At 44.8% G+C, this 71,721-nt stretch overlaps 4 protein-coding genes across 5 annotated transcripts in view; 3 read left to right on the forward strand and 1 right to left on the reverse strand.

The window, feature by feature from the left end:
- Positions 1-5,574, reverse strand: part of glis2b (GLIS family zinc finger 2b) — a 24,883-nt gene extending 19,309 nt beyond the window's left edge. The window contains exon 1 of one of the 2 annotated variants that reach the window (XM_071516423.1): positions 4,773-5,574. The gene's annotated coding sequence lies outside the window, so the exon portion shown is untranslated. Of the gene's footprint in view, positions 1-4,767 lie in introns of both variants that reach the window. The other variant, XM_071516422.1, reaches the window with a different exon arrangement.
- Positions 5,575-10,597: 5,023 nt separating this feature from the next.
- On the forward strand, positions 10,598-20,859 carry tfap4 (transcription factor AP-4 (activating enhancer binding protein 4)). The gene is made up of 7 exons (XM_071516414.1): positions 10,598-10,889; positions 14,217-14,382; positions 14,585-14,683; positions 14,913-15,083; positions 15,213-15,362; positions 17,039-17,206; positions 17,548-20,859. Exons 1-7 carry the CDS (start codon positions 10,801-10,803, stop codon positions 17,704-17,706), a joined length of 1,002 nt encoding a protein of 333 aa, XP_071372515.1. The 5' UTR covers positions 10,598-10,800; the 3' UTR covers positions 17,707-20,859.
- An 8,225-nt stretch (positions 20,860-29,084) lies between these two features.
- srl (sarcalumenin) lies at positions 29,085-40,016 on the forward strand. The gene is made up of 7 exons (XM_071516427.1): positions 29,085-29,174; positions 34,273-34,420; positions 34,995-35,090; positions 36,145-36,180; positions 37,643-37,759; positions 38,095-38,328; positions 38,692-40,016. The coding sequence occupies exons 1-7, from the start codon at positions 29,085-29,087 to the stop codon at positions 39,501-39,503; spliced, it is 1,533 nt and encodes a 510-aa protein (XP_071372528.1). The 3' UTR covers positions 39,504-40,016.
- A 7,015-nt stretch (positions 40,017-47,031) lies between these two features.
- LOC139641809 (adenylate cyclase type 9-like) overlaps positions 47,032-71,721 on the forward strand; it is a 40,384-nt gene continuing 15,694 nt past the window's right edge. The window contains exon 1 of the mRNA XM_071516413.1: positions 47,032-48,856. Coding sequence (XP_071372514.1) covers positions 47,044-48,856 — 1,813 coding nt within the window. The 5' untranslated portion in view covers positions 47,032-47,043. The remainder of the gene's footprint in view (positions 48,857-71,721) is intronic.

Below are 71,721 nucleotides of genomic sequence, written 5' to 3' on the forward strand. Positions count from 1 at the left end.
AAGGGAGGGAGGGAGGGAGGGAGGGAGGGAGGGAAAGAGGGAACAGAAGCAGAGTTAAAAGCAAGGAGATGGAGTCCCAGGGAGTCGGGGATGGATGGATGGAGGGAGGGAGGGAGGGAGGGGTGAAGGGGCAAAGTCTGGAAGCTAGCTGACAGGACTGGATATGCCCAGACAGAGAGCCAGGCCCAGGCCCAGACTTGAGAGCCTCATTTGAGTCTCAGAAATGCCTCACCCCTCTCTCCCTCGTCCCCTTCTTGAAAAAAAAAACAAAAAAACCCCACATCATTCCCTCTCCCTTTCTCTCCACCCTGCATGTTATTCCTCACCCTTACTTACAAGCAGACCCCCCCTTGTCCGTCTCCTCCCTGTCTTTCTCTTCAAACAAGCAAACACAGACATACATACCTTAGTCATATTGAACTGCTGCAGCGCTATTGTGGGTATACTAGAGAATCCAGGGTGTTCGCCAAGCAAGTAAATAATAATACAAACCAGCTGTGGCTCCACTTTAACTGCAGCGCTGTGAGCATATTACTGTACAACTCACAGCTCCCTGAACAGAGCTCCCAGATATCTTAAAGGCTCCAGCAAGGTCCACATTTACTATCAGCAGGGAGTTAAATATTAAGTATGGTAGAAAGTAACCTAAAATGGACTTTGTGAAAACAAGCTCTCTTCTATCCCCTCCACCCCCATTCTGACAACTCCTTTACATTGCTGTTTTTCTTTCATGTTTTGGCTTCGCTCCTGTATTCTTTCTTTAACTTTTCCTCATCAAGTGTGCCCTGCCCCAGACATGGTCTGTGTATTGTCTGAAGGGTTCTGCCTGCTGAAATTCTCTCACGCTAGAAACATTGAGCAGGGAGCGCAGAAGGAGCATTAAAGAGAAAGAGAAAGGGTGAGGGAGAGAGAAGAGGTAGGGTGGGGTAGCTGGAGTGAGGCACTGAGTTGTCTGTGTTTATTTTGGAAATGCGGGCCTGCAGACTCGCAGCACAGGAACTGACCCCTACACTCCACCATGGCAGATCCTCGCCCAAAGAGTGAGAGTCCTGCTCTCATCTGGGATGTCCCACACAGGTGATTTGAACAGGGGTAGACCATATACCCCTGAGGGGGCATTTTAACCCACCCTGGGGGCCGAAGAATGGTCTGTTCCAGGAGGAAACGGTGAGGCCGTGAGGTGATTAGTGGTTACAGTTTAACTGGAGAAAAATGCATGGTCCGTGAGCCCAGCCAGCCAGAGAGCAAGGCGGAATGCACTGGTCTCCTTCGGCTGCGATGTCAGTGTGAGTCAGGCTTCTCTGGGCTCTGTATCCGCTCTGTTTCTCCTAAATGTATGGGTCCAGGAGTCTGGCCATCACCCCACACAGACACATCACACTGCAGCACTCCAAACTATGAATGTGTCACCTCCACTGCTCCACACATGGCAATTATTAGTGAGATATTTGGTGGAAAAAATGTAAGAGTCTGGACTGTAATGATATCATCATGCAGAGCTGAGAGTATCGTTTACCTTTTTTTTAAAATTCAAGCTTAACTGTTAGTTGGGTTTAACTAGCCTATTTAATAAGCTCTATTTCCACCGAGAGAGAAACTAGTTTACATATGGTGCCGGGCCAGCCTTATGATCTTCACTTGTTCAGCCATCATCACCATTCAACACTTCAGCTCACTTCCAGAAGGATGCACAGTGACAAAGAATTCACCAACATCTCCAGAGAAATTACAGAGCAGCAGCTGGAATTAGCACTAACAGGTGGTTTGGGAACCTGAATGATAATAGTCTGTTGGTATTGCAGCACAGGTATAATATAGCTGATGAAAGGTAAATTGTTGACACACACACAAACATAGCGACTCACCACCTGAGACAGACACACAAATACAAATCCTTTTTTAACAGGATTTTAAAGACCTTATCAAAATCTCACCATGACACCACATTCTACCCCTTCCCCACTGAGGAGACATATGGCTGCATCTGCGAAGACATATCTCTTCTGGCATTTACAACAGTATCCAGCCCAAACAAAGGTCAAGAGCTGGGATGTGCAACTCCATTCAGCATGTCAGAGAAATGGCATACCATAATAGCGGTCATATTTCAGCGGCGGTAGCAGCCCAGTGGATCACAGAACAGTTCACCGGATTAACATCAATTGCTATGAAGCACTCGTCTGTAAGTGTAACCAGAGAAATCTGAATCTATGACTACAATTAAGTGGCTCTTATCCTTGTGAAGATAAATGCTAGTGCGTACGAGGTGCCTTGTCTCCACTGCGTGCCGCCCCATTCACTGACCACTGTAATCCCCCCCCCGCTGCTGAGTTGCCTTTCAGCTTGACCGTAATCCCCGGCAGCTATGGAACCCCACTGCGATATTAATTCAAAACACTCACACTCTCCCGCTGTAGCCTGTGCCTCTTACACTCCATCCACTTAATGGTAGCAATACTATTCCTCCTAAAAGTTTTTTTCTCCCGGTGGCAAAGATATTTCATTGGTACCATGACCGGCTGACAACACTGTGTGAAGAACAACAGAACTTGGTCGCCTTGTCTTAGATTTCAGATGGGACTTTAGGATTCTTTGCGGTATCATACTCCGCTGTGTCTTAATTAAGAATCAATCGAACACACCTCTCTTGATTTCAGATGTGGTGGGCCTTTATTGGTCGGGTCCAAGACGTTAAGTACCAGCACACTGTGGGTTCCCACCATCCCTCTACCACATGCCTCGTGGTTGCTCTGTGACGCAGGAATATGCCATTAGGGTCCACCTTTTCCACCATAAAGCAGCTGCCTTTCCCTCACATGGCTCGGGGACCTCAGGGGTATGATGTCACACAGTTGCGGTGCAGGGCAGGATCTCAAGACACAGGAAAATGCTGGGGGCACGGGGCGTGGGGCTGTGGGGCTGTGGGAAGGGTTAGGGGGTGCCACCCACGCCCATAAGGGGCATCCTGCAAGCCCAAATGAAACCCTTTTGATTTCTATTTCAGAGACTGGCACGCTGGAAAGCCTTTATGGTACATCCACTAGCATACTAATTACTGGAGCAGATGAAGCCTGCTCAGTCATGGGGGAGCTGGTTAGTGTCAAACCTGTAGCTCCAACCAGGAATGTACCAAACCTGTGCGCAAACTGTTGCTCCCAGCAGCTGTCCAAGAATCTACATCTGGCCAAGCATGCAGTAAGGACGAGAATATGTCCAGCACAACAGGCTGCCTACACACACACACACACACATCCTGAATGTGTGAGTGTGGAATGCCACCACAGGGATGCACAGCTGGACCCCACTGGACATCTGGCCTTATGGTGAAGCTGACAGCCTTTGGAGTGCAGCGGTTAAGTACTGTGTGAGAGAGGACTTGCCTAAATAACCAGTGTGCTGGTGGTGATAGATGCCTCTCCATTTGGCCCCAATCTTTCTGTCGGATGGATATTATGGTTGACCTGCGGGTGAACTGATCATCAGCTGATTGGATAAACAAAGCGGCGGGCCGTGGATGTGACGAACACCTGGAACACGGCGGTGCTCACAGTTCAGAGCGGGGTTATGGATTAAATAGCAGGGGCCTGGATGAGGGAGGGAAGGGAGAGTCAAAGTCCTCCTCCCTCTGCAGAGTAGTTAGTAAGCCTGTGCCGCCTCTCTCACTGTTCCTCTTCCCCACATACTTGGAGAGAGGTCCAGTGGGCCCATAGCCAGGCCTCCTCCAGTCTCATATGCTCATTATCTGTGTGACACACAAAGTTCCTCTCATACACACACACATTATACTGTTTATACAGTACCCCCAACACCTTCAAAATATACAGCCGGCCTACTTGGTTCCAAAATACAACTGCAGCCCCTTGAGTGTGCCTCGATTGGTATTGTGGCCTAATGCTTTTTAATGATCAGGCCTTATTCCACTCTAGCACAGGGCTTGTTAGGTCTGCCTTGGCAGGGCTCAGCTCTTTCCCCTGGCGTCGTCTGGGACAATGGGCCCATGGGAGGCAGCCAATGGGGAGAGGCTCCATCCCAAACCCGGTCCCAATGTGCACACAATTAGGCTTAGGGACAGTGGAATTGCTTAATTGGAGGAAAATAGCTCTTTATCTAGGCCCCTGCCTGCGCTCATCGTTGCCCCCTGCACTATATGCTTGGCCTCAACTAACTTTGAATCGGTTGTTTGCTGTATGATGATCACGACAGGAGGTCATAGTTTACCCACCTTTTTATTTACCACTACATCACTGAAAATAAATCACTGTCAGTGGGCTGTAGACGTTGAACTCTTTATCTGATGTTGTGACAGAACATCAGAGAGCTCGGTGCAAGCCTGCATCTTGCACAACAGCTGGCTGGGCTGCGATGAACGCCCCTATATAGGGCAGGATTTCTGATACTGCTCTAAAAAATATCTCGCAGGGGGGAGCGCTAGTTTTGCTAGGATGCAGACACGCGGAAAGGTCGCCCCCATGTTGAAATGGGTATTGACACGGTGTCTGCGTAAATTGTACAAACGCCGATGGGGGCACGTCCGCCACGGCCGGCCTTGGATATGACAGTCTGGGGGAGTCCAGGCTGCAGGATGACGGCGCACCGCTGGAGACTCAGAAAATAGGTCACTGCCCGGCTTGAACTCGTACCATTTTTTACATTGCAGCAATGCACAGGGATATACAGTGCATGGACGCATTTGGCATGCATGACAATACAGACACAGTATAGCAGGGAGTGGGATGCAAGGGAGGGTTGTTTCGGGGTAAGGCTTACCTTACAGGGGAAAATGCCGTGGATTTGGCCGAGATATCTCCGACTTGTTCCCCCCTTTCCCGGCGCAAACTTCGCACGCCAAGTCCTTAAGCTGAAACGCCGTCGGTGTCAAATGACTCCTCGTCAATTTGTTGCCTTTTCTTCGATAAAAATGAAACACAGAGCTGACACGTCTTGAGAAAATATTACTAGGTGTCTGGAGAGGCGGTCCGTTCCCAGACCATTGTCAGTATTATTTCTAAGCATGGAAAAGAAAACATAAGCTAAAATGCAGGCGTTTATGGCAGCTATTCTACATTAAGGATGGTCTATGAGATGACAGCCTTGTCTGTTGCTGTGGAATGATATTTTATATGTTATCATGCCACCAGAAACCCGTCAAAAAAGTGTAAACACCCAAATGCGTAGTATTCACTGTTCCCGCTGAGAAAAATGAAGACCACTGGTTGTGTTGTGCATCAAAAACGCACTGATGATTTCTTCTTAGATTCAAAGTGCATCGCTTAATGGCAACGCTGGTCAAGTGGGGGGTTTCCTATGGGTGGTCGGTCGTCCTCCTAGGGGGGTAGGAGGGCAGTTCAGACCAGAGGGATGTCACGAAGTGGTGGGTAGGGCGGGTTGACGGCGGGGTGGTGCTGGGGTGGCGGGGGGTCGTCTCCTTCTTCTCCGGTGCTTTTCCAGATGCCGAGGTGGTGGGGATGTTGTCTCTCTCTTGTATTGTTTTTTTTTTTAGTTATCCCTGTGTCTGTTCTCTCGTTCTTCTGAGCACTCGAGGAGACGCTGAGTGTTACGGTGGTCTCCCCCACGACCGTCTGAAGCGCACAGACAGCCGCCCGGAGCCCAGCCAGCCCGTCAGGACCAGCCCAGAGTCTGCCAGCTCAGCGCATGCTTGCTGCTCCGCCCATCCACCATGGGCAGTCCCCGGCTCCTCTCCAAAGTCTCTCTCTCTCTCTCTCTCTCTCTCTCTCTCTCTCTCTCTCTCTCTCTCTCTCTCTCTCTCTCTCTCTCTCGCTGTCCTCATGGCCATCCCTCTGCCCCCCTTTCAACAGGCCATTATGAAGTGTAATAAGCCCTCTATTTCAACGTGATAAACTATTTGTTGTCCAACTAACTAACTAACTAACATGTTTTTCTTCTCCAAACTTTTTGTGGCCATCTCTGTCCTCGCGGCCGCCCCTCTGTCTCAAACCCCCTCCCTTCAATAGGCCTTCATAAAATATAACCAGATGGAGTGTTAAATAAAAAAATTAAAAAAAAAGGTGGGTAAAGATCACCAAAAGGCAAATAACAATCATTATATATTTCATTGTAACAAAAATCAATTATATTTTCAGAAAAACACTCATTCATATTTTTACTTAAAGTTTTCTATCTTTACTTTCAACATTTTAATACTACTTGATGTTGGCTTATACCATGAATTTACCTCATAAAGATTTATCCCATGCTAAAAAAAGTGGGTATAATCTAACTATTTTATAAATATTTATCATCCACTATCTCTGAAATAACTTTCTATTTAAAACAGTTGACTTGCTGTGATAACTGATACATTTTTCCCTCTGCCCTCATGACCATGATCCTCAAACCTGTTTCATGTAGGCCTACCTCCCTCTATTTCAAATGTGAGCTATTTGCAGTAATATGTAGCACATTTTTATTTGGACAAGTCTCACTTTATCCTGTTTCCCACAGCATCATCACTCTAATAAGATTACTATAATTACAAGATAGGACTTGTGTTGGAAAAAGGATGATTAGGCTGACTTGTTGAATAATTCAGAAAAACATGATTGGATGGGAAGATGGAAACTTCTTTGTTAGATGCTGGCAACTTGCCACTGTCTGAAACCCTTGACAATGTATTGCACATGTTTGTAACGTGAATTTTAATACTGATTGTCAAATAAACCAAACTAAACTAAGGTTTTTCAATCATGGTGAATTATAGTTGTACAAGTATGTCTGTCTGTAAATTGGAAAATTCAGTTTAATTTATACTATAGATTGTGGACGAAAGTAATCCAGTAGTTACTACATTATTATATTACTGAATTTGAGTACTCCAATGGATTAATCATATTATTACAATCATAGGTGTCAATTTGGTGTGGCAAGGTGTGGCACTAGCCATACCTAATTGAATACAAATTTAATCTAGTTTTATGATTATAATGGAGGGCAAAGATTAAGAAAAATTGCCAGAAATCTATTTAAAACTTCTTAAAACTTCAGAAATCTATTTAAAACTTCTCCTCTTCTTCTTAAAACTGAAGAAAAAAAAGGAAAAAAAAGACATCAGGGGAACATTCAGGACCAAGGTTCCCTCTAAGCTGCTAAACGGATATCTTTGTGATCTGTGCCATAAATTATCAAATTGAACAGATAATAATGATTTATCAGTCGTCAGTCATTGCTCTAGTTTAATTTAATTGATTTCAGCCTTTTGCTTTGAAGGTACCACCCTGATTACAATTTTAAGAAAGTAGCCTAATCCGAAATCTGTACTCCATCACATTTTGAAAATAATCTTCCCAACCATGGCTGTTTTTCATCAGTGTCAGTTCAGTTGATGGTTCATGTGTATGTGCAAAAGCAATCCTGCCTGCAACATAAAGGCCCACAGAAAATAACAGTGTGGTGGCCCATACTTGGTAACTTCTCAGTTAAAAGGCTTGTGGGATTTGTACAAACAATTGGTTGGCAATATCCCTGCAGGCTCTTATGAAACAAAGAAATGGTTATGGTCAACTTTTAAAGTGGGATACCACTCACTTAAAGATTCTTCATGTTATGGCTGTCGACAGTTGTTTGTGATCATGAACTGTGTTCTCTCAAAGATTGCAACCAGAAAGCCACAGCTACTTCAGTTTGTGATTTCAAACTGGCAAAGCCTATAGCTGTCCCACTGATACTGAAAGGAAGAATGACTTACACAACCAAATGAGCTTTATAAGCAATAGTGCTTTGTGAAGGTGTACAAAATTTAACTGAAACTAACCATGGGCAGAAATTGGAAAACTTCAACAAGTATATGTGACTTGATTTATTGCACAACAACTGAGATTCCCTTGGGGTTATATAGTATCAGGTAGAAGGTCCTAAATAATGTGTTTACAGGCTATAATCGCTTTTTATGACAGATAAAACATAAGGCCTATGGGTAAATCACAACAATCATATATCTGTCACTGAGTGTGTGTCCACTGGCTTGTGATGATGGGGTGCTAAACTGTACACCATAAATCAGCAGCTTTTTTCACCAGCAGAGGGCATGAAACAGGCAGGCATAAGGTTACCAAAGATATTTAATTCATTTAAAATAAACAAATAAATACATAAATGCATTATCTGAGCATTAAATATAGGCCTATATGTAAAATATAGAGGATCCACTCTGTAAACATATTTTCATTTTGTCAAGGAAGGACTTAAGTTATTGACTCTCTTTTAAGAACAACTTTTGAGCTATCATGGGTGAATACCTCATGTTCGAATGATCTAACATTTGTATTTGTTTTGTAGGCTAGAGTTGTCTTGAAGCTCTGCAAGTTAATGACATTGCCTTCCATGGACAAGGACATGTTTAATGATTATATAGGGCCATTTAAATAGCTCACAATAAACATGCCTGTCAGTTCCTGAAAAGTTTAACCTAATTTATGGAGATGGTTTAAATAATCTACAGCTCACTAATGATACAGTTTTCAAACTAGTGTGCTGCATTTGGTATTGGCTGTAGCATTTAGCCAAAACTTTAGTCTCCTAGATGTTACTTCATCAGCCTTTTTAGGCCTTAGGTCGACATTCACCATTATAAATAAATCAGGCAGCTTTGTTATTTTTACCATTACATATGTATAACATATATTATGCATATATGATATTCAGAGGTTGAAAGTAACTAAGTACATTTACTCGAATACTGTACTTAAGTACAATTTTGAGGTTCTTGTACCTTACTTGAGTATTACCATTTTATGCTACTTTATACTTCTACTCCACTACATTTCAGAGGGAAATATTGTACTTTTTACTCAACTACCTTTATTTGATAACTTAAGTTACTAGTTACTTTGCAGATTCAGATTATTAATACAAAATATAATCAACTAATAAATTGTGATGTATTATTATAGATTACTGTAAGCTACCCAGCAGTATATAAAGTAGTGGAAATCAGCCCCACCTTTTCCAGCTGCAACATTAAAGTGATGCTTACACTTTAATGCATCAATAATTATAATTCAATAATATAATATATACTGTATTATTCTGAAATGGGCCATTCTGCATAATGAGTACTTTTACTTTTGTTGCTGGTGATATTACAATTTAATCTAACAATTGAAATACTTGGTTTTGCATCTGTTGTTTTGCATGATGGCTTCACACAAATCTGTTTAGAAAATGGATAATTCCGGTCCTCAGCTCTGATTGGCTGGAACATCCCGTTGTAAAAGACCAGATAAATGCACACCGCATATCAGGCAATTTAAATATTAATGCCACCGATTGCCACTCATATCAGAAGGTTGCGTGTCGCTTAGCAACCACCTTGTTTAGCTACTACTTGGGAACTATATTACTAGGCGGAAGAATAACACTTAACAATCACGGTTTTTAAAATAGAAGACTTCGTGAACATTTGTGTTGTTCCCGCTTCACGTCTCTAAATCACTGTAAATCACGGCCTCTCGTAGCTTATTGCTCATTCAAGTCGTTGCTAAGCGGCTGAGTCTGGACCGCTTACTGCGCCGGGTTGCTACTACACACTTAGTTTGACAAAACTTGCAGCTGTACAATCAGGTACGGTGGGCTAAGTTGCAACTGCCTCCAAGATATTGCTCCTGGTCTTCACATTTCCGGGTACATGCTCCCATTTTGTGGCTGCGTTGCACTCGCGTAGCCCACACCAACCAGGCTGAAGTGGCGATTAGGTAACCCATTTCTCCTCCTACTACTACTCTTACACCCAAAATGGTGAACACATTCAGCTGTTTCCATGTCAGCCGCTGCTCGGGCTCGATAGCTGTCCCTCCAAACCAAACCCCTCCCCGGTTTGTTGCTGTTTTCAGCAGCGCTGCCAACTCGTCAGCTGATCTCTCTTGTTCGCTTATCGCGGCGGCTAGAGAGAGCATACGGCCTGCCTATCAGTCAGAGTTGTCAAGATACAATACACAGTTGGGTTATTGCTATCTAAAAACCAATAGAGTATTGAATGCGGGCGCTATGGTTATGTAATTACATGTTAACCCACCTTCTTTTTTAGGGTGACATAAATCTTTATGTTTTAAATTCATAATAAGCTACACATCATACAAGTAGTATCAAACTGAGGTAGCTCAACATATATGAAAATAGTGTCTTCTAAGGAAAAAACATAAAGTAGCCCTAATGCTTTTCTTAAAATTGTGTTTTTTGTTTAAAATGGTGACTCTTTGCCCATGGTAATAGGCGACTGGAGGTCATGGTTTACCAACATTTTTACTTACTACTGCATCGGTAGTACTGGTTATTTAACTATAAATAGGCGGCGGTGTTTTATTGTAATTCTTATTAACCAGCTGATTTCCCTCCCTTCCCATGAGTGTTTCTCTTGGCGTATTTACGCTAAATAGTCCTTTGTTTACATGCAGTCCCCCGTCTCTGCGGAAGGAGGCCTTTTGGTAGTGCTGTGTGATTCCTACCAGCTGTTTCCCGCCTTGAAAGCCATCCGATCAGCTGCGCACACACACACACACACACGTCCATGCAGAGGGAGAAAGCGAGGGGAGGGAGGGAGAGAGAGAGAGAGAGAGAGAGGTAGAGCGCCACACACAACGAGGGAACCCCATCAGCTGGAAGTCGAGTAACATTACAACTCTCAGCAGCCAGCAACTACTACATATTACAGACAAGGAATTAACATCTTTATTGTGTGAGAATTTAATACGCGTCGGATCACGGGATTTGGCGCACAACTTCACCGTTTTTTTTTTTTCATTCCACGGCAAGATTTTTTTGGGGGGGACCAAAACTGGAGAGGCAAGCATGGAGTATTTCATGGTACCAGCTCAGAAGGTGCCCTCCTTGCAACATTTTAGGAAAACGGAGAAAGAAGTGATCGGTGGTCTTTGTAGGTGTGTATCTGCACTCCGGCTATTTCTGCTTCATGTAATACGCTGTATTGTAAGTCATCTGTTTTGAGTACGCACTTAGCGACGGCGCTGAGGCAACATGCTTGATTTGATCTGTTATTGTGTACACGACCCACTCACGGGGAGCTGGGGACGTTAATGGCCACGAAAGACCAAAATTATATTGAATTTGGGCAAGGGGGCTTCCAGCATAGACCACAGTAGCACCCTCGCAACGTTATTTCGCGTATTTAACTGCGAAATCGATACATTTTGTAGCTAACAAACATAAACCACGTGGTTCCGTGCACACCACGCTGCTACTCTGGTAGAGAGCGCATCCCTGGTCTATTTATTCTCTCCAAATTATCCCCCAGTGCCACACATACGTGTGCGGTGATTTGCGTGAGAATAGGAAAGGTGATACGAGCGTATTTCAGACGCTGTGATATTTATTTTTCACACAACACCGCAGGGATTACCGTTCGCTGATTTCGCTCAGAGCGATCCGAAGTTATTGTGGGTAGTGCGGCCATGCTTGTGGCTTGTGCTAGAAAGTGATGAGGGGGTCTGGCGTTGCCTTCCTGTTTATGACACCCTGCTTCCATTTACCCGATATGAAAATACACAGTTGTTGTCTAAATCGCCCACATTCGACGTGGCGATCATTTTACTCGTATTACTGCGTGTCTCTGGCGCGCTACCGAGTCATTTCCACTGCGTCTTTTTATCCCGCACCTCTGCCATGCTGCCGCATTGTTGTAATGGCGGAGGACACGATAAGTCTGGTTTGCGCACGGTGGTGTTGGGGCCCTTTGGTAACGGGGAGATAATTCCCGACTGTTTAAAAAATATTTCCCCACATCTGTCTGTTAAAGGGACATTTCGCAATCGCGAGGCAGGGGAATTAATAGTGGTCTTATTAATAAGGGGGTGTGTATGCCGTGGAAGGCCCGTCGATGCGTCTGCTACCCTGTTTGGAGAGGGAGGCGGAGAAATCTGCTGTTGCTGGCAGCACCGAGCGGACTGGGAAATGTAGTTCTTTTATTTTCTCCTCATGGTGTGTCTGTGGAGGATTCTTCCACTCAAGGAAAATCTGCCTCCCTACCCAGGCTGACCTTAAACGCCTAACGTTACTTAACTTAGGAAGCATTAAAGTGCTACAAAAATTGTGCGTCTATCATATTGGCGGCATAAACATATTTTAGAGACCCTGTATCACAATTATACCTACATTTTGTATAATTAAAAATTACTTTGTTAAATTGTCTTAAAATAATTGACTGCATAAATAAACAATAGGGCAAAATAATTAGTAGGCAAAGCAAACCAGTAAAAACAAAGCAAGAAATATAAAGGAAAAGCAAGAAATGTAAAAGCAAAACATAAAAAGGCAGATCAAGGGTGCCATGACCAAGTGTGAACACATTTTCGTGACACGCAGTGGTATTAACATCACGACTCCTTGTTTGAAGCAGCCTAACACACCCTCCCTGGTACCCAGGCTGTTCTGTGGCGGTTGTGTTTGTGTGATATGGTGAGTGGAGCGGCCCGGTTGGTCATGTTTTGGCAGTGGACATGTTTGTTGGATGTGCCGCTGCAATGTTGGAAAACGTGCGTGTGCACACACACTTACACACGGTCCTCTTCTCATCTGTGTCTGCACAATTGTTCCCCATGTTTGCACTGAGGCAGCTGAGTCAGTACAGATAAGAGCTTTGTAGAGAGTCCCAGAGACACCAGGCTTGATACAGAGGATGTTAGAGGAAGTTCGTTTAGAATTTTCCCTCAACCGAATTTCATGGTCCTGCATGGTGGATGTTGACCACAGTTTGTTAGGTTGGAAATAATACCAGCTGGGGAGCTGCATGAATCACAGGTTTTGAAACAATGCACTGGAGTTATCAGCAAAGCTTTAACATGTGTAGTGCTTACGAGGAGTCATGTGAAATGTCAGTGCTATTTTCACAGGTTGGGATATGCTCACTACCTTAAACTTGTTTAAATTATTACTGCATAATATTTAACTAATAATGATAATGCTGGTAGGGATTCACTGTCTGCTCAAGGACACTACAGCAGGGTGGATGCTGACACAGGGGCTTGAACTGAGGTCCTAGGGTTAAAGAACAGCTTCTCTAACCTAGAAAGGCTATCCTATTGCCTTTTACCATTGCAATACCGCAATAGCGCTTACAATGCCTTTTATGCTGGAGATTCTTAATATTAGCCTGTAGTTTAATGAGGATCAGTTTTGGTCCACACAGAAGAGTAGTTATTAGCGTAGTTATTGATAGCTTAAAGAAAAAACCCACTGAAAAACACTTAAACTGTTAAAAAAAACAGTCATTGGTGATGTACCTTGCATTCCTGGGCCAGTTTTGTTGTTTGGCGTATTTTTCTCATTCCCGCCAATAACTGGCCAAATGTAGATGACGCGACTGACACAGTTTACACACAGCAAACACATAAATGGTAAACATTAGGTTTTGGTGTCAGCCCCTCAGAATCAAAGAGCAATGGCTTCTTCCTAGTCTTACCATTTTGCACCAATGTTCAACTCCAACGACAGTAACCTCAATAGACCATAATGCAATGCAGCCACAAGATGTGTTGTGTTTTGAGTAAGGGGCGTGGCAGTGATCAGAGACACACCCCAGTTGGCTAGCTACAATATTTATATGGCCGCCTTTGATTCAAGTTCACAAGTTCAAAAAGTTCATACCCATTGTCTGACGGTTGTCCAAAGTAATTCTGGGAAACAGGGTTAGGGTTAGTTAACTTAAGTAGAAGTAGATGGTAGACAGACAGAGGGAATTGGATACACCAAAAAAGTAAATTAAATCACTTCATCATCAAATAACTCCTGGAATGCATAATGGATGATATCTAACAGCATTTGAGTATCTGAGAATGGATTTTTCCTTTAACTCTGAAGAATATGCAATCCATTGTCGAATTTTTAAGATCATAATGACTGTACAGTGTTAACTAAGCCTGGTAGTTTGTAATTCCTTTTCCATTAAAGTGTGTACAAAGGACTTTGATTGCCTAACAACTGAATGCCAATCAAAAAATTAGTTCTCTGTGCTCTTAAGTGTGGTATTACAATATTATTGGTTTTATAATACAGAGTGTAGTATAATATTGTAGGGGAGAATTGTGGTGTTGTGACAGTCTTTACTATTTTAGCTCTTTCTAGTTTTAAGATTAGGGAAAAGCTCACCATGTAAGTGTAAGATGTTAGCAAATTATGTCTGGTTTTATTCAAGAGCCTGGGTGCCTGTTCGCCTTGTGTGTGACTGCTGTGTGTCCCCCCCCCTCCCCCAGTCTGGCCAACATTCCCCTGACCCCAGAAACAGCCCGGGATCAGGAGCGGCGGATCCGCCGGGAGATCGCCAACAGCAACGAGCGGCGGCGCATGCAGAGCATCAATGCCGGGTTCCAGTCACTCAAAACACTCATCCCACACAGCGATGGAGAGAAGCTCAGCAAGGTGGGTCACAGACTGAATAAAATACACCTGCATCTAGGGAGGGGGTTGGGTTTTAGTCTTGTGCTTTAGTCCTCTACTTAGAATTTTGGCCCTTTCTAAAGTCAAGTGTATTTTTGCGTAATTAGATCGTGGAAAGGTGCTTCAAGTGTATGCAGAGGGTCTGAATAGCAGAGTTGTAACGTTCCTCTCTTCTTCTCCCCAGGCTGCCATCCTACAACAGACGGCAGAATACATCTTCACTTTGGAGCAGGAGAAGACGCGACTATTGCAGCAGAACAATCAGCTCAAACGCTTCATACAGGTAAAGCAGCAGTAGAGTTAAAATAAAGAGACTAGGATGGATGAAGTCATCTTCTGCTTATGCCAAATCTGAAACTGTGAACAAAGTCATTATTAGGCTTGTTTTTGTCTTTCAGTAACGCCAATCTCAAAGTCCATCACACAACGGACGTTTAGAGAAGAATTCATCAATTAACCATCAAAGTCTTCTTGTGTTTTTTTCCCCTTCTTTCCCTCTTCGCTCTCCCCAGGAGTTCAGTGGTTCTTCCCCAAAGAGGAGGCGTGCAGAGGAGAAGGATGAAGGGATCGGCTCGCCAGACATCCTGGAGGAGGAGAAGACAGAGGACTTGCGGAGGGAGATGATAGAATTGAGGCAGCAGCTGGAGAAAGAGCGCTCAGTCAGGATGATACTAGAAGAGCAGGTGAGCAACGTGTACAGAGACATGATGAAGAGGCAAAAAGTGTCTATAGACAAACTCAGCGACTAATAATAACTGCTTTAAACTTTTGACGTGCTAATCCACAATCAAACCTCCTGCTCTGTGTACCAGATGCGTTCCCTGGATGCCCAGCTGTACCCAGAGAAGCTGAAGGTGATCGCCCAGCAGGTCCAGGAGCAGCAGGTTCAGACACAGAGCCTCATCCGTCTGCAGCAGCACGAGCAGCTGGAAAGAGACCTTACTCCGGCTCGCAGCCCACAGGTTGGACTGGGAAGGGAAATGTTTGCATACGTGTATGACTTACACATTGATAGTAACATCCTTTGAACAATTATGCTCATATGCTGAAGACTGCTCTGTTTTTTTGCAACTGGTAAAACTCGCCATGTCCGATCAAAATCTCCATGGTGTCCGGGGTAAATTTTTCACCCTAAAACACACATAGACCTTTATGGAAATTATTAAAATTTGGCGTAGGGCGTTCTGTCCAGGGTAGTTCAGTATTTAATGTCCATTTTGATATGACAAGGGCTGAATGCTCAGATTGGATATGCAAACTACTGAATTGCCATCCATGAAACCATGGGACAGAACAAAGAACTAAACATGGTTAGTATTTCAACAAACTTGGTATTGGATCAAATGATGATAATGACAGTGAAGGCTGAAGTCTTGGAGACAGATATGGTAGATCATGGCCCTCGGCTTTTTTGTTCAGACCTAAACAAAATATTGATTTACTTTAAGTGAAGATGTAGTACCATGTAATACCATAAAACCCCCTTAAATAGCTTGGCGTTTTTGTTTCAACAACAGAAGACACCCAGCATTTATTTAGGACAGCCTAGATGCTAGAAACTGGCACTATTTTATAAAGCAGCTGATCCTGTCTGATATCATTTGGATCTACACCAGTATCACTATGAGCACTGTGTGTCCTGGATTTTGTTCTGTCCATTTTATCACTTGTAGCATAAATTTTACATTGAAGTTTCCTGCTCCCGATCTGCAGATTTATCTGTCAAATATGTGCATGAGATTGATGTGGGGAGGTTTTTGTCACCTTGTCAGTCATGTAGTCTGCTCACATCAGCCAGGCTGCTGGCTACAGATAGGTACCGATTCATTTTCTTTACCAGCACTTGCAGAGGTTTTTGAACAGTCACGCAAGCCCTTGCATTTTTGACAAGCAGACAAACCATTTTCAACCCCATATCTATCGAACACCAGTGTTTGTTTTGTAGCCTAAACTTATTAGCTGGTTGGCACCAAATTTTCCTCCTCTGTTACACTGTCCTATATGTGTTCAGCTGTATGCTTCCATAGCAAACACTTGATGTTCATCTTTGTCTCAATCATGTTGTAGCATATGGAGTTTTTAAACACACACACAGATAGACTAATCTCACGGTGCACTGTAGTTGGCACACTGACACAGTCGCACAGTTTGTACTGAGAATCTCTTCCGTGTCCGTAGTTAGAGCTGTCAACAGCTATGACACATTTATGGTTTAGTCAATGGGCAGCTCACACATCGCTTTCCACTCTGCCTGTCTGCTGCCCTGACAGCCATGGCATCCTGTTTCAGCAGGCTAACCCTAACTGAACATGATGCCAAATCAATTGGCTTGTGCTCTGTACCCATCAAGGCAGCCTGGGAGCAGGTAGTGAAAAAGATGATTGATACACTGTAGATAACCTCAGTGTCACAACTTGTGGCTCCCAAGTGAGTGTTTGTTTGTGTGTGTGTGTGCTTGTGCCTGTGCGCATGTATACACAGTGTGTCTGCGTGTGTGTATTTATATGTAGTCTCTGCATTTTTATTAGCTGTTACTTGAGGGCACTAAAGTGACTAGTTAGTCCAACAAAGTGGTGACACAATAATGTCTTTATTTTTTGCTAAACATGAGCATAATCTAACTCCCCTTTCCCTCCAGGTGTTGGCCCCTGCTACCCCCCCTGCACCTACCCACCACGCCACGGTCATTGTCCCTGCACCAGCCCAGCCTCCCCAGCCCCATCACGTCACCGTGGTAACCATGGGCCCGGCCTCGGTTATCAATACAGTGTCCACATCTCGACAGAACCTGGACACCATTGTTCAGGTAAGACACAGATAAATTGTGTGAAAAAACGTTCTTGTTACACTATGTCACATGTCCTTCTGATGTACTTTACACAATAATGTTATCCAACTTGAAAGGTTGATATTTAAAAAGCTATCCTCTTTAACTTTTAAATGTCTGCCTTTCAAGTTTTTGGCTTGGTAAACTACTGCACCCAAAACAAAAGCAACAACACGTCAGGAGGAAGAGGAGCATGCTTTAAGTTCACTAGATGCTGTGAATGGACCATCTCATGTTAACTGTCATGTCGTCACATCTGAACACTAGAGGGTGCTATCGTTACTCACTCCCCCCCCCCCCCCCCCCTTTCTTTTCTCCAGGCAATCCAGCACATCGAGGGCACCCAGGGGAAGGCTTGTGCCGGCGAGGAGGAGCAGCGGAGGGCGGTCATCGTCACCTCGGGGCGCGTCCTCTCTGACGCGGCGGGCTCAGACACAGCCTCAAACAGCGATGGGCCGGACGACTGTTCACTGCCCTGAGCGTGTCCCCGATGTCTCTCTCTCTCACACACACACACACACACACACACACACACACACACACCCATACACACACACACACACGGCCCAAGCAGACAGGGCCATGGGAGGCATATAAACCTACAGCACTCGTATTAAATGGACATTATTAGGGTTGGTAGACAGATTGAAGCACTCTTTTTTTTTTCCTTTTTTTTTTAATACACACTCTTACATGTTGTACCGTGATAGGCAGCCGGAATAGGTTTACATTTAGACACTCATACACGCAGTCTCGCTTGCCCTGTCTCTTCTCTGCTTTTCACTAGCCCCCTGCTCTGTCACACACACGCCCGTTCGTTCATCTATAGAAAGGTTTTAGAGTGACGACTTAACTGACTGATATATAAACGCTCTGTCATAAGCTCTTCAATAGTCCCCCCACCCCCCCCACCCAGTCCCCTCTCCCGTCCTGGATACTACTGCTTTGGATGCCTGCTAACATCTCCATTAACCACTGGGGCTTCTCTCTTTAAATTGCTCCGAAGCCATGCGACTGATCCCACGAAACAGGAGGGAAAGTCAGCGAAGAGCCCAGCAGCGCGGTGTCCTCCACCGCCTCACGCCAGAGCATTTTCTTTCCTATGAACGTCATTTTAAAACCCTCTTCTCCTCCTGCACCATCTGAACTGTTTTGGAGAGACACTGTGAGCTTTACAAGACCGTCTCAATCAAAGTTCCACTCCTTTTGGCTTCTGAATGAAAGGAAATGTTATTTTACTTTATTGAGTGTGAAGTCTCCTTGTGTTTTTTTATGTTGCGTTCCTCTAGGGCTGCCCCAGCCAGCGAGTTAAAGTGATTGTACTGAAAAACAAAAAAGCGCCACACTGATGGGAATCTAAAAGCTGTTTTCATGGCTGACTGGTGCTCATGGGAAATGAAGCTAAGCTTGGGAGGAGAGAGTGCACTTACTGTTTCCCAACCCTGTTCTCCTTTTTTTTTTTTCGTGTTGTTGCCATTTTTACTGGGCTGGGTTCCCAGTATTCCCACTTTATGTATTTGGCATGTTTCCCCTTTTTCTCAAGGCTTGACAAAAATCGGTGCTTTGACATTTCTTGACACCCTCCCCTCCTTTCATGTTATAGCACCTGGCTTGTTGAATAAGCTACTCTGTGGGCCCTCTTGAGTGATTTCCACTGGGGAGATGAGTGTGTGTCCCTCTGTGCATTTTGAACCAGCAGGGTGTAGGGGTGCGCCAGACTCTGGCAGTCGGCAGCAGTACTACTCTTACCTTGGTATCGAGGCACGTTTGCATGTGTGCACAACACTCACATACACGATTAAGACTGACATCCAATCATTCGTTTGCTCAATCGAAAGGGTTGGTTTTATTTAGCCCTTGTATTGTAGTCTCTTGTCCAAATGTTGGGACAATTGTCAAAGCATTCATTCAAGTATGCTTCAAAGAAGAGGAAAATCTTGAAATGCCCAGTGAAATAGTTTGAATGTGCCATGGGGGTGACTGGTTTGACCACGCCATGCACACATGCTCTATGCATTTCCTTACTTAACATTTTCTGTCTTTTTTGTGCGCTTTTTGTCTTGCGCCAGGTATGGCAATAGAGTACCATGCAATTTACATGTTTCTGCTTGCATCTCGTTTTCAAATGCATCCTTTCCCTGGAACTGTGCACTGTTGATTGACAGACAGATATTAAGACATGTAGCGGAGAGAGGCAGCAGCTCGCCTTACTAACAGCCCGTGGGTGCAGGGAGGCACTGTGAGGCCAGCCTTAACACAGCCCTGGGGTCTGAGAGAGATACCTGAACACTTGATCTAGGTCTTTTGGATGGGGATTGGAATCCCTCTCCTACTCTGTTTTTCACCGTCTCTATTCCAAACACACTCATACCCAACCTGGGGTACAATATGTTTAAATATGGGTTCCAAATGATTTGATCTGTTTGAGGCATGTTTGTTTTATCTTGTACGACAGCTTCAAAAATGAACAGATCACTGGCATAATAATTAAAATAAAGCACTCCTAATATTTTTTAACCCATGTATTCAAAATGTACCTGACTGCTGACTACTGGTTGGATTTAGATTGGCAGCAGTTTTTGCCCACCATGTGCACTGTTAACCCCAGATTTGTGGATGAAAATTCCACAATCAAATGTAGACATTCCAGAAAATTTTAACATTTATTCTACACATTTTTTCATGCCGGTTACCTTTCAGAAGGTAACCTGTTATATTTGGGTAGTTTTGGCACAATACTGCTAAACATAAAATAATGTTGTTGTTTTTTTGTATGGAGTTAGTAGCAAATTCATTGTTAGAATTGCTCTTGTCATCCTGTTTGCATAGATGGAGCTTTGAACTGCTGGACAGATAACCATTTATCCATCATGATTCGCCCTTTAAAACGTTGATGTCACTGCACTGAAATGAGTGGCTCATCTGTCAAATGAAATCACCAGACATTTTCCCAGTACATGCTTGTTATCAGGATAGGAGGGGATTCCTAGATATTGAAAAGACCATGTGGTTTGTGTGCTCGGCTTTATTTCTAGAGCCCTCGCTCTATCCTCTGAGTACCTGCATTTGAACATTTTTCTACCGACGCCAAGCACTATGTTAGTTCCATTTCTGTTTTACTCTCTGTGTTAGGATACATTATGTGGACATATCAGATTGTCAGATGAGAGGGGGTGGGCTGGGGATCATTAAATGGGGTCATGATTACAAAGCACTTACTGTACTATATAGTGGAGGCCGCCTCTTTGTTTTGTAAAAAGGGGCTCCTCCTCAGCTGAAGATCTTGAGGTTATGAGTCAAAACCGCACAGCTGTGTATCCCCCTTTCCCTCCATGTCCAGTCCTCCTACATCTTGTCCCATGTCAGCCCCTTCCACTTATTTCATTTTTTCTTCCTGACTTTATCTGTTGTCAACACCTCTTGTCTTGTCTTCCCTCACTTTTCGCGATCTTTCCTTCCCTCTCCTTTTTATCTGTTTTTTCATACTTTCCTTATTCCTTTTTTTGTTAGACCCGTCAGTGCATATGGTCATCAAGAAGCTATTTTTTTGTCTGTTTTGTTTTTTATTTTTTGTTTTTGTTTTGTTTTTAAAGAGAAATGTTTTGGGGATAAAGAGGCTTGTGCCTTTGTAAAGACAGAATAATAAAGTTTGTACTTTGTTTTTTACAAATTGTGCCTTGTGTGTGTCTGTTTATTTAGAGTTTATTTTATTCTAAACATTATGAGAGTTCAAACTTTAGTGAAGTGGAACCAGTTATTATAATACTAATGACAATACCAGGAGAATTTGTCTCTTGTCTGCTTCTGGTTGGCTGTCACTCAAGCGGTACAGTTGATGCACAAGTGTCTCTTTCTGATTGGTTGGTGGCAGTTGGAACCCCCCCACCCTCCGTCGCTCATTGCTAAATTAGGATCGGCCACCACTGGTGTGACGGAGTTAAAATCTACACAGGGACAGTAGGTGGCATCTCTTGCTGTCATCCCCTGACACGCATTCATTCATTCCAGGCCTCTTGTTCGCACCCTCACACACCCATTCAGAATTGCCCCTGCTTTTGGCATCCAGACAAGCTCAGTCATTTCCCATTTTGGTGTTGGCCATTTTCTAACTCATAACAATACAAAATGATTATGTAATAGCTAACAGTTGGTTTACCAGTAGGCTACCTATAGACTTTGAGTCCCAGGTGTGACATAGAATATATTCCATAGAATGTGTGAATACATGAGAACAGTGTACTATATTATTTAATATTTTTGCAGAATGTATATTGGCACTCATACATGAATTGCAGTGCTGGAGAATGGACCAGCTCCATGAGATACTGATGTGGCATCATGCCAAGTGAGTGCAGCTTTGGCTTGGCCATGTATACCATGAATGAACATCCCAAGTTCCACTGTAGCACATGTTGGTGTGACAAAGGTACTGCGTATATATAGAGACGCACTGCATACAGGCTTGACTAAAGCACATCATCTCCATGTATACAGGGTTTACGCCGAGCTAAAAGGCTAAGTCATGGCTCAGTATTGCAACTTAGACCCATCTTCCTTTTTGGTCAAAAATCTTTCTGTGGCTGCATTTATGGAGAAACGGATGAGGGAAACCTGATCAAACCTTTTACAGAGTCCTCTTGTAGGAGACTCCTATATGGAGTTAATGTAATTGAAATGTTAATGCAAATTGGAATATGACAATGTCATCCCATTGTAGCATTCTTATTAGTTTAAATGCAGCAACACAACTTGCATTTGAAGTTTCATGTATCAATGTGTACATGTGCTAACACTATTAAAATATGCTTCCATATTCCCAGAGTAAGCTTAGCGTGTCTCTTCTGAATCTGAGACCTTCCACAGACAGGACTCAGCTGCAGTTTCTGCATGTCAGAGTGAACTGGCTCAAGGCTGGCTCAATCCATATTCATTACTGACTGTGGCTGGTATTTTCCATTGCCACTGACAACAGCATCACAGCTAACACATTTTGAAGACACACTTGGAATAGGAGGCGAGTGATGCCTATGTATGCCAATCCATAATTTACAAAGAATAAATGTGCGCTGGAATCCAGAGAAGCTCTTCAAATGTAAGGATTTCCTCATGAGCAAAAACCATCATGCCTCTCAACCACCTCCCACCACCAATAAAGTTCTTCAGGATTAAGCGATTGTACACAGCAAAATGAACATGATGTATTGTTTGGACATGGGTTTCAATCCATTTGGAATGGACATGCTCGAGTAAGAAACTCCAGCCATATTTGGGGATTAATTTACAGTTGAGACGTTGATTCCCGAGAATTGTGAGATTATGTTCACCACAGTGTGTCTGCTTGAGTGTGATAAAGCAGTAATCCGCCTAGCGTTTAGCTGTGTTAGGGATTGTAGTTTGACTCTGGGGTCTTTATGTGCCAGACATACCCTTTGCTCAGCCCTCATCTCTCTCTCTCTCTCTCTCTCTATCCCTCTCTCGCTCCCTCTCTCTCTCTCTCTCTCACACACACACACACACACACACACAGACCTGTCACATTCATGATGAATAATTTCCGTACACGGCAGCCAAGTGGGCATGTGTTTTCCTTACTAGAACGAGGGTTCGACAGCTCCTTCCCATGCCAGCACTTCATTTACTTGTACGATATTTATTGCGAATGGCTTGTGGAGGGTGGGCCGTAAAGCTGTCACAGGCATTTGATGATCATTCTTCGCTGGGCGAAGCAACCGAGACCGCTTATTATAATTCCCTCTTTCAATTTGATAAAGGATGCAATTCTTGAAAGTGATCCATCACATCAATTTCTGATTATGCCTCAGTCATTAAATTTTACATTATTTTGTCAGTGTTGATTTAGGGGATGGTAATGCTACTTTTCAGTCCGTTTACTCTAATTGGAAGTAATTGCATGGGTTAATGCCCTCCTGTCCTCTCAGCACTGGATTGCTGATCTCAAACCAGTTTGCCTCTGAAGTCACAGCGAAGTTTGTGTGGTTTGTGCTCAGTACTCCTATTCTTAGAAACCTTGTGAGTACGTGGGGCGGTTGTTTTTGAAAGGTGTACTTATTTTCAGTCTTTGCAGTGCAGTTTGTGTTGTTATTGTCATAGAGAAGGTGAGTGATTCCACACTGAATGATAGAGCCAGGTCCCGAAGCCCAAGCCTCTAAAAAGGAGAGTCAGCTGCTTGTACACGTAGAGTCCTTGTGGTATGCTATGACTCTGACGCCTGCAACGCCTGGCACACACACACACACACACACACACACACATTTCGTCCCCCACCAACTGGCCCTCTCTGTGCCCCGCCCCTTTTCCCTGCACGCCCTTTAACCTTCTTGCCTTGGTATATATAGTCTGTGTGACTATCAGAGTTCTCCTGGCAGCCATCATGAAGGGTATAGTCTCAGTCTGCTGTTTCGTCTCCCTGCTGCTTTTGCAGGCCACAGCAGGTAAGGTCCAGAAGTATTTTAGTCTGATATCTGGGTTTGTTCTACCCGTTTTAGGTAGGTTTGCTGGTGGTGTGCAGTGGAGCACTAGATGTCTTTATTGTGCATGTGCTGCTAATGTAAGAAACAGTGACATGGTGTTTCTACTGTTGCCGTACTTGATCACTGTGTTAGTTTGATGGTGTAGTGACTGTGTTCAGAGATACAGGTGCTGTCATTCAGACTGTTATAATGATCAGTCATTGATTTTGCTGTCATACCTATTCCGTTTAACCACTGGCCAAATGTAGGTAGTGCAGGCAGATGCTTGTGTCCATTGGGTATGGGTTTTTTGAGAGTTTAGCCAGAGTGGGCACAGGCTTTTAGAGGGACATGGGGACAGTGACGGTCACAGGGACACCAGCAGAAACAGAAATGTCACCCAGGTCTTTCTTTGCCACCATGCAGGACTATTTAAAATCTGCCCTGGTTTAAAATTAAACAGTTGGCGCCTGGTACAAGATGATGTATTTAACCGGCTCTTCCTCATCTGTTTTTCTATTGAAATTTAAAAAGAACACAACACTATTTTTGATGTATGAACACGGTATGCCTTGTGTGTGTCGGTGAGGTTCTGGAGTAGAGGCATTCTGGGTTTGTAGAACTGGAGCTCGGCCTGACAGTGTGTCAGCTGTCCTAACGCATGGCACCAGCTGATGGAAAGTCTCAGTCCAGCCGTGGAGAAGAGAGTAGCCACACAGGAGCCTGAGTGGACAGCGCTTTGTCTCTCTTTTTCTTCTACGTTCAAAGATTTGCTCTCTTTATTTCATTCTTCATGCTCGTCTTTTATCTGACACTCCACAAGTTCATTATGAGATTAAATTAGTTATGCAAAGTTATTGCAGAGTTGAAATGCCTGGATGTAGTTGGCAGCATTTCCATTGATGAATGATATGTTCATGTACTTATTTAGTTTATCTTATCAATAGTATCATGAACTAGCCTGATCATAGCTGTCTTACACTGAATTGTCTATGATTGCATGGCACCGATGTAGCTGAATGCCATGGTGAGCTGATCACCCATAACTACCCCCAGGTTACTCCATCTAGAAATGCGGACGGGCTTCTGGGTCTGCACTGGAGCAGTTGGCCTTACCCTTGTCCGTCACCCTTGTCCGTCCTTGGGGTGGCGTTCAACCCCAGAGCCCGGGGCCAGGCCTCCATATTCCAGCCTGCTGTCAGGTGTCTAAGATTGGAAGTCCTCCTGAAACCCAACACTGTCCACTACAGATCCTCCCTCCCTCCGCTCGACTCCCCCTCCCTCCTGACTCCTCACCCCTCCCAGCCCCACGCTACCCTTTAGACACGCTGCACAGCTGCTGTCACTCTGCACTGTCACAATCGCAATTTATTCCCAGCAGTTGGCCTTATAGGGACATGCATTCTCCAGGCAGGAGGGGCCGAGGTCCGGGCCGGGGCTGGAGCTCACTCCTCCACAGACCCTTTCTCCAGGCCCATGCAGGTATCTTTTGGCCTCTGCATTTTGGATACTGGGTACTGATTTCCAGCACAGACAGGGATTTTGATTCCCAACAACCGATGCAGTTGTGGTCAATTAAGAGAATCATGACCTCCTTGCCACTCGGCGCATGATTATTTGTGTTATTGATTGTTGTGATCGCTGTCAGGAACTCCATGAAAGTAACTAATTCTGTAGAGAGGCGCAGAAGGGGTAATCTCCCTCTAAATTAATGTGCAGTCGGGTTGCTATTGTGTTATCATAGGTTGGCTATCTGCCCCGGGCTGTCTAGGAAGGAAAGACTACCACTTACTACAGATGGGACTTATATTAAAGCAATTAAACTGGGAATGTTGTTATTGATTTTCTAGACCAAAATACAAAGACATTAAGTGCTATATCCTAACATAATTCTTAGTAAATGTTTGTGGAGTGTGGATTTTGTGAGAGATAAAGCTGAAAGCAGCAGCAGGGCTTCCAGGATGGCTGGGTAATCTTGGTGTTGTGAAATCTTAGACTCATCTCTTGGCCATGTGCCTCTGTTTCCAACAAGTGTGACAAGCATTCAAATCTGAAGCCATCTTTAGTGGATTAAATGTACAGCAAATACAATATGCCCTGCATTTATTTCATTGTTTTGATTTGAATGAATACTGGTTTGGCATTGTCTATATTCTGAAGTATCAAATCAGTTTTGGCCATTGTAGAAATAATGAAGTAATCTTCTTGGTATAATGATGCATTGCATTTATCGCTGTATCATTAAGAATGCATAAAGGCTTTAGTACATGGCTCAAGAAAGTAAAAGATAGTTATGTTTAGAATTTGTTCTGGTGTCTTTTCACATTGCTGTAATCCTTTATCATCATCACCAAGTGTTACCGTAATAAATCAAGAGCAGTCTGGGCATGTGAGATTACGACTCTGGGAAAATGGTAATAGACTTTTGTGCTGTGTTGACTTGGGTCAGACAGTTGTCACAAACACTAGTAGAAAGAGTCCCTCTGCAGCCGGGTCAGAGATCAGACCCAGGGTCACACCCTGGGTCAGGCCAGTTCCACCTGCTGGGCCAGTAGTCGTCCTGCCATAAAGTTCAGGATAGCTCTTCTGACTCTGGCGGTTGGCCCCACAGCTAGAAAATTTCACCATCACCAGACAAAAGTAACAACTTGAAATGCAATTACAGCACAATTGTCCATAAATCATCATATTTGTTGTCATTGTTAAACTGCAACACTTACTGGAACTGATCCTGGGTGAACCAAATTAACGGTCCACATCTACAAAACCCTCTACAGGGAACACTGCTATGGAGAAATGTGATTGTAAGCTTACAATAAAATGTTTTTTTTCTCCAACTTAGAATTGAGCTTTTCCAAGAGTCTCTGTTTCCAAGAGTCTCTGCTTCCTCAGGACCTCGCTTAGTTCTTTACCCCAGTGTGTCTACTCTGGGAGTGGTAACACTAGCCGCCCTTGATACAGAAGAACATCTCTGGCCCTGGCTTCAGTGTGAAGAGAGGAGACATAGAAAGCTGGAGGCATACTGTGTCCATGTGATCCCCACTGACGGCACGCTGCATGTCTGGGACATCCCTCTAGCGCTAGTCGTAGAAGACACACACCAGTCGTGGTCAGCCCCCCCCCCTTACTCCACACCCCTCCTCAGCCTCAAGGGCACTTGACGTCCTCTTCTGGCTCTCTGACAGGAGAGCAGGGATTGAGGCATCAGATCAACACCCTGGCGTAAAGTGCCTTTGCCCTCAAGCCTTCCTCCTAGCCACTCTCTCCACTCCGTGTCCTCAAACTGATCTCAGTGATCCCTCAGGACTTACCACCCGGATGTGGCCCACATCACTATGGGGGCCCACACGGCGACCTTTGACTTTGGCCAGCAAGGCTCTTAAGTCAGTGAGCTTTGGCTCTAAAAACAGCCCCACCGAGGTCTTTTGAATGTTCATCACTGTAAAATAGCATGCACCCCCAGACTGTATTTCGATACAACCTAGAAAGTAGTCTGCCCTTTCATCTGAAGTAATTCTGATTGAGAAACATAGATTTGCACAACATGGTGTGAACTATTGAAGTTATGTAGACATTGTCCTGAAATTTTAATTGTTGTAAATGAGTTAACTTTCTTTGATGTGAATTAGTGATATTTTAGTGTCATAGAGAAGGTGTTTTTTTATATTTAGTGTTTATGTGTCTTTTTAAAGTATTACTTCAGCACTGTATTTAAGACCTACGTACAGTATGTGTACAGTGGTATAATATACTAGGGCTCTCCTGGTAGAGTGGATACGGCCACAGCTATCACTTGATTAGCCTGTGTATCGCACAGCCGGCCCTGGGGGATGTGGATGTCTCTGAGTCTCCAGACTGACTAACACTCAGAGCCTTAAAATAGGTGGCAGCCTTTCTGTCCCCCTCCTCTGTCCATCTTCTGACCCATTGTAGGGCTATTTCTGACTATGGGGGGGGGGGGGGGGGTTAGTTGGGGGACTAGCTCCACAAGCTATACCACCTGTTGCCATCCGTGGCTCCTCCTCGCCACGCCCTGCACAAGCCATCCTGTCTGCTCTCACACCTCCAACCCTGATTAGGAGATAACATGGTTTGGAGTATAAAGTAGACTTCGTTTTTAGTGCAATATGTACATGGTGTCCCTTATTCTAAAGGTCAGTGCAATAATTGGCTTGCGTTCTCAACTCATTGAGCATTTTGCAAACCAGTGGTTATATAAACCTATTCTATGGGGATGGTCTTAAAATGTAATTAAACAGTTTGGCTCCCAGTGGATCTACCCTGTGGAAACCCCCTGGCCTTTAGCAAAGGTTGCCTGAATCCCCCCATGCCCAGGGTAAATCCTCTGACTGCAAGTTCTAGACCTGTCGCCCTCATCATGTTCAGTCTAATTCAATTTACCTCCACTGTGCTGCAAGCAGAACATGATCTATGGGTATTACTCTCACACAGATACCTAATATACACAGTGTAAATGCACATGACTGCACACATAACACACCAGCATGCACACACACACACACACACACACACATGCATGCGTACATAACACACACAGGGTTTATTCTCAATTGTGTGCTTGGGGTTAGGGTTAGAAGTTCAATTTGGCTATTATGCAATTGTATAGTACAATATGTAATGTCTTGCACACTCAACTATGACATTAGTTGAGGTTTATGCCTATGATTTGATGAATAAGATGACAAATTCCAAGCTTTATTCTTTTTAGCGATTGTCACAACTTGATTTGAACTCTGGAGGGTGTAAACTTGATGAACATATTTGGTTACACATAACTGACTGGCATTGCTTCTAATCATTGAATAGCCTCCACATGTTGAACTCGACAATCATCTCCCTTTGCAGCACTGAGCTGATACTGATCTATAGTTGAGGCATGACTTACCCAGCCGCTGAGGCCAAATCCAGAGCAGGTTTAAAGCACCAGCATTCCAACTGGATGTGCCGATGCCGCCAGAATGTTTCTCCAAACTGAGGAGGGTTGCCTGGCAACAGGCTCAGCGAGGACACATGGTCCTGGTGGCAGATGTCCAGGGGTTCAAATCTGCTCCCCTGGCGCCTGCAGGGTTAATTTAGAGTGCTGATGCAAGGCCCACCGTCCACAGGCAAGACTACCTCTCTGATCTTCGCGGGGCTCTGTCCCACCGCCTGCATCGGGGAATGGCTAGATGGGAAGGTGTTAACAAGCTCACAGCAGTTAAGGCCCACTCAAGAGGCCAGTGCTAAAAGACATGACTCCTCTCAATGATGAGTCAAGTTACACAGGCTTGTGTAAGGTTTCTGTACTGCAGAGACGGGCCCACTGCTTTGATGAGATGGGAGCTGAACCTCTATTTTGACTCATCCTCAGGGTCGACTAGGTCATCATGACTCTGCCAGTGACTTCTCTCGCAGAGACAGAAGCAGCCACGCAGGGCTGTAAGATGGAGTGTAACTCTTCGTCAGAGAACAGCCTTGTACTTGTACCTGCATCTCCATCCAGTCTTGTACCAAGCTATTTCCCTATTTCAATGGCCATGTATAGGAGAGTGTATAAAGTGTTTGTTCAAGCGACTTGAATCGAATCTGCTGCCAGTGCATTCCAGACAGCGCTGTTCCCCGTTCCTCTTTTACTCACTTTGACCTGCAGCCAACTCCTGGCACAATGAGGGTCTAGGTTACAAAATGGCTGCCATGTATCACAGATAGTGCTACAGGATTTAGTGATCCTTGTAAAATTTGTATGTAAAAAAACAATCTTTTATAGGCATGTGGTGATCATCTATCCTATATTTACTGAATGGTGTGTCATTTTTACATCCCTTTTCTTAAAGATTATCTTAATATTTTCATTTCCATTTCTGCTCCATTTGATGGCGCACAGAGGAGAGTGACAGGAAAGATGGGACAGAAGGGATGACATACATAAAAAGTCATCAGTAAGATTTGTACACATGCCGGTACAAGTTCTCAGACATAGAAAGATGACACTTTCCTCCTCCATCCATTTAACAAAGTGTGTTTTTAAAAAGAAGTTTCCTCTCTTCTTTTCACCACATCCTATCTCCTCTAGAATAAAGGGTAAACATTCTGATATAGATCTGTATATAGATTTGTTATTGGACCTTTCAAAGTTGCTGTATTACTCATACCACTCCTTTTATCCTGGCTGCTAACCTTTTAGTTTCTCTGTTCTTGCACCGTGCTGGGAGCAACATTACACAGGCTTATTTTTAGCAGGTTGACTCGGTGAGAATCGGCGGTGCAGCGCTCTGCCTTAACCAGCAGTGTGTGTCACTGCTGCAGCACTGCAGCCTCGCTGAAAGGAGCATCTGTTGAGCGCTCATTTAAGCCCAAGCCATAGAATATGGCATTATTAATATCTTCTGTGAAGGGTCTCTACATTAGTACTTGGGTATAATGTGAGTGAGCAGAGTAACTGTGCACCTGTTGAAATGTATTCTTGTTCCTCTTGGGTTTTGGTGGAGTGATGTGCTATCAAATTATTTGACGGATTGAAAATATGGCCTGGATTTTTCATGAATGCAGGAAGGATGCTTCCTCATTTCTGTCTCTGTTGAAAACTACTCAGTTTGAGCCAAATTCCAGTTTACTGAAAGTGTCTTGAATTATATTTGAGAGCCACTTGGTTCATTTAAACAAAAACTTTACATCAAGTTCAGGCTTGTAAACAAACAGGCAAACAAGAAGATTTTCCTCGTAATCTGACGCACCGTCGCTTTTGGCCAAGCAACGAGTCATTCTCAGACACTTGCAAGAAACACTAGATGTTTTTTGACCACATGGCCAATGGCTCAGCTCCAAGTTAAGTGCAGGAAGCCTCCACATTGCTGAGAGGGTCCTCTCATGTTGATATATCTAATTAGGTGCAGCAAAACAGCGCTGGAGGTAGCCTTAGGAGCTATTTAGCACCATGGCTGGAGACTTGGAAAGGTGTGAGGACTGAGGTGCTGATGTCAGAGATGAGATTACTCTGTTACTGCCTGGATACACACACACCCACCACAGATTGGTGGTCCAGGTCCAAATATGTGGCGAAAAGGGCAATTGTAACATTTTAAGCATCAAAAATATCTCTCAAATGCTATGATTAATCAAAAGGGACTAATACAACCTGTGAAAATCCTGCCTCATTCAACACTACTTTGTAGTGACACAGTTTCTGGATCTGACACCAAAAAGAAGCCAGTGTGTTAATATTTCTCCTACAGGGAAATATGTGATCAGAGCCATTTGTTTTAGCCAGAAGATGATCAGTAGACAGCTAGGAACAACATCTGAGACAGCATGATCAATCAATGACAGTCATCACAAAAGTCTTAAAATGTCAATAAAAGTGTAATTATAATTATGTAATATTCACAAGTACTCACACATTGGATAATATGTCTGATGATTTTAGATTGCTTCCTGTGATAGGAGTGTGTCTAATTGAGTGCTACAGTGCTACCGCTGGATATAAATTGTTGTGATGGCAGAGAGCAGGGTTAAGGAGAGTATGGTTAACTGTTTCAAGGAACATGGTTTTAGATTTCTTCTCCAGTTGCCTCAGTCAGCCCCAGTCCTGACCTCCTGGCCTCTGCTGCTCCTCACTGAAACCAGAACCTGCTGCTAATCCAGACACAACCCTCTCACAAGTTCTAGAAACATTTGTGGGAGAAACTTCCAGAAGCTTCAAATTCATGTTGCCCGGCTGCAGTAGCCAAGTTTGCGTAACAACAGAAAATAGTAACATGTAACAGTGTTGGATCCTGTCGATAGATTCTCACTGTAAAAGCACAGAGATGTGTTTGTTGTAAGTTGAAACTGTCACAGCATTTATTGCACCTGTGCCAGATCAATTTGGCGTAACGAACTGACTGAAAATATATATTGAGAGAACCTGTTATTCTGCAATAGCATGGTAACCACAGCGCACATGGAATGGCCTTTGGCACGTAGTTAAGTTTTCATTGAAGCCATGCCGTGATCAAAGATTTGACTCTTTGGCCTAAGGTGACTCTAGTAGTAACCTGGTTAAAATCTTTATTCACTGAGCGCTTCTGCTTTACATTACAGTCAGTTTGTGATTTGTGATGAGTATTATGCAAACAGCGAGGCGTGACCCTGGCTCAGCAGGATCCCTGCCAGTCACCAGCTGAGATCAGAAAGTTGTGCCTGGGGCACTAGGTCCAATTTTTCATTCGTTTTGATCCTCCATGCAGGTTTCTTCATCGGAGCACATGTTACCAGCTTTACATCATAAGGCTGCAACCTTGGATAGTAGCCTATTCTCTTTTGAGTTTAAAAGGAACTTTTGGTAGTAGAGTAAGTCAGACAAGGTCAAGAGATGTGCAGCTGAGGAGGTTTTATCAAAACATTTTGATTTAACCCAGATCAAGACAATGGTTAATCATTAACTATAAGTTTCCTTTGCCAGTGAACTGCATTTAACTGGGCTGTGCAGACAGGGAGTAAGCTGACACTGTTTATATAAAAACACATCAATATTCACATAATGCATGTGTTTTACACAGTTTGAGATTTACAACTGAATTAGAAATGACTACATACTTAATACCATGATTGCAATTAATCATCCAAACATCTATTATTATATCATCTATAATAATCCACATACATAATACTCAAGCATATATTCATATCATGAGAGTGCCTGTATGAGGGGAAGTGTCTATGCTTGGAGTCGCATGAGCTCCCATGACAGCACCCAAGTCCCATGACCCCCCAGGGCATGGAAGTGTGAACCAGGAAGATCTCCCAACTGCTCCTATATATAGCCTATCCCCCCTAGTGGGTTTGTGTGAAACAGGGGCTAGGTGGGTGGGCCAGCACCCATACAGTGGCATTACAGACAGGCCTGTTCCTGGGGCCTGGGCACACATGGACAGCTCAACAGGCTGATAAGTCTTTGATAGGGGGGTAAATATAGAAGTTAAAGAAAAAAGACAGAGAGGATTACACATCATTGTCTCATGTACAGTGGAGCTGACCGGAGAGGTGTGAGCCCAGTCCGATCCTGAGTTGTCCCCCCGCTCTGTTATGAAACTGGGGAAGTCCCTCTCTCCATCTTTGCTGTTGTTATAAAAACCATGGCGATGTCAAATCAAATGTCTTTGTGTGTTTATTTTTAGGGTTCGCCTTCTAAATTAAGAGCTGATTGTACTAGCAGCTGTGATCTAAGCAATCCGATATGTTCAAAAATGGAGATGACACACTGGTGTGCGAATACGATCTCTCTCTGTCTCTCTCTCTCTCTCTCACACACACACACACACACACACACTGTACTGACTGTGTTAACAAGTCATTTGGTCTAATATTGAGCCTGAAAATCTTCAAGAATTGTCTTGAAACAATGACAGTTTATTGCAATAAGGCAGCCACTCCACTAGTACCCAGATAATGACACTTTATTCAAGAAAATGCTTGAACCATATAATCAATGCAAATTAGGTCATTTGCATTGTGACAAGTGTGATTATCTCACGCTATTTGCAAATGTTTGTTTTCAGAAAAATACGATTTTAAGCCTCAAAAGTAGAAAATTGATTTTTGCAGTGCATACACACACAAGGAGAGCGGTTTGGTTGAAGTTATTCCTAATGTTCATTAAAAAGCACAGAGATAAAGGTCTTAGGACAGAATACAAATTAATGAGGGGACAACTGTATTTGCCTGCAGCCTCTTTTCATTTACAGTATGTTCTTGGTCTGACAGATTTTCAGAAAGGAGCTGCAGCATATGTGTGCTGAAAAGGAATACTGAAGGAAGTGTGCAATGCTGAAATCACTGAAACAATATCACCTATCACCTCACCAGCTGTTCACTCTTAAGGTTTTTGTATTTAATGAGACAGTGGTAAGTCTGAGAGAGACACAGACACAGACAATAGAAAGAAAGTTGTAGCGGAGGCATTTCTGGTACAAGAGGCAGAGGACGAAATCAAGGCACAGGTGACACCTATTTGTTCATATCCAAACTAATGCAAAATATAAGACAGCTCAAATCTCTAATATTGTTGATATTGATACTGACATCCTATTTAAAACTGTCCTCCAGCATTTAACTTGCCAATTATCTGGTACACTGCAATTCCCAGGAGTGGAGATAGATATTGTGATGCAGGATTTATTGATTGATGTGCTTCCAGCAATAGCAGCATTACTGGCCGCAGCACCACAGCTTTATGGAACATTTGCGGTGGGCCACCATCAGCCCCCGTGTAAATTCTCTCCTCTTGCCTGAGCTGTGTAATGAAACTGTCACTGGAGCAGCTAATTGACAGTTTTCACCAAGCCTTGCCACCTGAGTCCACTTGGGAACATCCACTGCTCTTTTTTCATGCCATGAAAGAGAGAGCTCATAGCTGGGTTTATTCCAGCAGAATCCAGGCAATGTAAATCATGCTTTGGCTCTAAGGCTAGATGTGTGATGTTTTCCAAAATCTGAAGACTGTGTTCCCTTTACCACAACTAGACGTCCCTAAAATCTGAGGACTGTGTAGCTCAACCGTAACAGAAAGCACAAAGTAATGTCTTTGATGTATGGCAGTTGCATCATCGTGAAGCCGAATTTATTGTTGTTATTGTGGTTGTTTTTATAGAGGAGGAAGAAGATGTCATCTCCGTCCTCAGAGACAGATCTCACATCGACGAGACGCTGCAGCTCGCCGCTGAGGAAAAGTCGGGAGACTATGCAGGTGAGGAGGAGAGAGGGTGTGTGTGTGCTGCGGAGAGCGATGTGTGTGTGTGTGTGTGTGTGTGTGTGCAATAGACAGGGAGAGGAGCTGCCTGTAAAACTTGGTGCTAGGACGATATTTGACAAATGAGGCACGTCAAGCAAGCTGAATGCTAATGCTTTCAGTGGAAATAGAGATCAGAGCAGTTTACTCTTTAAATGTACTGTTCCCCATTTAACTAATAGATGTTTCAAAATCTTGATGATTTGATGCTTTATGTACCACATAATGAAGAGAAGTGATGGGTTTTTTGTGTGGATATACTGGGTTGAACAGGAACATGCAGCATTATTTAAAGGAAAGGAATGTACCCCAAGAACTGACAAGATGCAATTTGTGCTAATGGGAAATTTTATATCAGCATATATGCTAATGAGTCACAAATCATCTGCCTTTCATTTCCTCTCCTTCTGCCACATTTTCCCTCTGTAACAATCTCTTTGTTTTTAAATCTGTTTGTTTCTTCCTCCTCCCTCCCTCTTGTTCTCACCTCTTTCCTCTCTCCTCCCATCATGTGTTGTTTCTCGTCCTCCAGCGGCTCTACAGAGGTTGCGGAAGATCTACCACTCGTCCATCAAGCCGATGGAGCAGGCCTACAAGTACAATGAGCTGAGGCAGCATGAGATCTCAGGTACGGAGGAGGAGGCTCTGTCTGCACCCGGCTACACCTTGTTCTAGTGTGTGGGTTCTCTGTTTGGGTTGATTTGGTGACTGATTTGTTGACTTGTTTGGACACACACACCATCTTCTTCACACCATCAGCCAATCAATTATAGTAGGATCTTTTTGTTTTTCTTTTTTTTTGGGCTCTTAGGCAGGCTCACAGGGATAGTCTAGATTTTATTCTGTGGTAGAATAAATACCTCTAGAGTGTATCTGAAGGCATTAAAGCACAACAATTCCAATATAATAATATATCAACTCATATTCAGTATTGAGAACAAACTCTCCCTAAGTCTATATCCCACACTAAAATTAGCAGTATTTGAAAGCTATGGCATTCTTGGTCCTGGAAAAAGGTATAGTATCATTTTGATATCTCTCCCTTCTTGCCACTTTTTAATATTTCTTACCCTTTTCTTCTATTCATTTTCATTTTTGTTTACTTTTTTGTAGAAAAACGTTTTTTTGGTCATTTCCCCTGTTTGTATGACTTTCAAATGACTTGACGCACTATTTCTTCACAGTAAACTCAACACCCTCCTATACGCTGAACTACCAAGAACAAACTCCACTTTCCCCACACTGAAATAAAGCTCGCCCTCTTGTGGTCTGCCAGGCTTGGCATGCATGCAAACTTGTCAAATACCAACTTAGTCTCATGCCTCGATATGATCCTTTAACATTTATTTTTTTAAGCAGAGTTTTAAGTTAATCAAAGATTATGTGACTAACAACTCAGATATATGGTCAGATTCCTTGGAGTCACAGTACTGACTGAAGCTGAGCACATCACACAGGAACATCATCCATTTGTAGATGCACATGTTTGACACGTCAGGTCAAATATGGGACTAGATCCCAGCCAGCATCTTCCCACCCTTTCATGCACATTGTTACTCTTCCCCTTCCCTTTCACCCTCACTGAGCTCTCCCCACTCTCTCCAACCTCCTCTTCCTTTTACCTCTCCTCACTCCGCCCTTTCCTGTCCTGTCCCATCCCCTCCGCTCCCCTCATCTAACAGCGTACCCCGGACGAACCCTGGGGGCCTCAGCGACAGGTGGGTATGACGCGGGGAGGGGGGGGCTTCCCTGTGCATGGCACTGCCTGAAGTGCTCAGCCCCTTCCTTTCCCCCTCTTTTACCATCATATACCCCCAAGATCATTTTGATCATTAAAACGGACCAGTTTGGTTGTATTTTGGCAACCAAATTATGACCCGAATTATGTCACCACTTCATCTCTGGTGTCATGATGATTTCTATTCACATCACTTTGGACAACAACGTAGTCCAAGGATAGTAGTTTGGGTTTCTTTCAAAATTGAGAACAGTCCTTTAGTAACCCTAAAAGTGAATGTACAAGTGCATTCAGTCTCTAAATCTGTACCAATCAATTAAAAGGGAACTGACTCTGGGTTACATACTTAATGGCAGTCAAGATAAAACTAAATCAATATGATGCGTGTCTGTCTGGGCAGTGCATTATGTATTTAAAGAGGAGAGTTAAGCATTCAGCTGTGTAGTGAGGGTGTAAACTGTGGAGGGGGTGCATGTGCGGTTCTGGCTTAAGCAAAGGATGCGCCGGTTGAGGAGGGGACATATTGGTGGGACGGGGTGGTCAGTGGTTTTTCGTTGTGAATGTCTTCTGTCACAATATTTCTTTGCTTTTATATCGACTTAAACAGCCAACAGCATCCAAAGTGGATCATTTTTCATTTTTCATTCTTTGAATTCTTGCGCTTTTGTGAAGAAAAAAAACGTTTTCATTTTGTGTTTATAGATTTTTATATTTTCTTTTAGTCGGCTGAATTCATTCATGCTTGGACCCAGTGCAGCTGTACTTTACTGAGCCCTACCACCCCAACACCATGTCCACTCACACACACACATCAGCTTGCCATGAAACACACAGCTTGCTATAAAAGCTTTTATCAGTGTAATGACACTGCTTTATTGTGTTTCACTGAGATGTGGCTGCTGCACTTGATTGAGATTTGTCTTATGTTGCTATTAAAAAGGCCTGGCATGAGCACAGCTTCAACACATTTTTCTTTTGTCTATCTTTCCCACTTCCTCTTTTTATTTTCCTTTCTCAGTCTTGAAAAAATATAATCGTTCTTTGTGCTGGATTGAGATTGACAGCGCTGTACTGTTGTGCTCCTTGGTGTCTCTCAGAATTAAAAGCATAGTTCATCCCAATAACAATACCTGGAGACGGGATTGTTATTTTGGTTAAACTATCTTTTTATGAGGCACAAAAGGAAATGGAAACTCTGTAGTGCACATTGCCCTCTTTTTGTCAACAGGTGTGCACAGAGCAACTCAAGTTCTCACACCATATTGTCATCAACCACAAACAGTTAACAGTATTTTTTTCAGGATTTATTTCAATATAACTGTGTATTTAACAAGCTTTTATATTTTCACATATAAAGTTTGAGATGAACTTGAGAGGTTCTAAGTCATCCGTTTGCCATCCTGCTGGGATTTCAATCCTTGCTGTCTGTCCTTGCCCCACAGATGGAGAGATTACCTCCAAGCCCATGGTGCTGTTCCTGGGACCCTGGAGTGTAGGCAAGTCCTCCATGATCAATTACCTCCTGGGCTTGCAGGACAGCCCCTACCAGCTCTACACAGGTGGGTTACCCGGTTTTATAAATTTACCAGTGCACAGTGCATTTGATATTGCAACCCTTTGTGTTATAATCCAGGGTGAGCATTCATACAGAAGCCCAAATCAGATGTCAAAAGAATGATGTACTACTAACAATTATTAGGACAAAAAAACAAAAAGCTGAGTTTCAGCCCAGTTTTTCATTGATTTATTGTGCACTTCTACTCCACAAATTCCCAGACCCCTATACATCTATTCATATTTTCTGTATGAATATCTACTATGTTTCCCATTCTTTGTCTCTTCCTAATACTGCACTTGTTAATCTGTCCCTTTCTTTCTCCTCGACTGCCCTCAGGAGCTGAGCCTACTACCTCTGAGTTCACTGTAATCATGCACGGGGAGAAGATCCGCTCTGTCGAGGGTATCGTCATGGCAGCAGACAGCTCCCGCTCATTTTCTCCCCTAGAGAAGTTTGGCCAGAACTTCCTGGAAAAGCTGATTGGTATTGAGATGCCCCACAAGCTGCTGGAGCGCGTCACCTTCGTAGACACACCCGGAATCATTGAGAACCGCAAGCAGCAGGAGAGAGGTGAGTCTACCAACTGGTCGAAAGGTTTTAACTTCAATGTGCAGCTTTTCAGATAGCATTCAATATCTCTTTATTAGTCAATTTCACTAGGGGACTTTGATCTTTCTGAAGTTGTAATTATTCAAGCACATAACTAGCTGGGTGCAACTCAGTATTTAGCTGACGCTCTTATCCAGACTGACTTGCCATGAGCGAGAAGACAGGAGCTACAGACAGTCACAGTCCAATCCACCTGACTGAGAAAGGACCAGGGCCAAGATTTAAACCCAGGACTTTCTTGCTGTGAGGCAACAGTGCTAACCACTGAGCCCCCATTTAGTCATAACAGTCACAGCTTCTGACATATTTCTGTTTTCCCCCCAGGCTACCCCTTCAATGATGTTTGCCAATGGTTCATCGACCGCGCTGACCTGATCTTTGTGGTGTTTGACCCCACCAAGCTGGATGTGGGCCTGGAGCTGGAGATGCTCTTCAGGCAGCTGAAGGGTCGCGAGTCCCAGATCCGCATCATCCTCAACAAGGCTGACAACCTGGCCACCCAGGACTTAATGAGAGTCTACGGAGCGCTGTTCTGGAGCTTGGCTCCCCTCATCAATGTGACCGAGCCCCCCCGCGTCTACGTCAGCTCCTTCTGGCCGTATGACTACGCACCTGACACCAGCCGCGAGCTCTTCAAGCGTGAGGAGATCTCCCTCCTGGAAGACCTCAACCAGGTGATTGAGAATCGTCTGGAGAACAAGATTGCCTTCATCCGCCAGCACGGCATCCGCGTGCGCATCCACGGCCTGCTGGTGGACCGCTACGTCCAGACCTACAAAGAGAAGATGAGCTTCTTCAGCGACCCTGAGCTCGTCTTCAAGGAGATTGTGGATGACCCAGACAAGTTCTACATTTTCAAATCCATCTTAGCCAAGACCAACGTCAGCAAATTTGACCTGCCCAACCGCGACGCTTACCGTGACTTCTTCGGCATCAACCCGGTCACCAACTTCAAGGCCCTGTCGGCTCAGTGCTCCTACATGGGAGGCTGTCTCCTGGATAAGATTGAGAAGGCGATCACCAACGAGCTGCCCGCCCTGCTCAGCAGCATCAACTCTGGCAAGCAGCCCGGCCTGTCCTCCTGCGAGGTTACCGGCTGTGGCGAGAAGCCTAAGAATCGCTACCGAAAAAACTGAGGAAAATAAAATAACGAGAGTGGGGGGGAATAAGGAGCTAGAGGAGGTAAATGGAGAGAAAGTAAATGGAGAGAAAGAAAAAGGGACTGGTGTTGACCAACCCTGCTTTTGTCAGAACGCCTGTATTGTTGAGGAGGCAGAAGAGAGGAGATTAGTGTTTGTTTATTTTTTCTCAGGAGAATACGGGGTGGTGCATTTAGGGACTGGGGGGACGAGCGAGATGGAGGGAGGGATGGGTCGTCTGAATGATGAGGCAGCTTAAGGATGCAAGTGTTGAAGAGATGAGAATATCACTGAGTTATGTTAAAGTACATGCCCTCCTCTCTCCCTTGCACAATCACAATGGACTGTCTGGGATTCTGGGGTTGGGGAAGTATCCATGTGAAGAAAAAACAGAAATGGAGAAAAAAGTAAAATTGAATAAAAATCGAAAATCCTGAGACTGACAACAGTCAATTACCAGCTCCCTTGTATGTGAATAAAATGGGAAATTGGAAACAGGAGTTGCAAATTTGTTTTATAAAATCTCGAGAATTGCATTGCAGCAGGTCAATTCCATTATGCTTCAGAAGTCGTTTTTGAAGTAGCCTTTTTGTGGGTGCTATACCAAGCCTTTGGGTTTGGGTAATAAGCCGAACCTTTGCTTTTGACACTGTCTAGATAACATTAACCTTGCATGTTAGATGTCACATCGTATTTAACAGATTATATTTTAGGTGCATGTATTTCCCTCCTAACATAAACTCAAGTAATAATTCTTCATTACTGAACCAACCCTACTGTGTCATAAATAAGGCCTTTTTTCTCTTTGTTTTATATACTCATCGCTCTCGGTTGTTGACAGCCTGTGAAATGAGCACTGTGATGGAAGCAGAGGTCAGGGTTCAAGGGTCATAGTCTTCACAGGGGGGCGGGGTTGTGCATTCTGCTTCACTTCTTAACTGTTCTTACTGTTTTTGTTTGAGTCTATAAATTTGCCATTCTTTGGCAGCAACTCAATATTGTGTTATGAATCCTTTTTCCTTCCTAATGATAAGCTTGCCAGCTTTTTAGCTGAATGACCACAAAAAAGTGACACGTTACATGAGTGACGGAGAACGTGTCCATGATGTAGCAGTAATAAAATGAATGACGTGTTTGAATTATAGCTGTCTTTATCCATTTCTTCTGCAGATTAGAAAGCTATTTATTGACTCATGTGAGTAACCTTTCCAAATAGGCATTGAAATAGGATATCTATGTGTATTAAACAATCCTGCTGTATAATTTTACATACTATCATTGCAAGATTTTGGCACGTTGTAATAGTGGATCGTGAGATTTTATCTTAGTAATTCCGATGCCCAGTTTTCTTGGGAGTGAGGGAAGGAAAACATGGGCTGGGAGTGGTGGAGAGGAAAAGACGAAGTGGAGGACTCATGAGTTGACCCCTGACCTCTGTGGAAGGAAGAAAGCCCTATAAACACGGACCGCTACACCCTGGCAAAGCTATGAAGGGCTTGGAAAGATACATGCCATGTAGCGAATCCAAGTCCTTACGCAGGCCTACCTCAATGAATTTCCCAGGAGTATGAACTAGGGGAATTGTCTGAATAGAGAGAGCCCTAAATCCTCTGAGAGCAGGTAGGCATTAACTACTACAGCATCCAAAGAGCACCAGGCTAACTCATGGAAGTATGCACTACTCCCTCTGTGTCCTCCCTCACTAACCCCACAGTACAAAGAGGCTTTCCTGACCACACAGTAAAACTAGATGGGCACTCGGAGAGTGCAGACCTCCGCCAAGATTCGTGCTATTATTGCTTGTTTGTGAGTCGGATCCGGATCCTCTCCAAAATGTAATGGGTTCTTCCTTGGCCCATGCTACACCCTTCCATGAAGTTTAATGAAAATCGGGCCCGTAGTTTTTCCGTAATACTGCTAACAGACAAACAAACAAAACGGCACCGAAAACATAACCTCCTTGGTGGAGGTAAAAACAGGGGAAACTCTTAGGCATAATGCAAAAGCAAATGAATCCAACAAACAAACTCCAAAGGGACATCATATTGGCTTTATTTATTTGTTTGAGTGTGTGTGCTCCACCAATGTGTTCCGGCATACAGCACGTTTACAATGCAGATCCAGAGCATGCCCACTAGAGAGTGCTGTGTAAAAGTGTAAAAAGTTATACAGACCACTAACACTCAACATGGCACCAATTTACATACCTAGGCTACCTAGAGTGGAGTGGTAGCCCGGGGTAACTGATATTGTGTGGTTGTGCTTTCAGTATATTTCAGTATCAATCATTTTAATTTGCCTGTGAATTAATTTTGGAATGGATGTGTGTCCCATTAAAGTAGTTGTTCATTCATTTCTGTGTTGGTGTACATTTGAAACTTAATCTTAGCCCAATTTTGGAAGCTTGATCATCAAGAATAAAGATTTTTGATTGACTAGGCATAGTGATACATTGTGGTTATTCTCATGAAATTGTTGCTCAAGCAGGCACACTCACGAAAGAAAAGAAAGAGATTAAAACCTGTGGCTTAGTGCAGATGCAGTGGAAATCTTGGCTCATGTTTTCCTTCTGTCTTTCTCTCCCTCTTGCTCCCTCTTGTGTATACTGTACTCTCTCAGATCCCCCGTCGCCATCCATAGCCCTTTCCTCAGTTCCCTCTATCAGAAAAAATGTTGCAATAGCTTGTTGTCAAGATTCTGGATACGCTGAAGGTCCAATCTCTCACTTTTTGGTTCGAAAGCCTGGTTTTATCCCACAGCTGCATTGCACCAACAGTTTGTCGTGACTGGAAGTGGGGAGGGGTGTGTGTGTGGTGGGTGGTGTGTGTGTGTGTGTGGTGTGTGGTGTGTGTGTGTGTCTGGGTGTGAGTCAGTGTATCTGTTGGATTTGATAGTAGTGTACCAAGGCGCTCCTATAAAAATTAACTTGAGTCCAAAGTAAAAGTCTGTCTCTGTGAATGTTCATAAGGCATGTCAAACAACTGATCTATCTATGAATGAAAAGGTGCCCACACACACATATGAATGCATGTGTGCCCATGTGTGTGGTTTCCCTCTCTGTGCCCTTTGACAGTGAACGGCAGCTATGTGTAATTTTATGTAAGCATTCTCCTCTAAGCCTCTTCTATCTGCAGTGAACCACTTGACCAGGTGAGTCCCAGGAGAAGAGTCTGCCATAGCTCAGACTAATCTGCTACAAACTAAAGCCTGGGATACTGAAATAGTGTAGAGAGCTGACAGAGGGCCAGGCTAGGGACCAGCTGATTCAAATATGTTTTTCTATTAACCTTTCAGCTATTATTACTAATCTGCCAGTGAAATGGCAAAAGTGGGGTATCTTAGTGTTAGATGTGGGGAGAGACAGAAAATTAAATATGAGAGAAATAAAAACTGTTATATGATCACAGTACCATTACCACTGCACCCATCCTTTATTAAATAATGTCTATGCAAGTTTTATATCTTAAAAGGAATTACATCCCCAAATGAAAGCAAACACTAGGCTACATTATTTTTAGGCATTTGCATCGATTCAGAAGAGTTTGACATGCTAATGGGAAATAAGATTGTTAAAACTTTCATAAAACGTCCCAACTCAAACTTCACAGTAGCCATTTTAGGACTACTTTAAAAAAAAAAAAAATACAACTGTAAAGAGAACGTTTGGCTTTTCAAGTTGAGATTTAAAATCAAAATATAAACAAAGCCAGTTGTTCAACAAGGGCATCATATGGCCATTACAGATTGGGGCTTAAACCTTCAAACTTCAAACTTGTTTGAATAATATGCTTTTATACATTGGATTAAAGTGTTTTCCTAGAAATCCTGCTTCAAGAATTTGTTTTCAAAAATAACTATGACTCCCTTATAATTGCAATTTTAGTGTAAAGATGAGAATTTACACTCACACACACACACGCACACGCACACGCGCGCGTACACACACACACACACACACACACACACACACACACAAAGTATGCAGGCATCCAAATAAAGGAACGATACACATGCAAAAACAGAAGCCCGTGTATGCAATATGCAGGGGGTGGCCCATGCGCATGCACACATACACAATCACATACAAGCGCGCGCACGCTAAATAGCCTATAGTTTGTTGCTTAATGCAAATTCTCTCTGTTTGAATTGCTTATGCAACACATATTGTAGCTGCAAAGTAAACCCTCTGATTTGAAGCCCATCTAAATGCTATTCTGTGCTTACAAGTTATATCCTATTACAAGGATGACTGGCCCGAAACGTCAGCATTAAACGATGAAAATCACATTGATCTAAGAGCGTGGAAGTCTCCCTTTCATTCCGTTCATAAAGGACAAACTTTTGTCGTTCCCTCACATACACGCTGACTACAACAGGAGGAAGTTTCTCAAGAGTGTGCACTTCCCTTTGCACAATCCCTCAAGGGGATCGTCTCTCACACAACTGTACAACTCTGAAGTCCCTGCGCTGACTACAGAAGGCTGTTGGTTAATATTCTATTAGGCTTTTGGATGGAGAATAAAACATTACACGTAGTGTTGCTGTAGCAGACTTTGCTGGCACATTATATTTTCTCTCCAGTTAAAAATCACTATAATAGGCTATTGTTCTAATATTCCTATAGGGATTTATAATCCATAAACTATAGCCTAATATCCATATAGGAACGTACAGTATATTGTGTCTATGATAGTGAGTTTTCAGTGGTGAGTTTATAGTGACCTTGTCATACTTTTCTATGGTATTTTCTATCTCCTATGGCATCACTAGCAATAATATTCCTATATTACTTAAACAATATTATCCACTGCAGTGCTCCCACCGAATGGTTTACGCCTCAAACCACTACCTTTACACATAAGCCCATGAATAGAGCCATGCAATAATAATAAAGCAGAGTATTCTAAATCTATCGGGTCCAGTGGTGGAGAAGGTGGAGGCGCTCCGGCGTTAAACTGGAGGCTGGGGTGCGCTCATTGCGGGTAATAAATCTTAACCCCCACCCTTCCCTGAAAAGCCTACGTGCTCGCCACCCTTCAGTGTTTTCCTTTCTCCCAAGTGCGTGCACGTACCTCCACGGTTCCCCTCCCCTCCTATCAATAGTCTCCCCTTCCTTTCCTTTGCCTGTCGCACACAGACGGCAGCATCAAGCCAGCTACCGGCAGCCAGAAAAAACACGGAAGCAAAGCGATTCTTGTCTTCAAAATAAAAGCCTACAATGTGTCACTTTTAGTAGGCTATAGGAGCAACCATAGAGCCCGGAGGAACGGGCCTGCCACTATATGAGGAAAAATATACATTTCAAGATAGGCTAGTAGACATATTTACAACATGTCTGGTATACAGTGTGCTTTGGGGTTGCGTCGTGTAGCCTACTTTTTCATCTTAACCTATATAGGCCGATATGGCTGTAGGCCATTTTGGGGAAAAGGCTAGTAGGCTATTCAATTTCTGCAGATTCCTTCATACATGCCTTTTTTTATTTTTACTTTGGTACTGTGTCAGGCTACTAAAAACGCTGCAACCTGCAACATGTGTTTGCATATTCAAGTTTTATTTTGAAAGAAATGACCGGAGGTTATATTTATTTATTCTGACTGACTTGACAGTGGTAACACACACACACACACACACACACACACACACCACACACACACACACACACAATACTCGCGCGGCTGGACGGCGGAATCTGACAGCGCTCAGAAGATGGTGGCGGCGGCGACACACAACGGTTTATGATGGTGTCGGTGTCGACGATGGTAAACCGGACAGGGAATGCTCAGATAGCGGCGATAAGACAATCTCATAAAGAACACACTGTGGATGATGCAGGGAATGGGAAGGTGGGACGACCCAACATCCGATCTGTCTTAAATTAAAGGGGAATTGTTTGGAGACAAGAAGAAGATATTATCGTGAGCATCCTATGCAAATTCAATCAAAGTCGTTGGATCGAGTCAGCACTTTGTTTTTACCTGTGGGACTTTGTGTCGGATGGTGTGGGGGGGCGTGGAGTGGAGGTGGAGACCTTCTAATTAGCTCGACTCTCCACGCGTTCGTCGTCTGTCATTTAATGGGAGAAAAAGGCTGCTGGTGTGGGCAAACTTTCCTTAAGAGCAAAGGAGGGACTGGACGAGACTTCATATACTCCAGACTGCCTTTTTGCCTCACCGCTGTGCGCCTGACAATGAAAATGTCATTTTTCCAAACACCCCTGAAATGCTAGAACCGGCATGATCAGGAAATCTGGAAAACCGAATTGGACGTGGATATTCTTGCGGCGCATTGTGAAATTGAATTGGCGACATTTGGTGTGATTGTGGATACCAAAGCAATACCGATTCAACACTGGACCAATACCGGTTGGTGCGTATAGCCTTGCAAGAATGTGTTTACGCACGGGCCATTGACACTTGAGGTCTTATAATAAAACGAGATTGACTGTTTTTTTTGTGTGTGGTTTTCCGTGCACCCGCGTCTCATGCATTGGTCTTCTCCAAATAGACTGCGGACGTCGGTGGGCGCAGGATCCCCTCTGCGTTTGGAGACGCAGCGGCGGTGGAGACTCCGGAGTGGGAACTCAGGAAAGGACGGGGCTCCATCCACGGGAATATTTGCGATTAGGCCCTGCAGCAAAGAGCATGTGGGGAGAATAACAAGCTTTGGTGACAGTGTTTGCGTTCTTGTTCCCGTTAGGTGGAGTTGATCTGCGCCTTAAAGTTTAAACCTTACCTTCTTGATCGCCACGCAATAGTTCCACGTCTCTAGTCTTTTTAGGGATACCAAAACAACCACTGCGGAGGTTTATTTTTGGGTGAAGCTCTGTCCTGTAAACAAAGTGTGCTTAACCGTGTGAAGTTCCGGAGGTAGCCTGTTATTTCCCAGTGGAAACGGAAAGCACAACTCGCCTTTACTTCTGTATGGATAAGCCGGAATGGACATGCACAAGACACGCCTAATGTTTTGATGGCACCGGGATCTCCAAGATAACATTAAACAATATAATTTAACAGGATTTGAAATTCCAGACTTCATACTTTGTTTGGTGATAATCTATATAGTAACATTCAAATGTTTCTTTCGTTTTTCTTTTCTCAACTTTGCCCTTTACGGACAGTATTATGTCATTTTCTGAGTTGTCCCAAATGTTTTTCCAATGAGTGAAACAGCGCAATTGTGTGGACTTGGACTGCAGCAGAGCAGGCAGTGGGTGAACCTTGCAGTCTCAAGTGCGTCAAAACAGACGGGAAGGTAGAGGAATGCAGGGATTGACGTCAAGAGGGGGAATAATGAACTACTCAAAATCTTGGAAAGATCTGCTGGTACTATACAGCTAATTTAGCAGAGTTTCCCCGAAGATTTTATTTGTGCCGTTCTATCCTTTTTCCATTTAAGAAAAAATAAATTCACACTCGTTCCCTGGCCTGTTATACTGTGGATCCATACATTGCCTTACTTCTCTATCTGCCTTGTCTCTAAAATTACTGTTAATTCCCTCTGCATAGTCTTAATCTTGGATAGATTAAAAAGCAACATGGCATCCCCCCAACATCAGCAACTGCTGCCTCACAACACAGAAGTGAGCTGTGACTCAAGTGGAGAGGGGGGGGTCTCTGTGAGGATCGGCAGCAGTGTCAAACACAAGCATGGAGGCGGGCCACTGGGTTCAATCGGGGGAGGCTTCATGGGGGGATCCAAGCACTGCAAATACAGCATCTCCTCCAGCTGTAGCTCTGGAGAGTCCGGAGCGAGGAGGCCTGTGGTCAAAAGCCTTCGCACTCATAAGAAGATGCCTCAGCTGTTTGAGAGATCTGCCGGCCATTTCTGGGACCCCAAGTTCGACTCCTCCATCCTGGAGGAGGCCTGCAGGGAGAGGTGTTTCCCCCAGACACAGAGGCGGTTCCGCTATGTGCTCTTCTACCTGGCTGTGGCTGGCTTCCTCTGGGGATTGTACTTTGCTGCCAACCCTTCTCGCTGTGACAGGACAGCTTTTCTCCTTCCCACCGCTTCCTTCCTCCTCTTCTGCCTCCTCCTCTTCCTCTTAACTTTCACCAGGCTCTACTCCCGCTGCTACAACCAGGTGTCTCTGCTGCTCATCCTCGTGACCTTCACCCTGACCCTGGCCCCCCAGATCCAGACATCAGGCTTCAGGGACTTTGAGACTCTCCCCCCTAAGTTTGATGTGGAAGACTTCAGCGGCATGGGGCCCAGATACAACCTGTCCTATGACAAGATGGTGGCAGAAAGCTCTTGGGCCCCCTGTCTGTCTCCTGTGGGGACCTTCTCCCTCTGCATGGAGGTTCTCTTGTTGCTATACAGTGTTCTCCATGTTCGCCTCTTTGCCTCCGTCCTGCTGGGGCTCCTCTACTCTGTCTTCTTTGAGAGTCTGGGTTGGCTGTACCTGACCCAGACGGGGGAGGACTGGAGCGTAGCCTCTCAATCAGACTGGGATACACTTAGTTGGCTGGGCCCAGCCAAAGCCCTGCTTCACCTTTGCGCCCATGTTATTGGCATGCACCTATTCATCATGTCCGAGGTGCGGTCACGCAGCACCTTTCTCAAGGTGGGTCAAGCCATCATGCATGGCAAAGATCTGGAGGTGGAGAAAGCCTTGAAGGAGCGGATGATCCACTCTGTCATGCCCAGACTAGTGGCTGATGAACTAATGAAGCAGGGTGATGAGGAGCTAGGGGACGGCTCTGTTAAACGCTACTCCAGTAGTGGTGCAGCAGCTGCCATCTCCAGCCCCAAGAACAACAAACGCAAGAAGACGTCCATCCCTCGAGGCCAGATCATCTTCAGACCCTTCAACATGAAACGAATGGAGCCCGTCAGCATCCTCTTCGCAGACATTGTGGGCTTCACCAAAATGTCTGCCAACAAGTCTGCTCATGCCCTGGTGGGACTTCTAAATGACTTGTTTGGACGTTTCGACCGACTTTGTGAGTTAACCTGCTGTGAGAAGATCAGTACTCTGGGAGACTGTTACTACTGTGTGGCTGGTTGCCCTGAACCCAGACCAGACCATGCCTACTGCTGTGTGGAGATGGGCCTGGGCATGATCCAGGCTATTGAACAGTTCTGCCAGGAGAAGAGGGAGATGGTCAACATGCGGGTGGGTGTCCACACAGGCACCGTCCTGTGTGGTATCCTGGGCATGAAGCGCTTCAAGTTTGATGTTTGGTCCAATGATGTCAACCTGGCAAACCTAATGGAGCAACTGGGCGTGGCTGGGAAGGTCCACCTATCAGAGGCCACCGCTAACTTCCTGGATGACCGGTACCAGCGGGAAGATGGACGGGTCAATGAGAGAGTAGGACAGAGTGTGGTGGCTGACCAGCTCAAAGGTACGTAGTCTACAAAAATAAAGCATAAGTGAGCATGCCCAGTAGAGATATAGTGAGTTGAGTGACCCATAATTCATGCCACAACTGGATTTTATGCCTCAAAATGCACAATTTTTACTTTAGCATAGCAATATGAAAAAGGTAGACATTCTTGGCTTAAATGCAAACAGTAATAATAAATCCAAGGTCAATGGCAGTTCCTACAAACTCACTTATTCTTTTATAAGCCATGTTAAGACTACAAGCTTTGGCATTTTTATGTGCTTTAGTTTATGTCCTGTAATGCTCCCATGTCATCCCTTGAGGAAATGTCTCCTTGTGCCAGCATATCAGTGGTTCACCCCCTAGGTAGATAAAAACAGTGGCAGGGGAGCAGTGGCATTGGTCAAGGTCGACATCAGGTTTTAGCATCATATATCATAACCAGGACAGATGGACTGGCAAGGGTGTTGGTCTGTTAGGGGTGCCCTCTGTGGTGTTCGTATTATGTGACTGTAGCACAGGCAGACGTCGACTTCCTCCCCATCCTCTCCTTCGTCCTGTCTCTGCCCACACTCTGTTCCCTTGTTCAATTACATTGCCTCCCAGACGTCCTCAATGTGTCCTGTTCTCTTAACCTCGCTTTGAACCCCAGGGGGATTGCCTTACCACTTTATGCCACTCTGCCCATCTTCTCTAATAGAGATTTGCCAGCAGCTTTATCTCCACCTCCCTATCTTCTCTCTTTGTCTCGCCTCTAAACTGCTTGACTGCAGCTTTTATTTGATACATTTATGCAAATTGCCCCAATTTAGCTAAACATGCGCTTAATGGCTCTTTCCATCATTTAAAGCTTGCTGATTATCACCCAGTGTAAATGAAGTGACAGCATCTGACTAAAGCACTGCAGATGGTGTTGATCTGCCCTTTGAATTTGCAGATGCATTTCAAGTTTGTGTCAGTTTCAGTAGATCCAAGCCATTTTGGAAGCTACACGTCTGGTGTTGTACAGTGTATTATAGGCCTGGAGTGCCTTGGTTGGCTGGGCTTGTTACTGTGTGGAGTCCTATCTACTGAATATGCGCAGCACTGTACTCCTGCAGAGAGCTGCATTTTTAGGTCAAACACCAGCGCCTGTTTCCACAAACTTGTATTTGACATCAAGGGTGGGAGAAGGTGTTTTTCACGCAAGCGGGTATGTGCATGCTGTGAATGCCAGCAGTGGCTTGGCAGTGGGATCAGAGTGCCAGGCTGAATCTTAGTGCTACCAAACAGGTGTCAAAACCACTGCAGGTGCTCTCTTGGTCAGCTGGAAATGACTGTCAGGCTCTTCTTTGTCACAGACCCCACTTCTGACAGTGACAGCCCCTGCAGTCTGTTTAACGCACACACGCACACGCACACGCACACGCTTACAGTACACAATGAAGGGCCCATTTTTATGGAGCAGTTGGCTCAGTTATGCTGTCTTTATAGCAGGGAAATGGTGTCTTCTAAACTGTCCCCAGACGCCTGTCCTAGAGCGTCTGTGCTGTTTTTGTTCACCGTCTCTCTCCCCTGTCCTTCTCCAGTCCCTGTTTCCCCTTCCCTTCAGTGTCTGTCTCCTCCTCTCCTGTCTATGTCTGTATCTCTGTTTTTTTCCCTTCCATCTCCTTTGTAGCTGTGCTTTCTCTCTCTCTCTCTCTCTCTCTCTCTCTCTCTCTCTCTCTCTCTCTCTCTCTCTCTCTCTCTCTCTCTCTCTCTCTCTCTCTCTCTCTCTCTCTCTCTCTCTCTCTCTCTCTCTCACACACATATACACACAAATATAAACAAACAGTCAGATCTATACAGTACTACACAACACATTTTTCCATCTCAAATACGGGGGTTTAAAATCCTATGCTGTCATTGTATATTCATCTTTTTCAGTCTGCCATGACTCATGTTACAGTAAGGGCACAGTAACATTGCGTAACAAGAGCCGCTCCAGTGGGTTTAGCATTTCAACAAGCTGCCTGTCAAATTGCCTGCACAGATTTACATTATTTTGGCCTGGGCATCCGCGCTGTTTGCTAGACCAGTCGAGGAATGAGATGAAGGGAAAGTGCCCTTTGCTCACCAGCCAGCAGGAGTGATTTAGGGGCTTGCATTTTCCCATCATCTCTTAGATTAATGAGGGACTATACCGCTCTTGCACTTGCTCTCCTTTTTTTTTATTGAGGATAAATGTGTTACTGCCCCCTCCTTCTCTTCTTCCTCCTCCACTTCTTTCTTGCCTACATCATGTATTCAGTTCACCTCCCAAGATTTATCCTCTCCCTGTAGATTTGCTGTGCGCCAGTGAGAGAGCTGGCTGTCAGGAGAGTTGTGCTCTGGTGCTGTAAAAATCCCTCTACTGTCTAGCTCAGCCTGTGTAAATCACTTGGGTAGCGCTGCAGCCGGGCATGGATCCTGGCCACGGCGGGTCCCCTGGTTACCCGGCTCAGGAGTAAATTGCTCCGACCCAGACACTGATCGGCGCACAGCTGTCCTCTCCATATTCTTGTTGTTCATTTCGTGTTAGTGTGATGTCTCACTTTCCACTGGCTTTGGGCCTGTCAGAGTTTTTAGAGCTCCACCAAATCTTCAGGCCGAGGCTAGAGTCAAGTTTTTTTTTTAAAAGTCAGATCCTTAGGTGCACATGTTCAGCAGTTGATACTCTCTTATTTATAGCTCCCCAGTGTAATTGTAAGCTATTTGTGGCTCATTGTAATATCAATTGTCATGGAGTGCAGCCACAAGTGGTCAGCTGAGTGTTACAGGTGCATCCTGTTGGGTTCCTCTGCACTGACCCAAGGCCAGTGGTTGCAGAGACAAATGGAGATGTTTAGGCTAGCTCTACATCCTAGTGGGCGAAAGCAAGCGTCATACTTCAGATTAGCCAGTTTGACAACATTGCGTTTAGCTTCAAGGACAACCAATAAATCTCAAACCACAGCACAGCTCCTTGGAGCAACATGCTGAGATCATCCTTTTAAAAAGCACTTCTGAACAGTACTCCCCGCCAGGCTCTGCAGAACACCCCCACCCACCCAACCAACCCCGAAACCCTGTTCTCTGCGTGTGTGGTTGTCTCTATAAGGGGCTGCACGTGAGCCCAGCCCCTGTTGTGTTGTGTGTTTGGCTGACTGGAAATGGGAGCTATATTTGGCTGTTTCCCTGGAAAGTACCTGGCTGTGTCCTTCCTTTGTGCCTAATGCAGAATGATGGCACCTGCAGAAGATTATCCCGTCGGAGGAGGCTGTCAGTACGGCTCTATTATCTTTCTGGTGATGACAGAATCACAGCTGAGTGCCAGAGATGGATCTCTTCCCATTCAAACAGCCTTTGTTTGCAGGGGAAATCAAACGGCATGCGTCTTGATGTCGACTAAGGGTCACGCTTTAAAGTAGCAATGGAACAACTGCAGTTAATGGAATCATTACCAACTGTTCACCAACTGTTGTTACTACAGCGGTGTTGTCAGAATAATAAATAAAAACAGACAGGTGGTGGGCTAATCTTATGTGCTGCATAAGCAAAATTTTGACTAGATGGTTATGGTATCCAGAAAAGTGCCGTTCTCCCGTCTCCCTCATTAACAACTGCCACAGTCTCTTTGAACAAAGCACTCAAACTGCTCCAGTGGAATGGCTTAGTGGCAACATTTGAAGACTGTGGTTGTTTTGGGAATCTCCCCACTTTGTGTATGTGCGTGCGTAACCTCAACTTCCCTGCATCAGCTCCTCCAGGCTGTTGCTATTAAGACAATTTGCTATTAAGAAAATTTGGTAACACTGTATAATACAGCCCACGTTTTAGAGTGTAACTTCCCGACATTTACCATGTAATTTCCATGTAATTCCATGTAATTTTCTTGTTTTCTTCCGCTGTACCTACATTTAAGTACCAGTAGGAACCGGTAAGTATTTTATATGTACTGATTCATACGAGGAAGTTACACCGTAAGTTCCGGGAAGTTACATGGTAATGATGGGGTTACACTCTAATACACTCTAAAACGCTGTATTATAAAGTGTTACCGAAATTTTTTTAGTCGAGTTAGTCGAGTTTTTAGTTGAGTTTTTTAGTCGAGGGTGAATTAAAAAAGAGAAATCGCCCGGCTGAGCACTAGCAGCTCAACTTTGATGATGTGAAGTACACTGTCATTCATTCAGGCTCCTGACGGCTCTGTCATATAATTGCGTAGCCCCATTCTCAGAACTGTAATGCTCATTATGTGCAGGTTCCCAGTAACCAATCGCCCAAGGTGAGGCATGTTCTCAGGTTCATTTTTGAAATTGTGAGTGTGACCTTTTCCAACTTAACTGCTGAGCTAAGCTCTGATGGGCAACTGTATCCCCACCCCCCCACCTCTTCTCCCCTTCTGCAGGAGATTTCTAATTAAGCAAGACTGGGTAATCTCCCTGGCTAAAGTGATTAATGTTAGTAATTCTCCATCATCATATCTTCCACACTGGCCTGATGTTCTCCCGACCCCAAACACATCAGCTGCCAGCCGTTTGTATCACTGAAAATGATATTGATTGCCTATAATGAGGCTGTCATGGCGGTGTAATTTATGATGAGGGAAAAATAAAGGCTTTTTTATCATGTGGATATCAAAGAGAATCGACTAAGGCCAGGGGTTGCGCTTGCAATAAAAAGACTCGAGAAAGATAATTTGTATTCTGGTCCGCGTTATTAATTTGTCCTGATTCCTTGTTCACCTTTGAGCCTTCAGAGCAATAATTGATTAGCTGCATAAGGACTGATTGGAGCACAGAGCAGAACTTAGCTGCAAATAGACCTGATGATGAATGTTCTGCTTCCCTTCACTTTGGCCTTATTACTTCATGCTCTGCAGCAGGTATTGGTTATCGGGGAAGCCATTTGTAGTTTTGGGAGAGTCATGCAGACACACACACACACACACACACACACATTCACACATCTCCTCCCCCACCCTGCCAGTGCTATTCCATAGGGATGTACTGTCACTCAGCAAAGTGCGCAGTATTTGCCTGAGGCTCAATCGAGCATTAGTCTGATGGCTGCTAATGCTGCTACCTGTGACCTTGACGGGGAGAAATGAGGCTGGTTTGGAGGTTACACTAAAAGAAGTAGGGATGGAGAAATGAAGTGAGGGAGAGAGATGTGCCTTTAGCTGTGCTGCAGTTCTGCAGGCTGAGGCTGGGTTCGGGCCCACCGGCCAGTGGCAGCGAGGGAGCAGAACCACAGCAGTGTTGTCTAACCGCCGCTACCGTAAGCTACAGTGTAACTGGACCTCAGTGTCGGGCTGCTGGGGAAACCGCAGGGAGAGAAAGGGAGGCTGTGGACACTTAAGCCTCTGGATTTTACACTTAGAGAGCAGTGTGTGTGTGTGTGTGTGTGTGTGTGTGTGTGTGTGTGTGTGTGTGTGTGTGTGTGTGCTGACACACGCCCAGGTGTCTGTCTGTGCAATGCTGCACTTGAGAAAAAGTTAAACTGTTTGGCTTTTTCACCCTAATATACACACAGCTGTCTACTACCCCAGCCAGCGATCAAATACCTGGCATAATTTTTGTCTAGACTCTTGAGTCCAAATCAGTATGCACACACGGTGTTCAGCTATACTGTAGGAAGACAGGGGGGTCGATAGCAAAGTGGAGTGCTTTGAGTGGAGTGGCTTAGGGGTGGAGTGGGGTGGGGGGTGCAGACATAGAGCAATAGTGCAGTTAAACTGTGGGGATGGTTTATAAAACTGAGGGTAAATAGATCCCTGGATTACTATTACACAGCATACTGCAGCCTGTAGCGGCCCTTTAATCTAAGTCTGGGAGGGGGATGTGACTGTTCACATGCTGCTGAGGGGAATCTAAACTCTGCACTGCTATATTGTGTTGCAGACACCAAACCCTGCCTAGAACACCTTGCCTCTGCATAGTAGATTACAGCTCTGCGGAGAGAATGGCACAATACATCATACTGCCTAGAACAGTATCGTCCTGTAGTTCAGCACAGCATGGCGCTGTAGCCTACAGCAATGCAATCTCGCCATTTAACATCTTTGGCCTTATCATATTGAGCTAATCCAGATCCCTTGGGTCCTGCTCTGCAAATATGGGGCCATTATGGCAAGGTTACTGCAGGTCTACGATGTGGTGATTAGCTGAATTTTATAGCTGCGGTCATTGATGTTATTCTGCTGTGTCACACCTATTACTCAGCATGATTGGGCTACCTGTACTCATTCAGGAGCATTGCAGAGGAAGGGTATTGCTGTTTCACTTCTATGATAGCGAAGATCAACCCTGCGGGCATTAAAAGATTTGTACTCGTGGTGTAACGAGTTTCAGGATCAAGAGCGAGGCAGAAAGCACATCATTGTAAAGAACTGTAAATAATCTTATCTGCTCAGCCCAGTGAGCTTCCTGTTGAACTAATACTGTTCTGAACATCCATGTATCCTGTTGTGCTCCACTTCATCCCTACAAGAGGACTGAGTGTCAGAGGACCCGCAGACCTCTCAGTCCCCCTGTAGGGGACAGCTGTCCTGTTGGCTGAGCGGTGAAGTGTCCTGCCTCTATCTGCTGTGACAGAGATGACCCAGGGCGAGGGTGATGAGAGAGCCCGATATCAGCCGCCACCACTGTCTGTCTGATAAGGAACCACGCGTGTTAACAGCTGACACGGCTTAGCGTGTAACATAAACACAGGGCATGTAGCATGTAGAGTAGAGCATGCTAACACAACATGCTGTCTAGCACATGCTGTTTTGCTTTGCTCAGCAGCATCTAGCCATTTTTCATTTAGTCAACAACAAGGGGAGGATATAAATCAATACTAATACCAGACAGTGTCTAGCAAGGATAGAGGTCAGGTGTCCTGGATATGAGTTGGAGGGGTTGCTGGAATTGGTCGGCAGTTGTGGGCGGTATTCTCTCCGGTTTAGGCTGCTGCTTACCAATGGTCACCAGTACTGCAGAAACAGTGAGTACAGGGTTCTATATATTAGAAAAGTAGAATAGAGACTCACCCAGAACCCGTTACAGTCTTAGGAATCTTTTAACACAAATATTGACGTCTGCCTACCAAGCGTCTAGTTATGCCCGCGGCACCCGGTCTGGTGAAATGGGAGAGTAATGTGCTCTGCCTCCATGTTTCAGCTGCTCTATTAGCTACCATTAAATTAGGTGGAGGGGTGGGGAGCATAGTTAATGTAGTGCAGCCATGCCCTGATCTGTTGTGTTGAGGTAGCCACATGAGAGACATTTACTTCCTCATGTAATCAGCCCATAAATCAGTCAAGTTGTGAGTGGTGGAGGGGGGTGGTGGTGGTATTGAGGAGGTGATGATCTCAGCAGCAGGACAGTATACATACTGTGCCTTGGTTATGGGACTGCATTGCTTCTTTCCTGCAAACTACAAAATTTCTAACAAGACCACAAGGGTTTTTGCTTACAGTGTTTGCACCTGCAATATGTATTAGGCTCTTGGAAAGGAAAGGCATACAAATAGATTTCAAGTTGAAATCTAGCTTTACTCCTTTCACTACCCTAGGGGACAAAATATCTCATTTACGATGTCGCATAACGGAGATGATATCACACCGTCTTGATATGCTTTAGTATAATGTCAACATGGTTCAGCGCAGCCAGAGATTGCAAGGGAATCTTCTTGCCGCTCTCTCCTTGATAGCATGCAGCACGCCAATCTGTTATCAAACACCGCAGGACTTCTCACATATGCAAATGTGCCGAGATGATCTGCTCTCATATCTTCCCGCAAACACAACGTCACCTCCCGCAGACTGAGAAAGAATAAAAGATGGTAAAACGGGGGGACGGGGGGGGGGGGGGGGGGCAAGAAAGGAAGAGAGATTATGGAGATGGAAAGAAGAAAATAAGAGCAAAGAGAAAGCGTGAGGTACAGAGTGAAATAACAAGATAGAGGTGCTGCTTAATGTTCATCCTGTATGTATATTTGTGCTGCCCCAGCTGGCACAGAGTCACAATATTAGCCTCAGCACAACACATGGGAGAGGACATTTCCCATCTGCAGGACCAGATACACACTAGCCCTGCACCCTGGGCCCACCAAGGCTAATTGCCATGGCAACAGACTATGTAGGGGGTTGAGGGTCAACTGGAGACTGGAGGATCTTTTTAGATGGAAGGGCTGGTGCTCTGACTGGGAGATGGGGGCCAATTTGACTTTATTCAGCTGAAACTTCTGGCTTTGATATCGGTGGTAAAAGTCAATCGAAGGCCTGTGTTGGTGTGAGTTCAGCAAACATAAGATGGACACGTGCAGCGATTCTTCTCCGCTACAGCTATAAAGCCACACATACACGGATACAAACACACACACGCACTCCCACACTCTCTCTTGAAAAGTGGAAGCAATGTGAAACCATCTTTCTGCCTTTCGCTCCCCTGCTGTCTTTGTCTCACTGTACATTTGCTACTTCATTTAGATCTCGGCTGATACGGTGCTGATACGAGTGGAGTTGCACACGGGGCTATAAGCTCTTCTCATGGTCATGCCGATGCTCGGGAGATAAATTGGCATCATGAGTCACTGATGCATCCTGTAAGCTGTTCTCCTTTGTGATCAAGGGTACAGAAAATGCCGTCGCTCCTCCTAAAAGGTGCACGCTAGCCTTTGCTGACATTGACGGATGGAGCTCACTCTTAAGGTGACATAACCCCCCCCCCCCCCCCCCCAAACACACACACACACACACACACACTCACTTCTTGCACTTTGCTTTCAAGTACACTAAATGCAAACGCCCACACGTACACACGCGCACACACTCAGCTGCACCCTGTCTGCGTTTTGTGCGCTGCCCATTGCTGTAGTGACTCGTTAGTGTGCACAGCGGGGAGTGTGTGTGATAAATGGCTGCATGAATTATGAATGAGGGGAGATGACGGGGAGCCGGTCCACCCTGAAGCCTGCTGCTGCACTCAGCCTGCACAGATTGTGTGTGTGTGCATGCGTGTGTGCGTGTGCTGGTGCACCAAAGTGTAAGTGTGCTTGCCTCCATGAATGTATTTATGTGTACAAGACAGATGTGTTCTTATCTGTGCACTGTGTGTGTGTGTGTGTGTGTGTGTGTGTGTGTGTGTGTGTGTGTGTGGTGTTTAAAAGTGCATGACTATATTATGATTATTACTAGCAGTGCAGACTGTGAAATGCATTTTTGGAGCATCTCTCTGTTGTTCTGCCCAATTTTATCTCTTTCCTCCTGTAAGGAATGGGAAGCCTGTCTGCTTTATTGCTCCTCTCTCACACCCTCTCCCTCTGCTACTGGTTTTTATATAGCTCACAGTGTATATAAAAGCATTCATCATTACATCATCCTCGTCTTTCTAGTCCTCCTTTCGTTCCCCTCCTCCCCACTTCTTCCCCTATTCACTCCCCTTCTTATCTTTTTCGTTCCCCATGTTTCTATGGTATCGATACACACTTATCTATGGCTATTAATCTTTACATTATAGTCCTCCTAGTCTCTCTCATTTCATATCATGTAGATGCTGTCTTACATAGTGTGTGTGCGTGTGTGTGTGTGTGTGTGGAGGTGGTGCGGCTGGTTCCTCTCTCATGCCCCTTGGCCTCAGCTCCCTGCCTCAGGCTCAGCTTCAGTGTGGGACAGCCCTCCTGGGTCTCCTCCAGCTGTCAGCTGCTACTCCAGCCACATACTTTATCGCCCCAGGAACTCCCCCATGCTGTCGCTCCTAAAGGCCATCGCTGAGTGACTGCATGAATGTGTGTGTGTGTGTGTGTGTCTGCGTGTGCATGCTAAGTACCTGCATGATATAGTCCTTCCCCAACCTTTTATCACTTTCTTTCACTCCATCTCATCTCTCTCTCTCTCTCTCTCTCTCTCTCTCCTTCTCCCTCTCTCTCTCTCTCTCTCTCTATCAAGGCTACCCGCCCCCTTTGCTGCCGCCTTGCTCTCTGCATTGTTTAGTCACTCCCGCCTCCGCTGTTTTTCAAATGATAGATGCATCGACCAACCTAACAGCAATGTTTATCTTAACAGGCGGTGTATCGAATTGTTTCCGGCCCGCTTTTCTGTGCTTGACCGTGAGATTTGATGAACCAGTTCACTTCCGCTTTTTAAGAGGATGCCGGTCAATACGCCAACGCACATGCACACACGCATAAAGGTGCACACTTCTCTCCCGCTCTCAGGCAGGATATGAGTCAGGGGTCCTGGAGTAGAAGTCAAGCCTGTAGTTAGTATCCTCGTTTACTCCTGCTTCATCATTGGGTGGTTTTAAAGAGTCCTTGGGGAGTAGCACAGTGCTCAGCAGTAGATACATTTCCATCATCGACCCTGATGGAGATGCCATTATTCAAAATGGTGAGTAAGCACAGTCTCGTGCCAACGGGCTTAGAGGAGGAGAAGATGAGAGGAGGAGGAGGAGAGGGAGGGAGAGTTTTGTGTGTATTAGCTGTTTGCTGTGATCATTTACCAAGCCCCACAAACCCAGTCACTATATTTCATCAATAAGAGCGCTAATGCACTCCGCACAGTTGTTATGGGTCAACGACAATTCAGCATGATGATATTGAATTTCAATTAGTGGTGAGATTGCCACAGAAAAGATGGGTTTATTTATTGATTTGTTTTGTTTTATCTCCAGCCTAGGAATTAATTAGAAATAGGTTTGTTTTGTGGTAAGACTTACCTTCTGTGCTTTTGTGAGTTGAAAAGAACACAATACAGATTAGACAGCAAAGTTTGTAAAAGGTGAACCTACCCAAGCTTTCCATTACCAGGGAGCAGAATAAAGTGGCTGTTTAGCTGCACTACGCCACTGTGTCCTCCAAACTGCATCGCCATCTCTCACTGCACTGCAGAAAATGGCCTTCTTAGCAACTCATTTAGTAATAACAATAATAATAAACTATATTTATATGGCACTTTTCAAAACAAAGTTACAAAGTGGTTTACAGAGTCAGTAAAGTGCTTTACAGAATCATTAAAAGAGAGGATATAGGATAGCAGAAAAGGCATAAAATGAGCACACAAAAAGCAATTACACACCTGAAAAACCTTATGATAAGGAGTCGAGAATGAGAGGGGAAGAATGCTGTAGGCTCAGGAATAAAAGAAGCTCGTAAAATAAAACATAAAACAAGGAATAAAATAGGGCATTATACAAAAGCCTGCTCATAAGAGTAAGTTTTGAGGCGGGATTTAAAAGATGATACTGATTTCTTGGGCAGGGCGTTCTAAGGCCTATAGGTGCCCCAACGGCAAAAGTACAGTCACCTTTAGCACTTAGTGAAATTATACTCCCCATTGACAGATTTATTCACTTGTTTTTTGTTTTATTTTAAAAAAGCAAGATTTTAAGACTCCATGCTAGATTCACAGACTTGTTAAGGGTGTTTTTGCAGTGTGGACAGATGTGCTGAATGGCATGGAGCCCTATGGCAGCCGTTATGAGCTAGAAGAAACGGGTGTGGGGGCATTAGGATTCAGTGGAGGGTGTACGGAAGGAGAGATTGACGGAAGAGGAGAAGACAGTGTAAAAAGAAGAGATGGAAAGCGAGTCTGAGCTTTTGGGATGATGTCAGCCCGGGCAATTCTTCTCAAAGCAGAGCCCCTTAAGCCTATGTGGTGATGAGGCACACGGATATCGGCTTGGACACAAAAGAACAGGGTGGATAGCTGGATTTGGGACAGAGAGAGAGAGAGAGAGAGAGGCAGACAGTGAGTTACAGCCAGATAGACAAAAAAGGGAGAGAATATAGGCCATTGAGCAAAGGGCGGGGGGTTTAAAGATTTTGGAGGGATGTCAACTGTGTCTATTGTTCTGCCAGCGGACCATGACAGCCGGGGACTGTCGAGGATGGAGGGATCGGAGGTACAGAATACAAAACAAACAGAGAGAGGGAGAGACAGATGCGGGAAAGAGAGAGAGTTAAAGACTTTGGAGAGATGTCAAGTGTTTCTATTGTCGTTTTGAATGAGCTGCGGCGGGACTGGATTGAAGCCAGGAAAAACACACCGGCCAAATATGGACCCTTATGCTTCAATGCCATCCCTGTTTACAAGATGGAGCGCGTGACAGAAAGAGGGGAAGGATGGGGTCATGAAGGGGAGAGATGGGAATTCAGTTCACAGCAAAATATTGTTGATTGTAAAGCGGTTAGGGTTAGAGAGAGAGAGAGAGACCTCAGTTTGGCCTGTTCTGCTGGGACAGCGTGTTTGTGTGAAGTTTGTAAGCAGAGAGGCACTCTGACGCAACGGGCCGTTTAGAGAAGAGAGAAGTGTTTTTGTCCCAAACGTGGCCAGCTAATGTGCTGAGAAAGCCCAGGGGCCTCATGTATAAAAGACTGCGTAGATTTCATACTGAAATATGGCGTACTCACAAAACTTGAAAAGAACGTACGTACAGAAATTTTCAGATGTATAAAACCGTGCGCACGACGGGTCCTGCGCACCTTTCCTTTATACATCCCAATCAACGTGAAATCGAGCGCACATGCACGAGCCTCTCACCCCGCCTTGTCTCCTCCCAGAATTAACTATGCAAAAGATTTTTTTTTTACGCACGGATGGCCTTTCCTTTCTTACCGTTCAGTCCCGCAGTCAGCGCACAGCTTCGGTGGTTTGTGTGAGCAGGTACTACACGCAAAGGTTTGGAGATCACACAGTTGTTCCAGGACTTATTCCGCGTGCATCTGCCCACCCGACACTGCGTTTTCTTCCCAGGAGAGATGGATCTGTGCGCCTCGCCTCCTGTGCGCCATGGATCTCTGTGCGCCTCGGCAACTGTACAGTCTGACGTGCGTTAACATCTCCATGTCACATAAACAAAGAAAACTGTCCAGTTTACTGGCGATCTTGGTTTTGGCACTGTGAGTAAGGCCTGATGTCATCTGTGGGAAATTCGTTTCACTAGGTTTTCATTGCGCTCAATAAGTCAGACCTACTTTAAGCGAGCCGAAGGAGAGAGAGAGAGACGTTCATTCACACAAACCAACGCGACGATATAGCGGAGAGTGCCTGTATGTTTCCTAAGAGGCTTTTTTCATTCATTTAAAACCCTCATTTTTAGGAAAAGTTATGGAAGGAATTAAAATAGCATTTTCCTCCAGTGCTGGAGGAACTAACAATTGAAAATGACAATGCCAGATGGGTTTTGGCCTTTCTAATGTTAAACATTGTTCACATAAATAACCAAACTATTATGGTGTATCAGCGGAAATAATTATTGTTTTTCATAGACTACTTCATAGATATAGCAGTGAATGAGTGAAAACGTTATTTTGAAACATTTGGACACTACTTTGTAGTTTGGCGTCGCCAACTGACAAAGCCAGACAAATGTGCGTACGCATGATCTAAAGTTTGCGGGATGACCCGCACATTCACCATGCCCGTCAAGTTCATTTTTATACATCCCGATGTGTGCGTGAAAACCAGCGTACGCAACCTTTTTGTACGTGCGCAACGTTTATACATGAGGCCCCAGCAGGTGGTGTGCGGGACCCAAGCTTATGTAACTGTACCAAGAGGTCACTATGGGTTATCTGCGGTCTCCGAGTGTGTGTTTATAAATAACTCCAAGTTGTTTAATCTGTGCTTCATTGATTTTGACATGAAGGATAAATACCAGGCATGACATTAGTTGCCTCAAATCAACAAAACCTTGCTTATCAAGCACCAGTGTTGGGGGAAGTTACTTTTAAAAGTATTTATACTGAACAAAAATATAAACGCAACACTTTTGTTTTTGCTCCCATTTTCCATGAGTTGAAATAAAAGATCTAAGACTCTTTCTATGCACACAAAAAGCTTATTTCTCTCAGATTTTGTTCACAAATTTGTTTAAATCCGTGTTAGTGAGCACTCCTTTGCCAAGATAATCCATCCACCTGACAGGTGCGGCATATCAAGATACTGATTAAGCAGCATGATTATTGCACAGGTGTGCCTTGGGCTGGTCACAATAAAAGGCCACTCTAAAATGTGCAGTTTTATCTTGAAAAAAGACATTTATTAGGCACTGAACTATGGATCTCACATGACTAGGGCTACAGATATGCATTTTTTTGAAAACCAGTCAGTATCTGGTATGACCACCATTTGCCTCATGCAGTGCGACACATCTCCTTCGCATAGAGTTGATCAGGTTGTTGATTGTGGCCATTGTGGATCAATGGCTGTGCCAAGTTGCTGGATATTGGCAGGAATTGGAATACGCTGTCGTACACGCCGATCCAGAGCATCCCAAACATGCTCAATGGGTGACATGTCTGGTGAGTATGCAGGCCATGAAGAACTGGGATGTTTTCAGCTTCCAGGAATTGTGTACAGATCCTTGTAACATGGGGCTGTGCATTATCATACTGCAACATGAGCTCTGGTGGACATTCCTGCAGCCAAAACTTGCAACATCTGTGGCATTGTGTTGTGTGATTAAAAACTGCACATTTTAGAGTGGCCTTTTATTGTGACCAGCCCAAGGCACACCTGTGCAATAATCATGCTGTTTAATCAGCATCTTGATATGCCACACCTGTCAGCTGGATGGATTATCTTGGCAAAAGAGAAGTGCTCACTAACACACATTTAAACAAATTTGTGAACAAAATTTGAGAGAAATAAGCCTTTTGTGTGCATAGAAAGAGTCTTAGATCTTTTATTTCAACTCATGAAAAATGGGAGTAAAAACGAAAGTGTTGCGTTTATATTTTTGTTCAGTATAGGTGCTTTACTTTGTTACTCACCATAGAAAGTAGCTAGTTTTGTTACAAAGTAAGGTAAAGGTAACCTATTAGAGTTATTTTGAAATACCCACTTCAAAAACATACTGCACTATTCTTTTAATTTGTGCTAAGAAAAATTAAACAGTATGAATGAAAAATAAAAGTAACTACATTCTGATTTTAAAAAGTAACTAATAACGGATTATAAAAATTGAATAATGAATGCATTAAGTTACTAGTTACCACAAAAAAGTAATCTAATTACTTCTTCTTACCCCTAACACTGTCAAATCCTCAGGGCGGGCATGACAAAATACTTGACCTAAATCCATCAGATGAGATTTACTTTAATGAAAAATAAATGAAATACTAAATAAGTAATAATGAATTAAATGGTGAATAATAAAATAGTGAAGGGCACTGATGAAGTGTGTTGTTGTCTACTATGCACATCCCTCGCCATAAAGTAGCCTAGCATGAAAATATATGCAAACCAATACACATATGCATAGAGGTATAAAACACACATGTAAATCTACATGTAGTAGAATCAGCACCTTGCTCACTGTTGTTTATGCATGTAGTAAATGGAGCGAAGTGTGAAACATCCCCTCCTATATATTATTCAGTGTCTGTTGTTAGCAAACTCAGCATATGAAACAGCCCTCTCCGCTCCTGTTCACAGGCTTTTGAAAACTGTTCCTGTGCTTGACATTCTCCCACCGTGGGGAAACGCTGCCCCAATTTGACATTTTGAATAATTCTGCTCACCTCCCTAAATGTCTTTTAATGCCTCAGTAGTAACCTGGGCTCAGCAAAAAGTGTTCAGCTGTTAAGAGGAAGGCCAACAACCCCCCCACACCGCTCCACCCGTCCTTGGCCCGGGACGTGCACGCACACACCAACCCTCCGCTCGACATTTTACTGTCAGAAATGACAGTGTGAATCCCTTGATGATCCCTTATGAAAAATGCATATGTGTCTTTCATGTATTCTGACAGAATGGGTTCATTCACAGATGGCACAGACAATATCTCTCATTTCTCTCCCTGTCTCTCTCTTTCTGTCTCTCTCGGACTCACTCTATCTTTCCCTTGATTTTTATCTTCTTTCACCCTCTACCTTTCCTCAAATCTCCCTAATCTCAACCTCCTCCTCTCCTCCCTCTCCTCCGCTAACCATGCTGCAGTAATGAAGTCTTCCTAAATAGCCTGTCATACTGGACAGGTTTCGTCCTGTTCCTCCTGCCCTCTTCCCCCCAGCCGGGACAGGATGTATATCCCAGGATGGGGGCGCAGTGGAGAGAGGGAGTGGCTGCTGGCTGTCGGTGCCAACTGGCATGGAGAGCTGGCAAGACAGGCGAGGCTGGTTTCTCTGCGCCACCTGCTCCCTTGCCCTCCTGCTCCGATACCTGGCCCTGGCAGGCAAACCTGTCATTATCAGAAGATCAGGCACATGCTGTGTGTGGGTGTGGGTGTGTGTGTGTGTTTGCTTTAGTCAGAGCAGATCAGCCAATTCTCCTTCTCTCTCAGTTGCCCCCTGCGTTCTGCTGCCTTTAGCAAACCACCTTGGGACAATAACATTGGCTGCTCAGTCCCACTTGGGGTGCAAATGAGAGTTGAACAGAAATGTGTTGCTTTGTGATTAACAACCAAAAGCTTTAATATTTATGCGTGCTGTACCTGTGGCCATGGTGTGTTTTTTTCTTTGTGATTTTTCTTCTATCATGTATCCCTCGGGTAAAATTAGATTTTTTATTTTTACATTTGAATGATGTTTTGACCTCCTGTCGTTCTTTCTTTTAGTGTGCTTTTATTACATCCCAGCTTGTCGTCTTTCTGTCTGATGAATGAGAGAGTTGCACTGACAGTGTTGGACGTGACCACTGCAGGTACAATAGTTACATGTGTGTTTAGTCCATCTTTTCCTGTGGCTGTCTCATTTGTGTGTGTATGTTTGGCTGTATTTATGTGTGTCACACACAGCCTCTACAGTGAGCCTCTTAGCATCATGGACAGAGGGGTTCAGGGACGGCCATTGTCCCAGAAGAGCGTGGATGTGGAGGAAGGGAGGAGTGGAGGCAAGAGTGTTATTTGTTTGCAAAGTGCTTTAGTGCTTTTCTCATGTCGCTCGCCTCTGTCCTGGACAAAAGAGCTTGGAGAGGCAGATAATGTGGCAGGCTCTCACAGGGAAAGGTTATCTACTGTTCTCTGTCAGCTGATAGCACAGGACGGGACACTTCAAGTCCCATAAAGCCCAGAGGCTAATGGTGCTCTTCAATTAGCCCAGGGTCATCAGAGATGGAGAGAGGCCGACACACGCGTGTACCCACAACACACAGACTGACACCGTCGGACACAGATCATTGGACAAATGTGCACAGATTGGCAGATGTATAGACAAACACACACACACACAGCTGGGAAGGAACAAGGGACATCAATTGGAACAGACAGCTTGATGTCTCCTAACCTTTTTCCCTGCAGTGAGGCCATACACACTTTGACTTCGCAGCACAGCTGTATTCTGTTGATGTTGCACCCTGTTGAATTGGACAATGAAGCCAGCTGGTCAGAACTGTTTACCACAGCCATAATTTACTGCCTGACAACAGTGCAATTGCAGCTGCCACAAGGTTGGATCGTAAAGACGAGGGATTGTCCTGGAATGATCAGGAACAGAAACAGAAACCTCTCATACAAGCGCACACACACACATACACACACACAGACAAACACACACACACACACACACACACACACACACACATACAGATAACAGACATCTTTCAAGACCCTGCAGTCGATGGGGATTTATCTTGCTGCTCTGTGGCTGTCAGGGCTTTGCCATCTGAAGCGATCCTCTGACCCAAGCTGTCAGGCATTGAGATGGGATCAATGAAAACTATGTCCACATTAACCTGTGAAAGGGACGGCTATGGACTCCCCTCTTTAAATTCCATATATTCAAAACCCCACTGACTTCCACTGGTGCCAGGCTGCAGGAATGACAACCCCGGGCAATGGTTAATATGACAAAAGGGTTGGACTGAAAGCCAAATGAAAAGGGGGGTCATCGGTATGATCCGATGAATGATGCCTCCTTGTATTTTCTGATTCTTAGCTGGCAGCACATTTATTTTGACTTAACTCACATAGACTGATGGAGAGAAACTGATGGAGAGGGCAGGCCGCAGCCGAACAGGGGAAACTCTTGTGACCTCGCTCAGCCATCAACTTCTGATTATTTCTTTCAGTTCTGGCAGTTTTCTGAGAGACCATTTTTACTCATTTTATTCCTTTTGAACAGTCGCTTGTCTGTTACGGCCATGGCCGTACCCCCAGAAGATTACCTAGTGTTTCCCCTTCCCTGTGTTCCCAGTGCTCCCCTGTCTGTCTCTCTCTCTCTCTTTCTATGTTTTGTTTGTGTGTGTATTGGCGTGGGCGTGGTCTCCCTTCCAGATTGTTGTTTCAACCTCAGTGGTAGATACGCTTTCAGGCCAATCTAGTTTGAACTCCTAGTGATTTTGTCTCTTCGTGTTTCGTGTCACTAACCAGCCTCTCTTGTGTCCCAGGATCATCACCCGCCTGCCTGTCTTCCTGCTTGTCTCCCTGCCTGCCTGCTAGCAACCTCCTAGCCTTCAAGCTACCCCTGCCTGCCACGCTTCCCCTCATCCCATGCTCACGCCAAGCCCCGCTCCTCCTTACCATCACTCACCCCTGCTGCCACTGGATTCCCATTCCCTGCCATCAGCCCCTCATCCAGATCCTCCTTTACAATAAAACCTTTTTCTTACCAACACCACTCTGTCCGTGTCCTGCGTTTGGGTCCCTCCTGTGTTCGTAACATTGTCGTTCTCTCATCCACTACCAATTTCAGTTCATCATCCCCTTCTGCCTCCCCTTCTGTCCTCTCTCTGTCTTTCATTTCTCTCTAGTCATTCGTTGGTCAGTCTAGCTTGCCATTCCCACTTTTCTGCATTATCTTTGAGTTGTTATGGTAGTGGGGAATAGTGCTGAATGGTCCAGTGATTCCTGCAAAGGTGGATTTGGGATGGTTCCCTTCTTACAGAATCCCTATGTCTGCTTTTACAGTAGATATAGGGTTTTATATGAATCGTGACTCAAATATATAAATAAAGTATGACTCACCTGCCTCAGTAACTCTTTGTATTTGATCTCAAAATGGACTGCGCTCTTTTTCTGACTCAAATGCTTCTGTGACTTGTAGAAATCCATGTGAACAGAAAACATTAACATCTATACCCACAGTTCAGAGGAGACACTGTTTCCTTTGATATCTCTCTGTTGTCTTACATACTGTTGTCTCTCCTTTCCAGTGACTGAATTTCAAGCCATTTCACCCATGCAAGTTCAAAGAATACTGTTTGTCGTGGGTGGTCAGTTTTACTTCTTCTGACCCAAGCTTCATGTAGAGATATTGATAGATAGATAGAGGGAAGAACAGGAGAGGAACAGAGAAAAGGATAAAAAGGTAACATTATTGACCCAATAAGTGCACGGCTGAAGGAGACAAAACGGAAGTCAATGTGTATCATGGTGGGTGGGAGTGAAGGATTTGATTAGCAAACTAATGGAATCAGTCTACACAGTGTGTGTGCTTTGTCAACATGTATGTGTGTGTGTGCATTTGTGTCTGTCTCTGGGTCCTTATTACACACACACACTCACACTTCGACATTCTCATTCTCAGAGGCAGTCGGAGTGAAAAGCTCCCCTCAGTTTCCCGCTGTCTGTTCTGCTCTCCTGTGCCATTCTGCATCACTGGTGCGGGGAATTAGTTCTTTGTTACTGCTGTTCACTGCCTTCATTTCCCAGCCTTGAATCCTCATGAACCTGGCTATCGACCTAGCCACAGCAAAGCGGTCCATCTACACCTCTACTGTGTGTGTGTTTGAATGGGTGTGTAGATGGCTTGGGGGGAGGGGGGGGGTTGTGTGTGAGTGTCTCTCATAATGGCAAATGTGTTTACAGTTGTCTCTTTGTGTGCATGTTAGTTTCTTATCATTTAATGTCTGTTACTTGATCTGTGTGTCTCTGTATTTGCCCCATCGCCCCCAGCGTGCGTGTGTGTGTGCCTGTTCCTCTGTGTACAGATGCGAATGAGACTATATGTGTGCCCTTGTGTCTTATGTGTAGGATGTGTGTGTGTGTGTGTTGGAAAGTGAAGCCCCAGGGTGGCTCAGGAGAGGCTAGGCGGTGGCAGGCCTGTCTGAAGTACTTAGGGCCGACAATGCTCAGAGGCCCGAGGCTGGGGCTTCACTGACAGTTGAATTATGTGGCTAAGCACAGGACCACAGGCGCTTTACCTGTGCTACTGACAAACACACACACACACACACACACACACACACACGCCTACCTGTTACTGTAGCTGCGGCCTGTCACCCAGTGTTTGCCGACTGGAAAAAGACACAGCAGAGGAGAAGGGAGGGGGGAATGCAGAGGAGGATGCAACAAGTTCACACACACACACACACACACACACACACACACACACACACACACACACACACACATACACATACTGTACGGGCTCAGTATTGTTGTGTCGATACACACACGCACACAGAGGTCCTGTCAAAGCCTGCTTTGTCTCAACGCAGTGAGCTGAATAGACATCCTTTTCAGTTATTGTCTTTTGCAATCAGTTCCAAGAGGGATCAGTGCCACTATCTGTGTTGTCTGCAGTGCTTCACAGCACAGCATAATGCTCGCAGAGTGCCGAGATGCTGTCCTTTTTCACCCTCTGTCCTTCTTATCCTCTGTAGCACGTGCTAAGCGGTCAATACGGCTTCAAGGTGCTTCCGACAGTACCTTGACAAGAAATACACTGAAATACTCAGGCACAGCTTCGTTTGACAGCTTATTCAGAGTGTGAGATGCAGACTCTCATGCATTTCAAAGTATTCAGAATATTGTGTATTCTTGGACTTTAAGGGCTAGTTAGAATGTTGATCCACAGTACGGGGCTCCGGCAAGAAGCAGACAGGAGGCAGGAGACAGTTCCACCCTTTATCTAGCTCTCCAGTATGGAATGGATACATACATGGCATGGATGTAAATAAGCTAAGTAAGTATGTATGGTTTTCCTGAAGGAAGAAATGAGAAATAATATACAGTATAAGTAACCTATTGCACATGCAATCTAACAATGATGCCAGCTAGGCTAACGACGTAAGCTAAACATCAGTTGGTTAGCTAAACATGCTAACGGTGCGCAATGATAAATTCTGAGGCAAACTTCCCAGCAATAGAAAAAGGAGAGACATCCTCATAAAAGTAACATTGATGTAACATTAATCCTTGAGTGATAACATAAATATCCCCTCCATATAATGCAAAAGAACAGACAACTTACGTTTCACTCACGCATACTTCGGAGGTAGAGAAACAATGAGAGAAAAACGGAGCACAGCACAACTCTCCCGTTGCTAGGTAACCAACACAGAAAGGGAGGGGGAGCACTAGCTCGTGCATTAACTAATTTAAGCTAGCAAACAGCTCAAAAGAATGGGAATTTAGTACAGCCGCCCCCAGATTAGCATAGCTAATATGTAACAACAATAAATTCCCTAAGTATTCTTGGCGGCGGCGGCGGCAGCATCGGTGGCGGCAGCATCGGCGTCATCGTCAGGAAGAGCTGGAAGTCGGATGAGCCGGGCGACAGGTCGGAGATACAGGCGGTCCTTCACCTTGATCTCAGCGGAACGGATGTGCCCATCAGCGCTGGGGATCAACTTCACCACACGCCCAACTGGCCAATGAGCGCGCGGCAACTGAGGGTCAATGACCATCACCACAGTGTCCTGGGTTAGGTCCTCTGTGACCCGCTGCCACTTACGACGAGTTTGAAGGTTAGGCAGGTAGTGGCGGATGTAGTGTGCCCAAAAGTGGTCGGCAATGGTCTGGGAGTGCCGCCAACGGCGCTTGGACAGTGGCTCAGGAGTGTAGACTGCCTGGGGAAGGGAGGCATCCCGCCGCCCCATGAGAAGTAGGTTGGGAGTTACAGGGTCCGGATCAGCAATGTCCGATGAGACATATCCTAGCGGCTTGCTGTTTAGGATACCCTCAACTTCCACGAGCACAGTGAGCAGGACTTCCTCTGGAACTGACTGGCTCCCAACTACAACTTGCAGGGCAGACTTGACGGATCTGATTTCGCGCTCCCATACCCCACCAAAGTGGGGAGCTGCTGGAGGGTTGAACTTAAAGGAGATCTGGTAACCGGCCAGACGGTCCTGCAAGTGAGGCTCCATAGCTGCAAAGGCCTCCTTCAACTCTCTCTTGGCGCCGCGGAAATTGGTCCCTTGGTCCGAAAGGATCTCAGAAGGCGTCCCCCGACGAGCTATAAAGCGCCTCAAGGCCAGCAGGAAGGCATCGGCATCGATGCTGTTGAGAAGGTCAAGATGCACACAACGGGTAGTCAGGCACTTAAAAATGACTCCCCAACGCTTCTCTGTACGGCGTCCGACCTTCACTACAAAAGGTCCAAAGCAATCAACGCCAGTAGAGAAGAATGGCGGCTGTTGGAGACGGAGACGAGCCGAGGGCAAGTCGGCCATGATGGGTACCAGCGGCTGCCCTCTCCACTTCTGACACTCTGCGCACATTCTCTGGTGCTGCCGCACTGATTGTCTTCCCCTCAACACCCAGTAATGGCGGCGCAACTCACCGAAAACTCTATCTGGTCCTGGATGAAGGAGGCGTTCATCAAAAGCTTTGATGAGAAGCTTGGTGACAGCATGATGAGGATCCAAGACCACAGGGTGCACGTCATCCGGACTGGAGCTCTCTAGGCGACGTAATCTGCCACCAACACGGATTAGACCAGAAGCTGTGTCGAAGTCTGGAGCGAGAGTACTGAGACGGCTCCGAGGGAGCACTGGTTTCCCTGATTTCAGGGCCTTATACTCATCCGGGAAGGAGTCTTCTTGACAAGCTCTCAGGAGAAGTGCTTCTGCACTTCGGTAATCTGGTGTGGGCAGACTTGTGTCCTGAGTAGCCGCCCCGTGAAGAGACCGGTAAGTAACTTCAACCAGATCCTTCCATGAAGTGAACTGGGTCACATCAGGTAAGTGTGGGTCGGGGTGTGGAGCAGTTAGGCCACAGAAAATGGCCTTCCTCAGCTCCGACAGGCCCTCTTGG

This window comes from Centroberyx affinis, unplaced genomic scaffold, assembly GCF_046629955.1.
Source record: "Centroberyx affinis isolate AG114_WGS23_722 - 3 ecotype Tasmania unplaced genomic scaffold, CSIRO-AGI_Caff_v1 ptg000401l_1, whole genome shotgun sequence".
Taxonomy (NCBI): Eukaryota; Metazoa; Chordata; class Actinopteri; order Beryciformes; family Berycidae; genus Centroberyx; species Centroberyx affinis.

What these genes read in the sequence shown, in the direction of transcription:
- tfap4 (XM_071516414.1), top strand. Translation starts at nt 10,801, where the DNA reads ATGGAGTATTTCATGGTACCAGCTCAGAAGGTGCCCTCCTTGCAACAT. An exon ending in ATGGAGAGAAGCTCAGCAAG is followed by an intron (nt 14,383 to 14,584) that starts GTGGGTCACAGA and finishes TCTTCTCCCCAG; the next exon opens with GCTGCCATCCTACAACAGAC. An exon ending in GGATGATACTAGAAGAGCAG is followed by an intron (nt 15,084 to 15,212) that starts GTGAGCAACGTG and finishes TCTGTGTACCAG; the next exon opens with ATGCGTTCCCTGGATGCCCA.
- srl (XM_071516427.1), top strand. Translation starts at nt 29,085, where the DNA reads ATGACTCTGCCAGTGACTTCTCTCGCAGAGACAGAAGCAGCCACGCAG. An exon ending in CCCCTACCAGCTCTACACAG is followed by an intron (nt 37,760 to 38,094) that starts GTGGGTTACCCG and finishes GACTGCCCTCAG; the next exon opens with GAGCTGAGCCTACTACCTCT. An exon ending in CCGCAAGCAGCAGGAGAGAG is followed by an intron (nt 38,329 to 38,691) that starts GTGAGTCTACCA and finishes TTTTCCCCCCAG; the next exon opens with GCTACCCCTTCAATGATGTT.